The sequence below is a fragment of the Hevea brasiliensis genome, chromosome 10 (assembly GCF_030052815.1).
Source record: "Hevea brasiliensis isolate MT/VB/25A 57/8 chromosome 10, ASM3005281v1, whole genome shotgun sequence".
Classification (NCBI taxonomy): domain Eukaryota; kingdom Viridiplantae; phylum Streptophyta; class Magnoliopsida; order Malpighiales; family Euphorbiaceae; genus Hevea; species Hevea brasiliensis.
Genome location: NC_079502.1, coordinates 7254437 through 7313945, shown reverse-complemented (window position 1 = coordinate 7313945; position 59509 = coordinate 7254437). Strand labels below are relative to the sequence as shown.

The 59509-nt window shown below is 33.7% G+C and overlaps 4 protein-coding genes, 1 non-coding gene and 1 pseudogene across 5 annotated transcripts; 3 read left to right on the top strand and 3 right to left on the bottom strand.

The window, feature by feature from the left end:
• Nucleotides 1-9942: 9942 nt before the first annotated feature.
• LOC110647468 (uncharacterized) lies at nucleotides 9943-13246 on the top strand. Its single transcript, XM_021801312.2, has 5 exons — nucleotides 9943-10095; nucleotides 10587-10680; nucleotides 10786-10883; nucleotides 11914-12230; nucleotides 12636-13246. The coding sequence occupies exons 2-5, from the start codon at nucleotides 10672-10674 to the stop codon at nucleotides 13058-13060; spliced, it is 849 nt and encodes a 282-aa protein (XP_021657004.2). The 5' UTR covers nucleotides 9943-10095; nucleotides 10587-10671; the 3' UTR covers nucleotides 13061-13246.
• LOC110647467 (thiamine-repressible mitochondrial transport protein THI74) lies at nucleotides 13153-16487 on the bottom strand. The gene is made up of 4 exons (XM_021801311.2): nucleotides 16264-16487; nucleotides 15331-16036; nucleotides 14820-15246; nucleotides 13153-13754 (listed from the first exon to the last, which is right to left on the bottom strand). The coding sequence occupies exons 2-4, from the start codon at nucleotides 15886-15888 to the stop codon at nucleotides 13441-13443; spliced, it is 1299 nt and encodes a 432-aa protein (XP_021657003.2). The 5' UTR covers nucleotides 15889-16036; nucleotides 16264-16487; the 3' UTR covers nucleotides 13153-13440.
• Nucleotides 16488-20761: 4274 nt separating this feature from the next.
• On the bottom strand, nucleotides 20762-23074 carry LOC110647465 (wall-associated receptor kinase-like 1). The gene is made up of 2 exons (XM_021801308.2): nucleotides 22216-23074; nucleotides 20762-22125 (listed from the first exon to the last, which is right to left on the bottom strand). The coding sequence occupies exons 1-2, from the start codon at nucleotides 23057-23059 to the stop codon at nucleotides 20957-20959; spliced, it is 2013 nt and encodes a 670-aa protein (XP_021657000.2). The 5' UTR covers nucleotides 23060-23074; the 3' UTR covers nucleotides 20762-20956.
• An 802-nt stretch (nucleotides 23075-23876) lies between these two features.
• On the bottom strand, nucleotides 23877-26585 carry LOC110647472 (probable serine/threonine-protein kinase PBL26; annotated as a pseudogene).
• A 13345-nt stretch (nucleotides 26586-39930) lies between these two features.
• LOC131169981 (small nucleolar RNA R71) lies at nucleotides 39931-40038 on the top strand. Its single transcript, XR_009140924.1, has one exon. It is a non-coding gene; the product is annotated as a small nucleolar RNA R71 (small nucleolar RNA).
• A 9692-nt stretch (nucleotides 40039-49730) lies between these two features.
• Nucleotides 49731-51451, top strand: LOC110650051 (uncharacterized). The gene is made up of 3 exons (XM_058128526.1): nucleotides 49731-50535; nucleotides 50634-50845; nucleotides 51188-51451. The coding sequence occupies exons 1-3, from the start codon at nucleotides 49731-49733 to the stop codon at nucleotides 51449-51451; spliced, it is 1281 nt and encodes a 426-aa protein (XP_057984509.1).
• The last annotated feature ends 8058 nt before the right edge of the window (nucleotides 51452-59509 follow it).

Here is a 59509-nt window from a genome sequence, read left to right as displayed (position 1 = left end):
TAAAATTTTAAATTAAATTGATTTTGTTAAATTCTATGAATTTTGAATTTTCTCAACCCAAATATTGTCTTGTTATACCCACAACTTCAAAATAGGTTGTTATAACACAAAAATGATTTTCTAATTGATTCATTTATTTTTTTAAAATACATTTTATATCAAATAATAAATATAAATAATAAAAAGTATTTCATTATATATAAATAAAGTATAAAAGAGAAGTAGAAAGTAATATATATATATATATATATATATAAAGTAAACAGGTTTTTCTCTGGTGTTGCCATGTAAGATTTCAAAACCTTCATAGTTATATCACGCGACAACATTTAAAATAATTAAGTTTTTCCTTAGTCTGTCATATAAGATTCTAAAATCAATATATTTATGTCAAATGGTAATATTAAATTATTATATATTTATATCTATATATATATAAAGTAATAAGGTTTTCTCTTATTATTGCCACATGGCACTCTAAGTTTTATTGTTGCCATGTGATATTTACTATATAAAAAATTATTATATTTTACCATTATAATAATTAATGTAAGTAATTATTATTTTTTATATTAAGTATTAAATTCTATTTTTTATTTAATTCTAATTTCCTTTTAAATATCTTTACCATTACCATAACTACCATAATTTTTATGATTAACTAATTAAAAGTAGCAGATTTATTTCAAAAATTTATAAATTTTTCATTTAAGAATTCTTAAATCTTTTATTATTTTATTTAATTATATAAATTTAAGAATTATATATCTTAAAATTAATAAAAAAAAATTAGAATTATACTATAAAAATTATCACGTAGAATTAAATATTTTATCCTCTTATCACATGAAGTTAAATAATTTGTCATCTATCTCTTTTTTATATTTTTAATAAATTTTAATTTATCTTTATTTTATTTTAACACATATTTAATAAAAACATATTTTTAATTATATATTGAATGTTATGTACATATATATATAATAAATTATGAAAAAAATAAATAAAATTTTATTTTCATAGTAATGAAAAATAAGAAATTTATATTAATATTTAATTTTCATTATTTTTTTATATTCTTTATAGTATAATTAATAAATAATTAATATTAGTATTATTAATATTATATTATTTTATTATTATTTAGAAAATTTATATATATGTGTGTGCACACCTGTCCATTTGAAGTTTTATTTTTTATTAATTAATTATATAATTTTTTTAAATTATGATTAAGTTATTAATTTTATAATTATACATATATAAGTTACAAATTATTTAATTACTACACTTTAATACCATAATAAATAGCTATTATTATTATTATTATTATTATTATTATTATTATTATTATTATAAATACATGAAAAGTTTAATTTAATTAGAGAAAGAAAAAATTAAGAATTAATTAAATTAATTTATTAATTCATTAATTTTACAATATAAAAACATATATTAATTTTATATATGTTGCATTTTCACTTTTTTATAAAAAAGTGGTTCATATTTTTATAAAATAAATTCAAGAGGCGGTAAAATTTTAAATCTATCATATTTATACAATTTGGTAATTTTTAATTACATTTATTGATGACTATTTTTTTATATTTTCTGAAAGTTATAATATACCAAATGACAATATTAAATTAAATTTATTGCCTTGCCACACACACACATATATATAAAGCAAAGAGATTTTTTCTTATTGTTGCCACGTGATACTCTAAATTTTAGTGCTGTCACGTGGCACTTACTATATAAAAATTATTATATTTAATAATTATAATAATTAATGTAAGTAATTATTGTCTTTTATATTAAGTATTTAATTCTAATTTTCTTTTAAATATCTTTACTATTACCATAATTTTTATGGCTAACTAATTAAAAATAGCAGATAAATTTCAAAATTTATAATTTTCTCATTTAAGGATTATTAAATTTTTTATTATTTTATTTAATTATAAAAATTTAATAATTATACATATTAAAATTGATAAAATAATTTAGAATTATACTATAAAAATTATCACATGGAGTTAAATAATTTGTCCTCTCTCTTTTTTATATATTTAATAAATTTTAATTTACCTCAATTTTATTTTATTTTTACACGTATTTAATAAAAATATATTTTTAATTATATATTAAATGTTATATATATATATAATAATAATAAATTAAGAAAAAATGAAATAAAATTTTATTTTCATAGTAATGAAAAATAAAAAATTTATGTTAACATTCAATTTTCATTATTTTTTTATATTCATTATAGTATAATTAATAAATAATTGATATTAGTATTAATTATATTATATTATTTTATTATTATCTAGAAAAATTATATATATATATATATATATATATATATATATATATATATGCACACCTGCCCCCACTTTAAGTTTTATTTTTTATTAATTAATTGTTTATTTTTTTTAAATTATGATTAAGTTATTAATTTTATAATTATGCATATATAAGTTATAAATTATTTAATTATTACACTTTAATACTATAATAAATAGCTATTATTATTGTTGTTATTATTATTATTATTATAAATACCTAAAAAGTTTAATTTAATTAGAGAAAGAAAAAACTATAATTAATTGAATTAATTTATTAATTTTACCTAATAAAAACATATATTAATTTTTATATGTGTTGCATTTTCACTTTCTAGAAGAATTAGTCTATATTTTTATAAAACAAATTCATGAGGAGGTAGGATTTTAAATCTATTATTTTTATATTAATTTTGTAATTTTTAATTAAATTTATTGATAACTATTTTGGTATATTTGTTGAAAATTGTAATATACAATTATTATATAATTTAATTTTCTAAATACAATTATCTTATATATATATATATATATATATATATATATATATATATATATATATATATATAATAAGAATGTATTTACAGGGAAATAACATGTAACACTTTTCTTTCAAATATATTTACTATTATCATTATTATCATAATTTGTATGGCTAACTAATTAAAAATAGCAGATATATTTTAAAAATTTATAAATTTATCATTTAAGGATTCTTAAATTTTTTATTATTTAATTTAATTATAAAAATTTAAGAATTATACATCTTATAATTAATAAAATAATTTATAATTATACTATAAAAATTATCACAATGAGTTAAATATTTTGTTCTTTTATTATATAAAGTTAAATAATTTATCATTTCTCTATTTTTTATATATTTAATAAATTTTAATTTATCTTGATTTTATTTTACTTTAACACATATTTAATAAGAATATATTTTTAATTATATATTAAATGTTATATATATAAAACTAATTATGAAACATAAAATAAATATTTTCATAGTAATGAAAAATAAGAAATTTATGTTAATATTCAATTTTTGGTTATTTTTTTGATATTCTTTATAGTATAATTAATAAATAAGTAATATTAGTATTAATCATATTATATTATTTTTTTATTATTTAGAAAAATTATATATATATATTGAAGTTTTATTTTTTATTAATTAATTATATAATTTTTTAAAATTATGATTAAATTATTAATTTTCTAATTATGCATGTATAAGTTATAAATTATTTAATTATTACATTTTAATACTACAATAAATAGCTATTATTATTGTTGTTATTATTATTATTATTATAACTATCTAAAAAGTTTAATTTAATTAGAGAAAGAAAAAACTAGAATTAATTGAACTAATTTATTAATTTTACCTAATAAAAACATATACTAATTTTATATGTGTTGCATTTTCACTTTCTAATAAAGAATTAGTTCATATTTTTATAAAAAAAAATTCAAGAGGAGGTAATATTTTAAATCTATCATATTTATATTAATTGGTAGTTTTTAATTAAATTTATTGATGACTATTTTTCTATATTTATTTAAAGTTGTAATATACAATTATTATATAATTTAATTTCCTAAATATAATTCTTATATATATATAAAGTAAGAATGTATTTACAGGAAAATGACATGTAATATAACACATATTTAAATATTTTTACTATTACTATTATTAACATAATTTTGATGGCTAACTAATTAAAAATAGCAGATATATTTTAAAAATTTATAAATTTCGCATTAAGGATTCTTAAATTTTTTATTATTTAATTTAATTATAAAAATTTAAGAATTATACATCTTAAAATTAATAAAATAATTTAGAATTATACTATAAGAATTATCACATAGAGTTAAATATTTTGTCCTCTTATCATATATAGTTAAATAATTTATCCTTTATCTCTTTTTTATGTATTTAATAAATTTTAATTTACCTTAATTTTATTTTACTTTAACACAATTTAATAAAAATATATTTTTAATTATATATTAAATGTTATATATATAAAATGAATTATGAAAAAATGAAATAAAATTTTATTTTCATAGTAATGAAAAATAAGAAATTTATGTTAATATTCTATTTTCGTTATTTCTTTTTATATTCTTTATAGTATAATTAATAAATAAGTAGTATTAGTATTAATCATATTGTATTATTTTATTATTACTTAGAAAAATTATATATATATATATATATATATATATATTGAGGTTTTATTTTTTCTTAATTAATTATATAATTTCTTTAAATTATGAGTAAGTTATTAATTTTCTAATAATGCACATATAAGTTACAAATTATTTAATTATTACACTTTAATACTATAATAAATAGCTATTATTATTATTATTGTTATTATTATTATAAATACTTGAAAGTTTCAATTTAATTAGAAAAAAGAAAAATTAAGAATTAATTGAACTAATTTATTAATTTTACCTAATAAAAACATATACTAATTTTATATATGTTGTATTTTCACTTTTTAATGAAAAAATGGTCCATATTTTTATAAAACAAATTTAAGAGAATATAAGATTTTAAATCTATCATATTTATACTAATTGATAATTTTTTATTAAATTTATTGATAGCTATTTTTCTATATTTCCTAGAAGTTGTAATATATAATTATTATATAATTTAATTTTCTAAACACAATCCTTATATATATATATATATATATATATATTAGTAATGTATTCACAGAAAAATGACATGTAACAATTTGCTTAAAAAATTTGTCATGTGTCACTTTCTATAAATATTTTTTTTATATTAATTATTATTTAATTTTTTATTTAACTTTTAACTATCATTATTATTTAAAATACTACATTAAAATTTATGATTTAAATTATTATTTATTTAAAATTTAATTTTTTAAAAATTAAGATATTTTATAATTAAATATAATATTTATAAATTATTTATATTATTCTGTAAATATTAATTATTATTTAATTTTTAATTCATCTTTTAATTATTATTATTATTATTTATAATGTTACTTTAATATTTATTAGTTAAAATATTATTTTCTTTAAAATTTGATTTTTAAAAAGATTAAAACTTTTTATGATTAAATATAATACTTAAAAATTATTTATACTATTTTTTTATAAATTCATTTATATAAAATATTATTTATCACATGTTACGTTTAGTGATAATAATAATAATAATAATAATAATAATAATAATAAGACAATTTATAACCATTAATTTAAGAAACATTGACTATTAATTTATAATTTCATAATTAATCATAAATATTCTCTTTTATATTAATTATTATTTATTTTTTTATTTCTATTTTAATTATCATTATTATTTATAATATTACCTTAGCATTTATGATTTAAATTACTATATTTTTAAAAATTAAAACATTTAGTAATTAAATGTAATATCTACAAATTATTTATATTATTTTATAAATACTAATTATTATTTTTTATTTCTTATAATATTATTTTAATATTTATGATTTAAAATATTATTTTTTATTTTAATTTTTAAAAATTAAGATATTTTATGATTAAATATAATATTAAAAAATTATTTATATTATTTTTTTTATAAATTCTTTTTTGCAAAAACATTATTTACCAAATTTTACCTTCAATAATAATAATAATAATAATAATAATAATAATAATAATTGATGGCCATTAGTTTAAAATAAATTAATCATTAATTTGTATTATAATAATCAACTATCATATAATTTAATCTTAAATTATTTCATATTTTTAACAAATATTTTTATTGCATTTTTATATTTTTTATTATAAAATCTTTGTTAAAAAATTTGAGAGATAAAAGTGTAGTCTACATAAAATGTTATAAAAATAAAATATAGAAATTTGATTTATTTATAATTAGTATATATTATTTTTTATATTAATAATTTAATATTCTTTTTATTTTGCTTTCCTAAAATTTATTATTATTATTATTATTATTATGGCCAACTCAATTAAATGGCCAAGTAAATAAGAAACATTTTACTTTTAAAAAATTAAATTTAAATGTTTCTGTTATCATTTTTCAATTCAATAATATTTAGTTATAAATTATTTTTTATTTAAATGATTTTCATTTGTTTGTCAATATATAGTATCATATGAGATTTTTGATACATATCAAGCTGTAACGATCGAGCTCCAACCATTAGAGAAATTGTCCGCTATGGCCATAAGCCTTGCGGTTTTGTCCCATAGGTGGAATGGAGAATTTCCTAGGAGGTCATTCATCATAGGATTTCTCTCAAACGAGCACGCTTAACCCTAGAGTTCTTCCAACTCTCCAGGCCATTCCACTTAAAGACGCCTCTAGTGACTAGTTCCCTCATTTTATATATCATTATTTTTTGAACTCAATACCATCTCCGTGCTTTGCAGATGTGAGATTTGCCTAAGGGACCTATCTCCTCCCCTTTCGGAACTCAGCGTCCTCGTTGAGGTTTGCCCCACCATCGCCCAAGAGGACACACGAGTGGCTCTGATACCAATTGTAATGATCGAGCTCCAACCACTAGAGGAATTGTCCGTTTTGGCCATAAGCCTCACGGTTTTGTCTCATAGGTGGAATGGAGAACTTCCTAGGAGGTCACCCATCCTAGGATTTATCTCAAGTGAGCATGCTTAACCCTGGAGTTCTTTCAACTCTACAGGCCATTCCACCAAAAGGCGCCTCTAGTGATTAGTTCCTCCATTTTATATATCATTACTTTTTAAACCAAAAACCATCTCCGTATTTTGTCGATGTGGGATTTGCCTAAGGGACCTATTTATCGCGCTTCGATAAATAAGAGCCAAAATTTTTAATTTCTTTCATGATATGAAGTAGTGGCAAAGTGTAAATAAAGGAAAAAGTGGTGGTCTTTCTTTCAAAAACTAAGTGATGGCGAAATTATCAATTGAACAAGTAGATTAAGGTAGCGTTTGATTTTTTAATGCAGTTAATAATTAATAGATATTTAAATAATTAAATTAAATTATTTAATTAATTTGTAAAAATATAACTAATTGCTGATAGATAATTTATACAAAACTATAACACCTATAATTTTTATCAACTCTAAAATAGACACTATTCATGAATTACTGTATAATTTTTCATTATTTGATAAAAATAACTTTTATTAATTTTATCTTTAATTTTAACTTATTTTGTAAAAGAACTTTTTATATTCCTTTATATGCAATTTGTATTTTTCTGTATGATAGTATAATTGATTTAGATATATATATATATATATATATATATATATATATATATATATTTCATATTCATTATTTTTATATATTAATAATAATAATTAAATAAAATTTATTAAACACTTAATATAAATAAACTATTACCAATTTTCAGTTAACAAAAATAACTCCCAGTTCCATCCAATGATTAAATCAAACCTACCTTAAGAATCAATGGCATTTTGTGTAATTAAGGCTAAAAACCAAGCTTGCGGTGAAAGCAAAGGATATGGTGGCAGTCCCGTAATTACAAGTGAAACTTTCTCCAGCGCATTGCTATGACAATTTTGAAGTTAGTTGAGTAACAACCAATACGTAAGCCATCCATTCCAGCAACTTCATGGTGGCATTTTTGTAATTATAATGATAATAATGGCACATTGTTAGATGACCTTCTCCTTCGCTTAGTCAAACAAATAATCTGATAATTGTTTAAGGGCTGTTTGATTTAATTATTAGATGTACCAGATAACTGTTAGCTAATAATTATTATTATTAATTAATAATTGATAATAATTAATTTATATTAAGTGTTTGATAAAATTATATTTAGTTATAACCGTTGATATGTAAAATGACTAATAAGTATATATATCATATAATTTATTTTATTAGTGAAATAAATATATTATTATAAATTTATTATATTATATTATTTATTTTATTATTAAAATAAAAATATAATTATTGATTTATTATATTATATTATTTATTTTATTATTGAAATAAAAAATAATTAAATTTTTTAAAAAATAATTAAATAACTTTAAAAATACAATTATAAAATAGCAAATTATTAATGTTAATAAAGAAAAAACTTATAATTAATTTTAAGTTTTTAAATATAAAAAATGTATTTTTATAATAAATAAATATTTTATATTATTAATAAAAAAATATTTTAATAAAGTTATAATGCGTTAATTAAAATGTTAAAATTATAAATGAAAAATATAAAAACATTAATAATATTAATTTTTGAGTTAAATATAAAAGAATAATATGGTCTAAATAAAAAATAAAATCGAATCAGCTATCAGCTGATCAGAAATAGCTCTAAAAATAGAGCTGATACAAATTACAGCTGATAAGTATTATATCAGTTACCTATCAACTATCAGCTTTACTCTTTTAAATTTATCAAACACTCTAATTTACCTATTTGTATATCTATTAATTATTAATTACACCCAACAGGTAAACCAAACACTACCTAAAGTAAGCTTTCAAACCATCGTCTGATTTCTTAACTTCACACAAACAAAGTAGAAATAGCATTTTGAAAATTTTGAAATTTGAGGAAAAACAATTTTTAACAAATTATGGGATGGAAGAACGAGCAAGCAAATGATAGAGATTAAATTATCTTATAACTCCTCTAAAAATTTGTTGGAGGACTATAAGAAATTTTTTGACTTTTGTAAATTCCAAGTCATCTACCTTTATTTAATATTGAATCTCTTTAAATGGCTCATTCTCTCATTTTGAACTTAGAGTATAAATTATATATATGAAGAAAAATATAACCTTTTTATCTATTCTTATAAGTAGTACCATTGTTGCACTCCATATATGAACATGTAAAATAGATAATAAATAAATTGGAGATTCATCAAAAAATATTTATAATGTCTTACTCTGATACTCAAATTAAAATTGTTAAGAGAAAATAGTGTGCAAGCATGATTAGAAGGGCAATACCTTGCTACATGATGATGGGATTCCTTTATCTAAGCTTTGAACAACAGTTGATTATAGAAAATTAATTGTCTAATAATTAATTGGTATAATTAGATGATATATTTCTCTTTTAAAATGTATAAGCATATATATCGTTATCTTTGATAATTCTATTAAAATATAAATTATTATATTTAATTAATATTTTTTTATTAAGTATGTCTTATAGTAGTTGATCAAGCTAAATCCTTTTTTATTAAGTCATGAGGTTAAATTATTATTAATATTATTTAACTCATAAGTTATGCAAAACTTAAATTACTGAATTAAATATGTAAAAGATATTTATCCGGGAATATTTTTTCCTTTACACATATAAATGTGAATTTTCATAATTTATAAAAATATAAAAAAACGCTAAAATTTAATTTTTTAAATAAAATATAATAACACATATAAATGTGTTATTCCACACGCTTAAAAACACAATGACTAGACCGCGAAATTAAAAAAAGAAAAAAAGACCGCGAATCGAAAATACAACACCATGTAGGACACGTGTCAGAAAAAATTGGAAAGCTTGTCATAGAAGAAAAGGGGAATCCAGGGCTTTGGTCACTGACTCGCGCGTGCCGGAGTCGCTGGAGAGAACCATTTGGGTCCCAACCCCAACTATAAAAGGCGATGGTCGCCTTTTCCTTGGCCTGTGTTTACGCAAAGAATCCTGGAGGTTGCCCGAGGCCAAATTTTGTTCTATAAGGTGCGTTTGCTGCTCTTCGTCAATGTTTGTTCCACAGGAATTGATTGTTAATAATTTGCATTTCGTGATATTGAGGTTGTTCAATCAATTGAATGCTGACCTTTTCTCAAGGATATGTTTGATTTTTGCAATTTGGAGGGTGCAGACTCTATAGTGATTAGATTGTGTTTCTTTTTCATGGGATGGAATTTGATTTAGATCTACACAGTTTGAAGTGGTTGTGTATGATTGATTATATTGCTCTAATGAGCTACCTAATTTCATTATAAATTTTAATTTTGAATTCTTGATTTTTGGGAGAAATTTTTGTGCAAACTCCAGAATTTTGAGGTTTTTATTCCTTACAAAGTCTCAGGAAGAAAGTGTTAATTTTACTTTTAATTTTTTTTCTTGCCTCTTAAATATCTACCTTATTGTGCTATTGAAGTTGCCAGCTTTTTCTTATTGCAACTTTGTGGTGTGATGGTGACATCTTGTTATTTTTGATTTAGATTTGGTGACGTCAGTTTTATCAGTTGATAGATCTTTCGCGGTGTTAAAGGACTTGTAGTTGCTGATCTTTTTCTATATTAGGAGATGGCAGAGGTATGAAATGCTGTTATATCCTAAAAATTTAAGTCTCTGCATGCTTTGCTAGTGATCCATTCCCAGTGGCGTTGATTATTGCTCATCAGTTTAAATTGGTGCCAGGAGGGTCACAGGGTTATCTTAAATGTGTATGACCTCAGCCAAGGATTGGCACGTCGGCTTTCCACAACGTTTTTGGGTAAAGCTATTGAGGGCATTTGGTAAGTTTATAGTGCAGGGAGGGAAACAAATGCATAGTGTCTGGATATGGTATATCTGCATTTAGAAATCTGGAAATTCAAGCTCATGCCAATTACCATCATAATTTCTGCACCCCTTGGATATTGTTATTCGAGTTGAAAAAGTTTACGAGGCGGATAGGAAGAAAAGGAGCACTCAACTACTGAGTCACAAGTTTCAGATCCAGAAACTTGAACTTAAATTAGAGAAAGGAGTGAATTATTCATTATCACTTAAAATTTATAAGACTGCAACGAAAATTCTAGGATAAGCTAAACACTTAATACAAACACACCTTGCGAACCCTTTAATGCATGCACAACTATTAACTGTTGTTATGTATACATAAACACTCTCTCTCTCTTAGAATTTCTCAAACAAATAAGTCAAACACAACACACTAATTGAGACTCGATTAAGAGAACCAAGGTCAAAAGTTTAGTTTAGGTCAGAGGTTGCAGTATCGATTCACTCTTCACGCTATGCAATTGATTTTAGTATGTGTGGACTAGCTTGTGTACGAGATGGTTGGCCTGACACAAAAATCAATCACATGCATCACTGCTATGGAATGTCGATGTTGCTGATTTTGTCATTCACTTAGCAGTCGCCTGCCTTCAACACAGTCGCTAGACATGAACTAATCTACAAAATAACTCATTTACATTTTTTATCGTATACAACATATAAGCCTTGAAGGAAACAAAACGCCCTTGGACTGGATTACAGTTCCCATTCCTTGTTGTAAACCCATGAACACAAGCTCAAATGTGGTCTCTGATTAGACCACCAGCTGTAGCTATCACGAAACTAACCTTAAAAGCACCATCTGTGTTGAGGGATACAGATTAAATCCAACTCTTTATTGACTTAAGTCGCTAATCTTGCATAGGTTGTTAACATGTTTCCTTTTTTTTGTGCCATCAAAATCTACAAGGTTCAGAGCATTTAATTATTGGCTGCTTCTTTTGCTTATTTTCTGTCTTATTTATTTTTTCTTGTGCATGTTAGGCACACAGGAGTAGTGGTATATGGTAATGAATACTATTTTGGAGGAGGCATACAGCATGACTCTGCTAGAAGAACTCCATATGGAACGCCAATTAAAGTGGTAGATTTGGGCATCACACATGTACCACAAGATGTATTTGAATTGTATTTGCAGGAAATTAGCCCCCGCTATGCAGCTGAAACATACAGTTTGCTTACTCACAACTGCAACAACTTCAGCAATGAGGTTGCACAATTTTTGGTGGGTGCAACCATTCCACAATATATTCTTCAGCTCCCTAATGAAGTTATGCGCAGTCCAATGGGTGCTCTTATAAGTGAGTTGCCACCTATTCTTTGCCTACTTTGCCTTATTTAATTCTGTAGAATGGAAATATAGATTATTTGTGAATGCTTTTTAATGTATTCTAGTCTTTTTATGATTTCAAATGTATAACCTTGATTCTACAATTTTCTTAACGGCGAAGTAAAGGCAATCAAATGCTTCCTCTACCTCGTTTTTCTTTTTTATTGGAAATAAGCAAAAAAGAAACCTTTTTTGGGGATACTGAATTCTGCGATACATTCATGAAGTTCAGATTGTTATCGAATTATATGGACTTGTCATTTGAGTTCTGATGGATTGTCCATTTGTTTGCCTAATTCTAGTGATCAACAGTCGAGCTTGTCTACTCATTCATTTTAATGGTTGATCATCTAATGCCTATTCTTTTGAATTGTAGTGCCTATGATGCAAAATCTGGAGACAACATTGAGAGCAGGAGCTGTCCCACAAGCTCCACAATTCAGGCCTCAGCCTTCACCAGCTGCAACAAATGTTAAGAAATCCAGAGTTAATGGTCCTAGTCCATCCACAAACAAAGTTGTCAGAGCGACCGATGAAGTTGTTAAATCTGAAGACACCAAGTCTAAGGAGCGAACAACGTCAGAGAAGTCAATACCTCGTGCTGTCAAGCCTTCTGCAGCAGTAGAGAAGCAGTCGGTTAATGGCGTTGCAGCAGACCCTATTGGGGATGCTCGGAGCAAGGTGCAGGAGGAGATCGATCGTGAATTTGCTGCAATCAAGGCTACTGGTACACTGCATGCAAGTGAAGCTGCGGCTCTTGCAACTAGGAGAGTGATGCAAAGATATGGGAATTTGCATTGAATCTGAGTTAGAAATTATGACAGCAATTGACTTCAGACAGTGGTTTTGATGTCATATCCATCATAACCTGTTGAATGTGTTACTGCTGCAAATTATGACTCTGCTCAATATGAACAGAGAAATTAATATATCACACTATCTATTTCTTCTATTACATAAAGAGGAAGGAAAATACACATTAGGAAACAGAGCCTGACAAAATGGCTAGAGTGGTACCAGCTAATACCTTTGAATGCTAATACTTTTTACTGTTCAATTGCTAAATTAAAGAATGACAGCTGTGTAGCACTTTCAATAATTCCAGTGAAAAGCATTGCTCCATATGCACTAGTAAATCACTGAAGATTGTGTAGTGATTTAACAGAACTACCAATATTACGCTATGAAATGCCAACTGCTCCTTGCGGGGATGGTGACTGATCTTGATGAGTTGAATTAAGAGTTTGGTTTTCTGATTCAACACTTGCTTCTATTGATTGGCTACAAGTATCAGAAGGAATGTTAATTCCAGCAAACCCAATCATCACAGCCATGGCTCCAAGGTAATCCATGAAGCGAGGGGCGTTGCCTGTTAGTGAATCTATAATAGCTGCTAATGGAACCTGAATTGTAAGACCAGCTGTTGCAACTGTGGTGGTTGTCAAAAGAACAGCCTTTGCCCATAAATAGTCACTCAACACATTATCTAACAAGCCTGTTTAAGTTGGAAAAAGGAAAAGAAATATGAAACAAAGTTGGATGCTAATTGCTGAAGAAGCAGGTTCTTCAATCCAATATTATCTACATCATGTAATCAATCATATCTAGGAAATAAAAGAGGAAAAAAATTGCGATTCCACACTTTCTCTCCCAGTTATAGAAAAGAATATCTGGAACCTATTTCTAGTCATATGATGGTATGACACTACGCCCAAGCCAAAAAAACGACTAGCTCACGTAGTTTATTGATTATGTTATAAGTAATAAACCTCTCAAATGAAAGATAATCTGATATGTCAAAATGGCAAAACATTCCTTTTCTTTCTGATAAAAGAACAACAAATATCAATAATGATGGGCTAAGTTCTCTTATGCTACACGAAAGTGGATAGAATAACATCCACCAGATCTGATCATTCCTCTGGTTGCACAAAAGAGATTATGCAAATGAGAAAAGATAAAAAAGTGTAAGAGTAGCTTGTTAAAAATGGCTGGCAAATTCAGATTGGCAAGGAAACACAAGAAAGACAAGGCATTGATCAACTACTTTCAGAAATGTTCTAGCATTAGATAGTGGACTATTATGATGTAGCATGTCAACTACATTCAATACATCACAGTTTTAATTTTTATTATCATCCCTAGACATAATATATGCAGGGATATCCCTAGTCATAAAGATAAACGAAATTTCGACCCTTAACAAAAAGCGAAATCAGATATCGCCTCTTTCTTGTTAATCACTATAAAGGTGAACATAAGAAATATTCATTAAATTCATTCCATTTCGTCTCTATTTTCTCATAAACCAAAAGCGCAAGAATAACCTGAATAACCAAAAGCCCAAGAAATCTTACCAATTTGTTGCAAAAAGAAAAGCATAATGGTGCATTAGGTGGAAAAAGAAAGTGAGGGTGCACTGAATTTTTCCCAGCTAGCTAATGGGCTAATTCATGTATTTGGACTAAGATGTATCATTGAACAATTTCAAGGCTTATTGCACAAAGTTGAAACAATGCAGCTAAACTTTCAAATGCCAAGCAAGACGTGAAATACAAACCTTTGCCAATGATTAGACCAAACTGCTTCCAGGTAATCATATTAAACGGCTCTAACATGGTGAAATCCAGTATAAGGGGAATGGGAAGGAAAATGAAGAGGTTGAAAAGCCCTAGGAATCCAAGGAACTGTGCCATACTGGCTTGACCACTCTTTCCATCATCATCATCATCAGGCAATTTTAGGCGAATGAGTGTAATGTACACTGAATACAACCCGGCTGATATGAGAGCAAGAAAATCTCCAAGAAGAGGGTTTGAAGCAATTGCGCTTAAACCAGTTTTTGAGTCTCCCAAGCTGACAATTATAGTCCCAGCCATGCAGAGGAGAACACTAACAAGCTTCACCCAAGTGAACTTTTCACCCAGGAATGCCAGAGAGACCAAAAAGGTGAAAAGGCTGGAAGCAGTACTTAAAATGGTATTTGACTGCACAAAACATGGGGGAAAACTTAATTCCAGCAACATGATGAATAAAGACACAGGCATGACACAGAATTGAAAGATGCTTACCGTCACTGTAGTATACTTCAATGACAGATTGAAAGTCAGCTGTGCAAGAAACCAAAATGGGCATATTAGCAAGCTGACCTTTGCCACTCTAGTGCGTGTCCATCGCCCTTTGGCATCAACTCCTTTATTAGCCTCTTCTAAAGGTAAGATCCTTTCAATGGAATGTGAGGTAAATTCCACTGGTGAACCAACACCATCTCCATGATGACTACTTTCTCCCTCTTCCAAAGGAACAGATGGATTCAAACCATCAACTTTTGCACCCATATCACTCTCTCCTAGAAGAACGACCTCCTCTGAATCTCCCAATTCTTGTAAAGGGCTGCTCTTTTTATTCCTCCAGAAAAACAAGCTTCCATAAGAATCCTCTAAATAGCGCCCAATTTCAACTAAGGGAATGTAAATCACAAACAATGAATTGCAAATGTATGTAACGAGAAATGGTGAAACCCCAGCATCTACAACAGATTGAACAACAAAACTAGCAGCTATCCAGATAGTTGCAACAGCAACTATGTATATCAAACCTAAAACCCATCTCCAAACTTTAGTTTTCATACTTCAGAGCTCAATATTGAATCAAACACGCCTCAATTCTCCAAGAAAGCTCAGATATTTCAAATATAGCATATAACTCTATCAATAAAACTCATATACTGGAAAATCACTGCATAACCCCATCTCACAGTTTACATCGAAGCCTTACCTAATATGAAAAAGGCAAAACCGAACAAACATGAATTAAAAATAACGATAAAGTTAAAAAAAAAAAAAAAGAAACATAAGTAGAACCCTTAATTTCTTAAACCCACTAATTGAACCCATTAACGTATAACATTAGCACAATATCACGTTTGACGTTAATTTTGCATCTGTAAAGATAATATGCATCGGAAAGAAATTGAAAAAAAGAATGATCTTTGCATCTATTACCTTGCAGAAAATCAACGTTAGATTTATGCTGTCGTTTTTTGCGAGGAAACAGAGAGACAGCTAGAGAACCCTTAACCAGAGCTCCCTGCGACGAGACAGCATCGTCTGACCTGATTATATAATGTTTTGGGATCTTCTGTTTTTGTTGGTGGTCTGCACTGTAGATGGGTGGTGGTTGTTCATCGGAGGCCTCGCTGTCCAGCCTAATGATTGAAATTGGTAAAACTCAATGCCAATACATAATTGAATTATTCTCCAGCATAATATTTAATTTAAGATGTGTTTGCTCGTATGTTAAAAACTTAAGTGTTAAATATTATTTTATAAATTATAATTTTTTAAATAGTATAATTATTAATTTAAATTTTTAAAATTAATTTTTAATTTTAAAAAAAAAGTAAATAGTAACAAGATAAAAAGTTAATTGAATAGTATTAAAATAAGTTATAAATGTAATTATTATTTTTTATTAATTTTGTATCAAATACTCTATTAATCTTATATTTATTGGATAAATTTAATTTAGCTTATTCTTAATTTTTTATCTAAATTAATATAAATCTAAAAAATTAAAATTTATAAGTTAAATTTTTTGATTTAAATCAAAATAAAAAAGTTTAATTTTTTAATTTTAAAACTAAATTTCTTAGCTTAAGCTAAAAATTAAAAATGTCAATTCCTTATTTTTTTATTTTTGATTAAATTGAGGTTAAATTTAAAATTTTAAATTAAATTAAAAAAAAATAAAAATAAACTAAATTAAACTTTGCAGTAACTGCGAGAATTTAATTGAATTTTAAGCCATTATTCTTCATTCTTCACTAACAACCTGCAAACAAATTTTAAGTCTAAATAAAGTGTATAATATATACCCATAAAAGTTCGAATTAACTTTTTTTTTTTCAATCTTGTGGCAATTAAATATGTTGCAACTTGTAAATTTCAATTTCTATTGAAACTTGTAAATATATATGTTATATTTATTAGATTTGATGACTATGTATTATATAAAATTAAGCAGGTTTGGATATTTTTGCATAATTATTTAATAATTAGAAATGAAATGGATTTGGATAATTGAAAATAGGTAAGATGTTTATTTAGACTCTTAAAATTATGTTAAATATTTATATAAATTTTTAAAATATTTTGAAGTCTATTTAAATTATTCAATTTTTTAGAAAAAAATAAAATAAGTCATTCAAATCTTAAAAATAAATCAAATTAGTCTTTTTTTTTTACTATTTTGTGAATAAATAAACTCTTTAACTTTTAAAAATAGGTAAAAAAAAGGCTTAATTATAATTTATCTCTAATATAAATCTAGTAAAGGTTGTGTGTAAAAATCTTTTAGTGTATAGAGTTTTCATCAGTAAACTTACGTATGATATGATTGGCTACACCTCAGTGGAAATATGTTGCATTTTAAAGAAAATTGATAAATTATTATTTGCATAATAGTTGAAGAAATTTATTTATTGAAGTTTATTAATCTCACAGATAAGTTTCTTAAACCATTCAGTAAAGAAAAATTTATTATTTTAATTATTAGGATATTGCAAATTAAACATAAAGAATTAATGACGAGCCTTAATAAGATTTATATTAGAAGCAAATTACAGTTGCTTCTTTTTTATCTTTATTTTAAAAGTTAAAGTCTCATTTGACTCAAAATAATAAAAGTTTATTTAATTTACTTTTACCCATTTGTTGGGATTTTTAATTGAGCAAGTAAATTGAAGGGAAATTAAAAAGGAGAAATGAAGAGAAAAGAAGATAAAAGAAAATAAATTTCTTTTCCATTGTTTGGATACTTTGTTAAAATAGAGAAAATTTCTCTCCTAACAAAATTAGTTAATTACCATGAACTTATAATTTTATTATTATATGATATTAAGAGTGTGTAAGTAATTTTAATATAAATGGTACATAATTCTCTTTATTTTTCTCTATTTCACTCTAAATTAGAGAAAAATATTTTGAGTTCATGAGAAAAAATTGAGAAATATAATTTTTTTCATTTTTCTTTATTTATTCTTTTTTTTTCTTTATTTGCTATTCAAATAAAGAAAATGTGATAAATTATATTTCTTTTCTTTTTATTATTTCTCTCAATCCAATCAAGGGATAAAATTTAAAGGATTTATTTAAGCAATTATATGAGTCCATGCCAAAATTGAAAATAAATGCCATCCTTACCTATCACACAAAAATCCCACTCCCACATACAATTCACACATCGCATGCATTAGGCCGCTGCCACGAAGCTGGGTTGGAATCTTCCTTCCCCTCCAGACCGTAGCTTCTCTGGCCAAACGGCATGAGATGGAAAAGCTAGCGGAGTAAATGGGCAAGGGGTAAATTTGCTGAACTTGAAGGGCATCTTGGAGGAAGAGGGAATTTGAACATTTTGTTCACTATCATAACAGTGTTAATGCGTGGATTTGTTGTGCCCAGATGAAGAATGGAGGCGGTGAGATTGAGAAATTGGCACAAGATGATGAGGTGAAACAGCTTTTTATGGCCACTTCAGCAGTTTATCCAGGCAACCCACAAATTCAAGTTAGAATGGTTTTAATGTTCAAACAAATTCAAATTGAGGAATTTTATGATACTAATTGCTGTTACAATGTGATGGGTGATGGGTGAAATTTAGGGCATCTTATAACTTTTCTGTTACCAGGGCTGTGGTGCTGGAATTTGCGGAGAACCTCTCATCAACCATTTCATGAATAAGTTTTACTCTTGAATTTGTTCTTAGAATACCCATTAATCAAGATGATACAAGTAAAGACGTCTGGTAAGTTTGTGGGTCAAGGCCATGGCTAATTAGCTTGATCTTCTAACTGCTGGGAACAATCTGCAAGTAGATTTGGAAAATGGAAATATATGCTTGGTATTTGAGTCATGAAAGTGCCTTGTAGTGGTAAGACCTCGATCTTTCTTAAAACATTACCTGAGCATCCAAATTCAAAAATTAGAAGCTTTGTGGACGCCCGTCAGGTGTGCTGCTTTTCTTCCTTTCTTGTATTGTACTAATTTGAGTCTCGTGTTGTGGTTAATAGAAGCACTGTGTTTTGTCTATGATAATGCATAAGCTTTCAATAAGTTTGATGTAAGAGATAGAGCAATAGCCTCTTGACATACTATGGCGCAGAGATGGGATGGAATGGGACCTTGTGTAAGTAACAATGATATTTGATGCCGCTACACGTAATAATTCTGCTAGTCCAAATTTGGATTGAATTCTGTGTATGTTTGATATATGATGATACAAAATCCCACATCTACTAGGGGCTAGAATCTCCCTCTCCCTCGAGGTTCCATTTTATGGACAAAATCGTGGGGTTGTTTGTTCCTTTTTAAGGACAAAAACGTGTGAATCTTAAAGCCAAAGCAAATAATATCTCATATGGATATAACTGATGTAGAACCAATAGGAAGAATAAAGAGATCAAGAGAAATAAATCTTCATGAACAAAGAGAACTCAACTCAACTCAACTAAGCTTTTATTCAAAAAATTTAGAGTGGCTATATGGATTCGCTTTCTCCATTTTGGGTTAAATCCTCAGAAAATATGTAATGCTTCTAGATCATTCTAGATCATATTGTACTACTCTCCTCCAAGTCAATTTAGGTCTACCCCTTTTTTCTTTCTATCCTCTAACCTAATGTGCTCTACTTGTCTAACTGGAGCCTTCGTATGTTTACGCTTCACATGACCAAACCACCTCAATCTTCTTTCTCTCAACTTATCTTCAATTGGCACCACTTCTATCTTTTCTCTAATACTCTCATTACGGACTTTATCTAGTCTAGTATGGCCACTCATCCACCTTAACATTCTCATCTCTGCAACTCTTATCTTAGACGCATACGACTCTTTCAATATCCAACACTCACTACCATATAACATAGCCGGTCGTATGGCTGTACGGTAAAATTTTCCTTTCAACTTATTCAACTTATTGGGAATCTTGCGATCACAAAAAACTCCCGTGCCACGTCTCCACTTTAACCATCCGGCTTTAATCCTGTGACTAACATCCTCCTCACATCCCCTATCTACTTGAATGACTGAGCCTAGATATTTAAAGTGATTACTTTGGGACAGTACAACTCCATTCAAACTAACTCCTTCCCTATCATCCGTTTGGCCTTCACTGAACTTGCAATGCATGTATTCTGTTTTCGTTCTACTTAACTTAAAACCCTTTGATTCTAGAGTATTTCTCCAAAGCTCTAGCTTTCTAGTTTTCTATTAACTCCTTCTCGTGTCTCATTAATCAGAATAATATCATTCGCAAACATCATGCACCAAGGAATACTCTCTTGTATATATTTCATCAATTCATCTAAAACTAATGTAAAAAGGTAAGGGCTTATGGCTGATCCTTGGTGTAATCCAATTGAGATCGGAAAATCTCTTGTGTCCCCTCCCACTGTACGCACAATAGTAGTTGCTCCTTCATACATATCTCATGAACAAAGAGAAAATTGGAGAAATAAATTTCAATAATTTTATTTAATTGTCAATAATATCATAGTAATCATTTGACACTAGAAGAAGGGCACATGGAATTGGATCTTCAAATGGTTGGAAAGGGAAAACATAGATCAGATCATGAATGCCAGATAATTCATAACTTTGAATTCTTTGCAAGCAAATGCTATGCATAAAGCTGATGAAATCTAGAAAGTGGTAGATTCCATTTCCAAGGAAAAGGTAATGTTGTCCTGTCCTGGCTCACCAATAGGGTGCATGAGGGATGCTTCATCTTTCAGCAACCCAGGCTGTTGATCAATTTGTATGCAATTTTGAGACTTCCTCAATCCATCCAGCTCCATTGCTACTTCTCTCATTGTAGGCCTCTTTTTCCCATTCAATCTCAAACATCTCACTGCAAGCTTTGCAATGGCATGAACATCTTCTTTCCTTCCTTCTTTGGCAACTCGAGGATCTAAAATTTCTAGAAGGCGATCCTCCTTTGTCGATGATATGAAATGTGCTACAAGGTTTCTCTCATCTTCAGATCTGGCAGAAGAGATAGGTTTTTCCCCTGCTAGGAGTTCTATTAGCACAACCCCAAAACTGTACACATCACTTTTTTCTGTGAATTGACTTGTGTGGAAGTATTCAGGATCTAGGTAACCAAAGGTTCCCTGTACTGCAGTGGTCAGGTGAGTTCTGTCTAATGGGATTGATCTTGAAGTCCCAAAATCTGATATTTTTGCGCCATATTTATCATCTAGGAGTATGTTTGAAGGTTTGATATCTCTATGGAAGATTGGGGATGAAGCTGCAGAATGCATATATGCTATTGCTCCAGCTACTTCACTTGCAATTCTTAAGCGATGCTCCCATGGAAGCGAAGATTCATGGTCTTGCTCATGAATATGATGGGAAAGGTTTCCATTAGAAATGAACTCATAAACTAGCAATGGAAACTCAGTTTCCAAACAACAACCAAGAAGCTTCACAATGTTTCGATGATTTATCTGGGATAGAATCACAACCTCATTTATAAATTGTTCAATTTGGGTTCTGTCAATAGTTTTTGATCTTTTAACAGCAACTATGGTACCATCTGGTAGCATCCCTTTGTATACAGTTCCATAGCCTCCCTGGCCAAGAAATCTACTCTGGTTGTAGTTGTCAGTAGCTCGTTGCAGCTCCTCTTCAGTAAATAGATTTGACTTTTTATCTCTTCCAAAATATGAGAGCCTTTGTTGCAACAAGAAGCCACCATTTCGCTCGAAGAATCTGTCTTTACGAATTCTGTGTCTTCTATTCTTTAGGAATTTGTATAACTTGTAACTGAAAAGGAATAAACATAGCAGTCCGATACCAATGCTGATGCCTGGAGTAGATAGATGGGTGATCCAATATAAACAAATTGCTGGATATGATAATCAAATTGGGTGAAAAAAGAAGAAAGAGAGAGACATACCTAACACTGTAACCAATTTGACAGGAAACTTTTTACTCTCTGGTCTGCAATTAAGACCTTCTGCTCCATCTGCAAGATAGCCGTTAGGACAGTGGCAAAAGAACTTCCCTCCTGGATTAACCTTGCAACTATCGCTTTTAAGTGGAACCAATATAGGAGTGATGGGAAAGATCACGCCGTTCTGTGGCAATCTGTTGGCTGTAAGTATACTTTCTACATCGGCCCCAAAATCATTCGCAATTGATGTGATCGAATCTCCCCATGTCACCATATACATCAACAAGGAGATCACTCCATTTTCTGTTTGGTTTTGACTTGGACAAGCACATCTTAGTGGAACCATCAGCTCTGTTCCCACCTGAAGATTTTGGGGGTCATAGTAGTTTTGACCCATTAGGGCCTGGCAAGTAGTCAGGCCTTGGTAAGTGTCATTTGCTATACTAAAATAGGTTTCTGTACTTTTAATGGTGTAAGGTGTATTATGCTGGTAAATGCTACCTGTACATGAACAAGAAACAGGAACTATGATAGATTTCTCTGGGGGAATTCTGTCATTGACTGATATGTTGTTGATCAAGGCTATACTTGAGGCTTCTGAACCTAAGAGGTAAGCAATGGAAATGGGGAAGTCAAAGGGTGGGCGGGAAAAAAAGGTTAGAAAGGACTGGCATGGCATTTGATTGCCATTGCAAAGATACCCTTTAGAAATGGAAGGGTTTTGATCGCAGTTCAACTGGGTATTGTTTAGATATTCTTGTTGGCAATTTGATGGTTGATGAACTATGAACAGAAAGAGGTGGAAGATGAAAAGGCAGTATAATGATGATGATGTCTCCGTGGCCATGAGTTCTTAGGCTAGAATTGAGTTTGGTCAGGGATTTATCTTTTATAGTGCCTTGCGTTACTTACAAGTTGAGTTATACTTTGACTTGGCTACTGGGATGAATCTTCCAGCTAATAATCGGTAGCAATCTGTATTTTTTTTTTTTAGATAAAACACATGTATACATGGATTAATGACAACACAGAAATGGATCACTGACCAATTTCAATACGTATCTTCAGTTTTAAGGAGGCATGGACTTTGAGTAGCCCACATCTTGGACTTTGAAATATTAAAATTTGTTAAAGTCCATTATAGACAACAAGGCAGAATGTATTTTATTTATTTTCTTTCTTTGAACAAATATTTTCAAGATTGAGACTGCACTATGCACTGGTGATTATATATATATATATATAATGGACTTTAACAAATTTTAATATTTCAAATATATATTTTAATATTTTCTTTCTTTGAATAAATATTTTCAAGATTGAGACTGCAGTGATTATATATATATATATATATAATCACTGCAGTCTCAATCTTGAAAATATTTATTCAAAGAAAGAAAATAAATAAAATACATTCTGCCTTGTTGTCTATGCTGGACTTTAACAAATTTTAATATTTCAAAGTCCAAGACGTGGGCTACTCAAAGTCTATATATATATATATATATTCAAATGATGTATCATTTGACCTGACCAGGGAGAGATGATTAGTGAAAGCAAAATTTCAGTGAAATAAATTGGTCAGCTCTTAACAACTATTGGTAATGCCATAGGACTGGATCTTCATGAGTGATTGATTGTAGGAAGCTTGATGACTTTCGTGCTTGCAGAAAATTGTGCTTTATAAGAGGCAATGACAGATTTAACATGATGATGAGGGTCTCATATTGGTGCCTTGAGGATAACATGAAGGGCACGACATAGTAGCTTTTCTCAATCTAGATTGGGTTTATATAGAACAATATAAAATGTCTCCAGAGAAAACCCATCTCCATTCATAACCATTTACATGTATATATGCAACAGATGATATATTACAATGAAGAAGCACTTCCACTCCTTGACACTGCAAGCCTTGAATTTGAGTCCCATTCTATGGCTTCTGCCACTTCTCGGTCTCGAGTGCTGTCTTTGTCATACCCCACTGTCATGTGTAACAGCGCCTGCTTCTGGAACTCCTCCAGGGAAACTCAGAGCTCTAACTACATCGCTCATCAATGGCCGAACTCCTGCTTCCTCTTGTAGACACATTGCAGCCACTGCAACTGCTTGATTTAGGGCCCTAACTGGGAATTCTCCACGAAGAAGTGGATCAGCAAGTTCTGGGTATCTATTTGGATCCTTGAACACTGGTTGTGCCTGTTCAGGAAAATAAATTACATAACTTCTAATCGAAAAGCACTTGCAAGCTAAAGAAAGAGAAAAATGAGTGTGCTTAGTTACCCAGGCGACAAGATTTTGCTCCTCGGTTGGTTTGGTGATGTCAATGGCTCTTCTTCCTGTAATCAACTCCAGTAAAACAACTCCGAAGCTGTATACATCTGATTTAACACTCAATTGGCCTGTTCTTTGGTACTCTGGAGCACAGTAACCATATGTTCCCATTACTCTTGCAGAAATATGTTTTCTATCCCCTGTAGGTCCCAGCTTGGCTAGCCCGAAATCGGACAGTTTTGCATTAAATTCCTCGTCCAGCAAAATTTTTGATGGTTTCAGGTTCCGATATATCACAGGGGGATTAGCCTTATTGTGCAAATACTCTAGTCCTTTAGCAGCACCTAATGCTATTTTCATTCTTGTGAACCAATCTAATGGCTTTTGCTCTGGTGGAAGTTCTGAAAATCAAATGAAACAGTACATCATTATAATTCAAGATAATTCTAACTAATTAATATATACATATATAAAGGTTTATCATATGTACCTAATAATAGATGGTCTTCAAGAGATCCAGAAGCCATGTACTCGTATACCAGAAGTCTTTGATCTCCATCAGTACAATATCCAATAAGATTTATAAGATTCTGATGGTGCAAGAGACTCAACATCAACACCTCTACAAGAAATTCTCTATTTCCTTGCAGCCCATTTCTATCAAGTTGCTTCACAGCCACTACCTGAATTAAATTAGAAACCATCAGGACGAGTATCAAAGAATAGACATGAAGAAAAGAGTGTTCATTATTAATTTACCTGGTTGGTCTTCCCAAGTTTTCCCTTGTAAACTCTTTCAAACCCTCCTTCACCAGTTAGACATTCTTGTCGGAAATTCTTTGTAGCTGTGGCTAGTTCACGGAATGTAAAAGTCTGTGCTGTGATATTGTTGTTGCCACCTTCCTTGCTGTTGTTATTATGGGTGGCTTCCATATTGGTATTTGGTTCAGCTTGGGGCTTTGGTTTAGGATTCTCTGCACAAACAAATAATTAATAATAACGCCTTTCCAACAAGAAAAGATTGATCACTGTGAAATTAAGGCATGCATGTAACCATAATTGGAGCTAGCTTAATTGGTACACCGAGTCTGTGGATTTGATCAACAACCTGCACAAATTCTAGCTTTGTTTGATTCGGTAACCCATAAAGATACTTACCAGCAGGCCGTGGCGGTGCTGCAATATTGTTTTCTTTTTTATGAGGAGGAGAGATGGGTGGCTGTGGCCGTGATCTTTTGCTGCTACTTGACCTTTTAGCTGTTTTCTTGTCATGAGAGGAGAAGCAAGAAAAACAACTCATTTTTCAAGAATGTTGTAGTGAAATATATCAAATCTTGAATTGCTTACTTCTCTGAATCTCGTTTTTTTGTTGAAAGACTAACCCAAGCTCAACTTTGATGGAATATACACCAAACTCCACAAACTTCAAGAAGAAAAGAGAATTCAATCAAATTATCCACCCAAAAGGCTAAACCCAAGAAAAAGAAAAGCTTGATCCTTTCAGTAGCAGGACATATAGCTATGAAAGTGTTTTTCTATTTAAAGAAGCATCATAAGAACGCCATAAATGTTATATAAAATCTGAAAACAAGAAGAAGAAGAGGAAGTGGAGGAGGTTTTAGGAGAAGCTGGGTTAACAAACGCCAGGCTAACCAAAAACCTAGAAGCTAAAACAATCATCAAAGATTTTAAGAAGATAATTAAGAGAAATTCACTAAAATAAAAAAGAAACAAAAACCTGGAAAAGGGTACCGTTGAAGGACTGTAAAGATCAGCAAGTAATAAAATTCGGCGTCATTTTGTTTGGAGTCAACATGGAATTGGAGATGAAAGTGATGAATAGGGAGGCTTTGAGATGAATTTTCAAGCTAATAGTTGGTAGCAATCTGTCTGCAGTTTTTAGAAGGCAAGGACTTTAAGTAGCCCACATCTTTGACTTTGAAATATGAAAATTTGTTAAATTCCATTATAGACAAGAAGGCAGAATGTATTTTCTTTGAACTGTAATCAGCCCCTATGCCCTAGTTCTAGGCCAATTCATGAATCTGTTGATCCAGTCTAATTCACAGTTTGGACCAGCCTGTGGCCGCGTCGAATCATCCTTGCAAGTAATGAGTAATGATGAAGATAGGGATTTTGATTGAGAGGAAGGAGATATACTCGAATATATATCGTCTATTGTGAAATCTGTCTGATAGATAAGGATAACAAAAATTTTCGAATCAATTCGACCCTTCCTAAATTTGATATATTTTCTCGGCCTCCATATTGTGTCGGGCAGAATGGATGCATAGAATCTTCATAACTCCCTGTACGATAACACATTATTTTTTTTATTAAAAAATAATTTATTTTTATATAATTATGTATTTAAATATTATAATTTTAATAAAAAAATGTAAATAGATTATTAAAATTATGTTTGAAACTTATATTTATAATTATATTTTATTTTTTTTATAAATAAATTTATATTATATATTAATAAATTAAAATAAAAAAGAAATTTCATGCAGAAAACCAGGGAAAATTATCTAAACAGGGTAATTTAAAAATTAAATTATCAAAAGGGGGTGAGGGAAAAAATATTTATCAAAAGTGAGCATTTTTTATGACGTAGAGGAGAGAGACAGGAAGACTCAATCATGAGTAACAACTAAGGACTAACTTGTAATAATAAACTTTCTTTTGAATTGAAATGTAAAAAAAAAAAATTAAAATGGCAGGTGCAGCTGGGTGCTACCCATAGTAGAGTCTAACTGCTGTCAACAATATAAATTCTCTCGTTTTGCAAAAAAAGTCTTGTTTTACGAAAGTGGGCAGCTGGATGCTACCCATAGTAGAGTCTAGCTGCTGTCAACAGTACAGATTCTCTCGTTTTACGAAAAAGATCTCGTTATATGAAAGTAAGTAGCTGGGTGCTACCCATAGTAGAGTCTAGCTGCCGTGAACAGTTCAGATTCTCTCATCATTCGAAAAAAAAGTCAGACAGCTGAGTGCTACCCATGGTAGCGTCTAGCTGCACTACCAATACAGAATCTGCACTGTTGTTGAAAAAGAAGCAGTAGGGTGCTATCATTGGCAGCGCCTAACTGCTGGGTGCTACCAATTGTAGCGCCTAGCTTCAATCAGACGCTACCGTAGCCAATCCAGACTCCTCTCATTTCCTGCACTGGATTTATGCATTGACACTATTCAACATTTGAAGCACTCTCTCTCTCTCTCTCTCTCTCTCTCTCTCTCTCTCTAACATTTTAAGGTATGTATAGTGTATATATTTATGTGTTTTTTTTTTATGATATGTAATAATAAATTTCATATTAAAGAAAATAATTGATGTATTAGTAAAACATTTTTAAAATTTTGTAGTGAAATTAAATATTATATAATTATATAATAGTGTAGTTAATAATTTGTATTTTTAAAATAAAAAATATAAGTAATAAATTTAAATATTATGTTATAAAATTTAAATTTGAAAAATTATTAGGTTTAGAACATGATTTTATGTCTAAAGAAGGTCATAAAATAATAAAAAAAGAAAAAAATAATTTTATTATTTTGAATATTATTCATAAATTTACTAAGGGAAAAAAATTAGGTGAAAATAATGTAAAATGTAATTGAAAAGTTGTAAATAATGAAAAAATATTAAAAGTATAAAAACTAAAAAAAATGTTGAGGTAATTTTTTTTAATGTTTATTATATTTTTTGATAAAAATAATTAGGCAAAATATTGATAATATATTACTTATTTTTTTAAGAAAAATTTTATAGAGTACTTAAAACAAATATGAGGTAAATTTATATTATTAGAAAAATTTTATTATGTAGTATAAATATCAATATATTATTAGATTTAGGAAAATAGAATAAAATCTACATATGTATTATTTTTTATGTCTAATAAATTTAGTATTGTGATATAAAACTTTGTATCAGTAAAAATATAAAAAGAAAAATTATTATTAGTGAAATTGATATGTTATGTCCCTACCGCAAGTGCACGGGTCGTACAAGTAGTATAGAAAAATATCGATCCCACGAGGAGTTGTGTTAATGATTGAATTTTTGATATAAAAGTTGACTAAATCGAAGTATCTATGAAATTAAAGAAGTGAATTGATGAGTAATGGAGTGTGAAATCTATATGTGCAAAATCAATATTCTATTCAACAATGTATCGCATTAAACTAAAATTGCGTCAAATTGGAATAAGCAAGTTCAAATATGGAAATATTGAAAATGGCAAACAATTAAATTCAATTGAAAATTAACAATGGTAAAAAGGCGATTCCGAAGTTCGGGATTTCATATTCGAGCTATTTTGGGATTTAAATCGGTTATCCAATTTTATGAAACTTATGGGTTTTAAGGAGATTAATTCTTAAATCCTTTGAATTCCCTTTCGAGTGAGACAAAGAGTGCCTTAATCAAATTAATCCTACTTTCGTGGAGTTAGAATTAATTAAGACCCATTAAGTTCTTTAATTAATCTGTGAATCCTCTTAATCCTTAGCCTATTTCTAGGTCTAAGTTAATTAAGTCCAATTTCTTGATTATCTATCACAAGGCCTTCTCCTTTCGGTGCTTCAACCATGGATTAAGAACATCACTTAATGGGATCCTACACTAAGCATGTCATTAAGCACACAAGAAATGAATAAAACTCATTAAGATCACAAAATATGGATTACCCAATCAAAATCCACAAAATATCTCAAATATTACAACCCTTACTCCAGAATCAAAGGTAAACTACTCACTATCCATAATGCTTACAAGATATGATGAGTTTAAATGGAAATAAAGCTTTAATCTAAGCTAAGAAGTAAGAAATTAAACACTAGAAATGTAGAAAAATGTAAGGAAAGAAAGAAATCTGCAAATCTTGGTTGAAAATGGTGTGGAAGATGAAGGTGACTCCTCAAATTCTGCCTCTCTTCTCCTTTTCTTTTCTGCTCCTTGTCTCCTTTCTAAAAATGGGAAAATGAGACTATATATAGCATTTTTTCTGAAATGGAGCCCTAAAATGGTATGTTCTAGGAGGAATTATTTGAGGGAATCTCCTGCCAGCTCATTAATGAACTCTTTATGGGACTGCATAAGTGGACTGCATAAGTTATGCAGTCCCTTATGCGCTTCACTGGTTCTGAGTCACTTATGCGAAACTGCATGACTTGGTGCATAGGTTATGCACAATTCCGTGAAGGTGCATAAGGGAGGCGAGAATGTGCATAAGCTATGCAGTCTCCTTATGCACATTTCGGCTGGTTCTGGAACAATGATCTTTCTCCTTATGCAGATCTGCATAGCTTATGCGGCAAGTTATGCACAATTTGGTCAATGCATATTTCAGCTTGAAAACTTATTTTTGACATCTTTGGCTGTAGAAGACACTCCTCAATGGCAAAATTCTCTTCAGTCCTTCAAAAACACCATTTTTCCTACAAAACAAAGTAAAAATTACAAATTAATGCAAAATTGACAACTATGAAAAACTAACTAATTAACTAATGAAATTAGCTAAAAATGACTAATAATCAAATAAAAATGGTTATAAAATTAGACCAAAATGACTATGCAAAATGTATGCATCAAATACCCCCAAACTCAAGCTTTTGCTTGTCCTCAAGCAAACTTTAAAATGAAATGCAAAAAATTTTTAGGGGTGCCTTATCCAAAGAGCTATGAAAATTACCTACTAAAGTAACTAAACACACCTTTAGCCATACCAACAATCCATATACCCATCCTTCAAAATGCAAAGAATCTAATGCTTATCCAAGCTTTCACCGCTTAGCCATCAAGTCAATTATCATTCAAAATCCCCAAACCAACAAATCAAAAGAGATAGTCATGCTCAAAAAGAATTCTAGGACAATTGATAACCAAAGTATCTCAACATGGAATGATAGAATTGAATGAATAGATGAATAGTTTTCCAATCCCATAGGCAAATTCCCTACTCCCATCTCCACTAATGTAGCAAGTACTATCAAGAGATCAAAGGTCTTTTTAGGGATGTAATGGGGCCATGGGGTTCAAAATGAGGCTAAGAAGAAAAATGGGTAAAAAAAGGGTTCAAAGCATGAGAATATTTTCAATTTTGACAACATAAGGTACACCTTTTTATTTTATTACATTTTTTTCTTTTTCTCTTCTTTTTTTTTATATATATAAGTGGAGGAGAGAAATACATAATGAGAATTGTCAAGTGCTAGCATAGTTTACAAAACACATAAAAATGAGGGACATTTGATTTTTTAAACTTGCATTTTGTATTTTCTTTTGATAATTGTCCCTAAAATTTGCCACCCCCAAACTCATTTCTTTTAATACTTTGGGTGGATTTCTTTCATTTCGAATGGCAATAGTGAAAAGCACATATACTAGCACTTTTACAAGATGACAAGCACTTCTTCTCCCTTTTATTGTATATTTTTTTTCTTTTTTTTTATTTTTATTTCTATTATTTTTAGAAAGTGTACCTAATATTCAATATTATTCTCATGAAAAAGGTTGGAGTGTTTGGTTCATTGGCTAGGTAGCAATAAGGGTTTCAAGAAAAATTAGGAATAAAAAGGTTTAAAGGGGTTTGCAAGGGTTAATTTTAATTAGGAAAAAAAGGCCAAAGGTTTAAAATGAGAGGGTTTAAATCAAAGAATGCCTAATCATTTCTCTTTTCAAGTATAAGCTGGTATTTCGCCTTGAAAGGTTTAGAAAATTTGTTCTAGGATTGGTGAGACATCATTTGACTACCTTATATCCAATAACTCCCTCTAAACACTTTCATCTCCAAATGACTAGTTGGGTGGCTTTTTGGCTAAGAAGATATAGGCAAGGGATAGACACTTCAAAACCTTGCACCTTTTAGGAAACTTTCAATCCACAAACCCAACTAAAGGGTGAGTCAAATCACTCTCATAGGCACATTTTCAATACTCAAGGGATTTGGCAAAAGATTTTAATGCATGATGCATGATTCCTAAAATGAGTAATGCATTAACTAAATGGAGGGAGTCTATTTGTATGCAATGTGTACAATTTCTAAGTGATGTATAATGTGTGTGTAAATGTGTTATGTATATGTATGTGTGGAAATATATGTAAAATATTTACAATATATGTAAATGAAATGGGATGAGATGTTCCTATACTCAAAATGTGAAAAATGAAGCAAAAATAAACCAAAAATCAGAATGTGCACCCCCAAACTCAAAATTGGACATTGTCCTCAATGTCTCATGCAATGTGTTATCAAAAGTTAAAGTAAATGGTAATTACCAGGAATTGTAAAGATTAAGAGCAAAAAGAAAGAGTTACCTGGTATGTAGCAGATGAGAATTCAAGATAAAGGGATGCATAAGAAACTGCACAGGTTATGCAGAGTGAAGTGCTGTCCAGAACATGTGCATAAGTAAGGTGCATAAGCCGTGCGGTGCTGCATAAGAGGCAATATATGTTGCATAGGCTATGCAGGACAGTTGCATAAGGGAAATACAACCTGTGCAGTGTTGCATAAGTTGCAGAAAGGGTTGCACAGGCTATGCAAAACAGTTGCATAAGGGGAATACAACCTGTGCAATGTATACAAAAGCTGCTGCATGGGAATTGGCAAGGGAAATGTACAACTAGCAGTAGAAGTATTGAAATATATACAGAGTATGGGCAAATATGTACAAAAGGGCAATAAGTGCAATGAAAATCAAAGAAGACTAATGTAATAGCTATCTAATAAAACTTCAAGAAAAACAGAATTTAAAACAAACTAATTCAGAATAAACAAACATAATCCAAAACAAACTATAAATGTTTGAATATATTTACAAAGAAAAGGTCCTACAAGATTGAACAAAAGTAAAACAGAAGCTAATCTATGTCTATTGTTTTGCCTTTGTCCAAGGATGTTGCTAAGGGGCTGGTGGCTGCTGCTGGCTGTCGAAATGATGGTGCTGGAGGAGGTGATGGAGGTGGGGGTGGCATGCCCAAAAAGATCATGAGTTGCTTCACCATCTCCTTCAGTTCTTTCTGTTTGTCCCTGGTTTCCATGACAAGGTCAAATAGTTGATCATGACGATCCTTGAGTGTATCAAGACCAGTGTCAAGCTTCCTATCCACAAAGTATATGTCATCACTAAGCCTTTCAAGATAGGTGAATAAGGCTTTAGTGTTGAATGCAGGAGGGGCTGTGGATGAGGAAGGTTCAGCTGTAGGAGGTATGGGCTGAGCAGTAGTATGGAATGTCTGAGTAGGTGAGGGGTGGGGTAGGTGTAGTAGGGTCTTTGTGGGGTGATGTGAAAGGTTGGGTTTACGGTTGTGCAATAGGCTCGGCCACTGCGGGGTGGGCGATATCAAAACATGACAAATTGAACCTGTTTTGGTTAAGTGTGCGATATCAAAATATGAAGTGTCCTCGAGTCTTTGGTATTGAGTGCTCTGCAGATTAAAACCAAAATGCTTGGCTATGATGTGAGCCCACCCAAAACAATGTCACCTATGGATTTGGTGGCAATATGCACACATGTTCACAAAAGAAATAACCAGAGATACCTTAACTTTGTGAAGTGCACACCATAACATAAATAGTTGATTTTCCCACAAAGACGAACTAGTACCTCTGCCCTATTTGGTGCTAGCCATCAGCCTATGAATAAACCTAAGTGCAGGGTCAAGTATTTGGGATGTTTTTGATCTTCCAGCAGAGAAAGTTTGAGGTTGGTTTGTGATGATTCTCCAAAATTGGGCAGCATTCCAAATGCCCTTGTTGGCTACCTCTACTCCAAGATATGTGGTACTCTAAATAACCCATCAATTGCAAACCGAAAATGCTATGAAATTGGTCTAATGAGTTCTCTACATTGCCCCAATCATCTAAATTTCATAATTGGCTTATGGTATACATCATGCAAGTTGAGGGTAGCAGAGAATGAAGAAATAAACTCCAAAACTAGAATTGGATAAACTATCTCTTGCTTATGCACAAATTCTGTCCAACCCATACCATCAAGATATGCAACTACATTGTCAAATAAACCAAGAGATTGTAAAGCATCAGCAGATATATACCTAGTGGGTTGTACCTTCCTATCCTTAAGTCGCTTAAAAGCTGCTTTTTGAATCGTATCAGGGAGAGGCCAGGGTAGCTTTGATACAAATGAGGTTGCCGAAATTGTCTTTTTGCTGGAAGAGGGTGTAGAGGCTGGAGCTTTTGGCTTTTTGGGAGGCGGATCCGACAATGGGGTGGGTGGGTCTTTGCGTTTGGACAGAGGAGGGGCCGAGGACATGGGTCGCACGGATTTTGACCGGATTTTGCGTTTGTATGTGATTGGGGGAGGTGGTGGGGGCGTTGCTTGTGGAGGGGAATTAGGAGTGGGGTGTATCGATGACAATGGTGAAACTTGGAGAGGGGAAGCGGGGCGGGAATGTGGAGGGGACTCCATTGCCGATGGAGAAGATGGAAGAGATAAGGGTGAAAGAAGAAAATGTAGGGAAATTTAGGGTTTACGTGATGAAAGTGCTAGTGGAGAAGAAGGGAGAGAGACGGTGAGAATGCCGGAAGGAATGGAGGTTGAAGGACGATCGTGGGGGGAAAAGTCGGGAAGTGGAGGTGGGAATTTTATTTGCCGAAAATGAATTTGAATCGGGTTTGTAAAAGACTGCATAAGTGAAAAATGATTGATGCATAACCTGTGCACTCGTTTATATATGTTTCAGAATGATTTGAAATTCAGAGAAATAGCTTATGCACAAGTGCATAGGTCATGCACTGTCCTTATGCACTGTTCGGCAGGTATTGAAATCTTAGGTTAGTGGTCATGCAGTTGTGCATGAGTCATGCACCTTCCTTATGCAAGTTTCGGTGACCCTTGAAATTTTGAGGAGCGAAGTCATGCGGGAGTGCATAAGTTATGCACTCCCCTTATGCATCTCTCGGCAGAAGTGGTTTTTCAGAAAATCGGATCATGAAGTGCATAGGTCATGCACTCTGCTCATGCATTGTTCGGCAATTTTTGGAATTTTGGGTTGGTGGTCATGCAGATGTGCATAAGCTATGCACTCTGCTTATGCAATCTTCGGTGGGTTTTGAGATTCAGAGTATGAGGTCATGCAGAAGTGCATAGGTTATGCACTCTGCTTATGCACCGTTCGGCAATTTTTGAATTTTTGGAGTTCTTGGTTATGCGGAAGTGCATAACTTATGCACCTTCCTTATGCACCCCTCGGCAAGTTTGATTTTTCTGGGTTTCTGGTCATGCAGAAGTGCATAGGTTATGCACTCTGCTTATGCACCCCTCAGCAGGTTTTGAATTTTTGGAGTTTCTGGTTATGCAGAAGTGCATAACTTATGCACTCTGCTTATGCAGACTTCGGCAGAGAGAGAAAATGCAGAATTTGAAGTTGTGCAAATGTGCATAAGTCATGCACTCACCTTATGCAAGTTTTGACAGATATGAAATTTGACAAAATGAGGTTATGCAGAGTTGCATAAGCTATGCAGTTGCTTATGCATAATTCAACAAAATTAAGATTGCAATGGAACATGATTTGCAAGTGTGAAAAATACCCTAAAATGAAGAAATATAATTCCATGAAGCATAAACCATGAGAAATTTTCACTAAAAACACATCAATATATACAAAGTGTATCAAAAAGGCATCACACAAGCATGTAGACATTGATCCTACATAAAAGACCTTTGAGAACTATGCCATCTTGACTCAAATTCTGCAAATCAACATTTAGCACATAAAACTCCATAAAATCTGCATAAAGTTGCATCTAACCACAAATGAGAAATGAAGTCTCCAAGATTTGCCAAGAAAATGCAGCATTTCTACCTTGTATCCTATAACCCAAAGAAGCTCAAAACTGCAAAAATGACTCACTTAGCCACCATATTAACATTATAAGCACAAGTATTAAAAAAAACACACCCAACCTCACCAAGAACTTGAGTGATCTGCTGCAGATTTTATTTTTCTGCTCTGCATAAACCAGATAGCAACTTCAGCAGTTCACCAACCTTCCTCCATTGAAATACATCCAACCTCACCAAAAACACAAGCCATTTGCTGCAGACACCCTTTTTGCTGCAGATTTCACTTTTCCTCTGCATAAACCAGATTGCAGCTCCTGCACAGATAATGCAGCAAAAACTTATCAATTCTTTTGAAGGACAAAATTTTTCAAGTTAAGAATTACTTCCCCAACAGTTCACCAGCCTTTCTTCATTGAATTACATCTACAAGGGACAAGATTTAACAATGTCAAAAATTGAATTTGGGGAGATTTAAGATAAAACAAAATCAATGAAAATGAAAGTAAATTGGCAAAAGCAAAATAAAAGGACTTGGGATGCCTCCCAAGAGGGCTATTTTATAGTCCTTAGCTGGACTTTTCATGAATTTCACTGAAAAGAGGTGAGGGATTGGAGAGCTTGTAACAGCTTGCTCCTATTATTGGGTCTCCAGTTATGTAATGTTTCAATCTATGCCCATTGACCTTAAAATTCCCAGATTTTTCACTCCAAATTTCAATTGCTCCATAAGGGAAAACCTTAGAAACTCTATATGGACCAGTCCACCTTGACTTGAGTTTTCCAGGGAACAATTTCAATCTTGAGTTAAACAACAAAACTAAATCACCTTCTTTGAATTCCTTTTTCCTCAGATGCTTATCATGCCAATCTTTAGTTCTTTCTTTGTAAATACGGGCACTTTCATAAGCATCCATCCTCAATTCCTCAAGCTCATTAAGTTGTAACAACCTTTTCTCACCAGCTTGCTTAAGATCAAAATTCAAGGTTTGAATGGCCCAATATGCTCTATGTTCTAGCTCCACAGGTAAATGACAAGACTTACCATACACCAGCCTAAAGGGAGTAGTTCCTATAGGGGTTTTGTAGGCAGTCCTATATGCCCATAAAGCATCATCTAGTTTGATAGACCAATCTTTCCGAGAATTGTTCACTGTTTTCTCCAAAATATGCTTGAGCTCTCTGTTAGAAATTTCAACTTGTCCTGAAGTTTGAGGGTGGTATGGGGTAGCTATCTTGTGCACTACACCATACTTCCTCATTAGGCTCTCAAATTGCTTATTACAAAAATGGGAACCCCCATCACTAATTATAGCCCTAGGAGCTCCAAATCTGCTCAAGACAAATTTCTTTAAGAATTTCACTACCACTCTAGCATCATTAGTTGGAGTTGCAATAGCTTCCACCCACTTTGACACATAGTCAACCCCAACTAAGATGTATCTATTACCATATGAAGGAGGGAATGGCCCCATAAAATCTATTCCCCAAACATCAAATAATTCCACTTCAAGAATATTATTTAGGGGCATTTGATCTCTTTTTGACAAATTACCACTCCTTTGACATTTATCATAATCCAGCACAAATTTCCTCACATCCTTAAAAAGATTTGGCCAAAAGAAACCAGCTTGCAAAATTTTACTAGCTGTCTTAGAGATTCCAAAATGTCCTGCATAATCAGAAGCATGGCAATGATGCATAATACTCTGTACCTCCTCTTCAGGAATACATCTTCTAATTAGACCATCACAACATCTCCTAAAGAGTAAAGGGTCATCCCATCTATAAAACTTCACCTCATGCAAAAACTTTTTCTTTTGTTGCCATGTCATACCTAGAGGTAAAACTCCACAAGATAGATAATTCACAAAGTCTGCATACCAAGGTAGTTTAGCAACAAGAGAGAAAAGTTGTTCATCCAAGAAAAACTCATCAATAGGGATTTCATCCAATTCTTCACCATCCAATTTCAACCTACTAAGATTATCAGCAACTACATTTTCAGCTCCCTTCTTATCTCTAATCTCTAAATCAAACTCTTGTAGCATCAGAATCCACCTAATGAGCCTAGGCTTAGCCTCCTTTTTACGGAGCAAATATCTGATGGCTGCATGATATGAAAATATAACCACCTTTGAGTCAATAATGTATGGTCTGAATTTTTCCAATGCAAAGACAATTGCTAAAAATTCCTTTTCAGTTGTTGCATAATTTGTTTGAGCCTCATCCAGTGTTCTACTAGCATAATAAATAGCATAAGCCTTTTTGTCCTTTCTTTGACCAATAACAGCCCCAATTGCATAGTTGCTAGCATCACACATAATTTCAAAAGGTAGGCTCCAATCAGGTGGTTGCATGATTGGTGCAGTGATAAGAGCTTGCTTCAACCTGCAAAAGGCATCCAAACACTCTTGGTCAAATACAAATGGTGTATCATTACTTAACAAATTAGACAAAGGTTTAGCTATTTTAGAAAAATCCTTGATAAAGCGTCTGTAGAACCCGGCGTGTCCTAGGAAACTTCGAATTCCCTTGACATTGGTAGGAGGAGCCATCTTCTCTATCACTTCAACTTTGGCTTTATCAACCTCTATTCCTCTGTTAGACACCAAATGTCCAAGCACTATCCCTTCCTGGACCATGAAATGACACTTTTCCCAGTTTAACACAAGGTCAGTATCTGCACATCGCTTAGGTGCATCTTCTTCCTTGAATGATGGTTGCTTAAATTCAACTTTTTCCTTTTGTGTAAGTTGAAAAACTAGAGCAGAAATGAATGGTGGACTACCTTCTAAGTGTTGAGCATTTGCAGCTACATGAGGGTTGTCATAGTCTATGCCTCCTCCATGAACCAAACAATTTTCAAGTGGATCTTCTGGATATTTCTTTCTGAAATGTTCTTCAACCAGCTCATCAATAATATCAACTCTCAAGCAAGTATCAGCTTCAGAATGATGCTTCTTCATAGAGTTATTAATATTGAAAACCAATTGCTCTTCACCAACCCTAAGAGTTAATTTTTCTCCCTTGACATCAATCAATGATCCTGCTGTAGCCAGAAAAGGCCTTCCCAAGATAATTGGAATATTAAAATCTTCCTCCATGTCCAAGATGACAAAGTCAACAGGTATGTAGAACTTCCCAACCTTCAGAGGCACATTCTCCAAAATCCCTTCAGGATACTTAATTGACCTGTCAGCTAACTGAAGAGAAATGTGGGTTGGTTTAAGATCTCCCATGTTGAGCTTCTCATAAATGGAAAGGGGCATAAGGCTAACACTAGCCCCTAAATCACATAAAGCTTTTGTAGAACATGATTCCCTAATGTGGCATGGAATTGAAAAACTCCCTGGATCCTTGAGCTTTGGAGGAAGTTTCCTTTGGAGGATAGCACTACATTCTTCTGTCAAAGCTACAGTTTCATCATCTTCAAGTTTCCTCTTGTTTGAGAGAATTTCTTTCAAGAATTTTGCATAAGAGGGCATTTGTGAAAGAGCATCAACAAAAGGCACATTTATGTAAAGTTTCTTCAAAACCTCTAAGAACTTCCCAAATTGCCTATCAAGCTTGGCTTTGTGAAATCTTTGTGGAAAGGGAAGTTGTGGCTTGTAAGGTTCAGGAGGTATATACTTCTCTTCCTTCTCTTCAAATTCCTCTTTACATTTTTCTGCACTCTCTTGTTTTTCACTCTCATCAGTTCCTTTCTCATTTTCTCTCTTCTCACCATTTTCACTCTTCTCGTGTTTTTCACTCCCATCATTATTTACAACTCTCCCACTTCTTAAAGTAATAGATTGACACTGCTCTCTTGGGTTTTCTGATTGACTTGGCAGTTTTCCAAAAGATTTAGCACTTGAGGAAGATGCTTGTTGTGCAATCTGGTTTTCCAAAGATTCATTATGTGTTTGCATCTGTTCCAGCCTTGCTTTCATCTCTCTCATCTCCTCATCATGCTTATTTTGGTTAGCAAGAATCTGTTGCAATAAAGCTTCAGTGGTGGAATTTCGTTCTTGCTGTTTTGGTGGAGGGTTCATATTTTTCTGCTGAAAATTAGGCAGTGGTTGCCTATTTTGCTGATATGGAACTCCTTGTTGCTGATGTGGTTGAAAATTCTGATTTTGAACTTGATTTTGCTGATTTCCCCATGAAAAGTTGGGATGATTCCTCCAATTTGGATTGTAAGTTTGAGAGTAAGGATTCCCCATTTGCTTGTTTCCATAATTACCAACATATGCTGCTTGTTCTCCATAGTCTACTCCACAGCTGGTAGTTTCCTCTGCATAAGCCACTTGTTGTGAACTTCCAGCTGATGATGTTGAACTAACCAACATACTCAAGTCTTCCATCTTCTTAGCAAGGACATTTGTAAGTGCATCAAACTTTGCATTAATCATGTTGAATGGATCAAGATCATACATTCCAGCAGCTTGCCTCTTTTGAGTTGGAGCTGGTCCTCTTGGACTACTCCAAAGATGAGTATTCTTTGCAATTTTCTCCAATAGCTCATAAGCTTCATCTTCATGCTTTATAATAAATTCTCCTCCTGTTTGAGCATCAATAATTCCTCTGATTGCAGGAGTGACATTTGTGTAGAAATTCTGATTTATCATCCATTTTGGAATGGCATGATGTGGGCATAATCTCTCTAATTCCTTCCATCTCATCCATGACTCATAGAGAGTTTCATCTTCTCTTGGTCTGAAAGCTGTCATTTGATTCCTCAACTCTTGAGTTTTTCCAGGTGGAAAATATTGTGCAAGAAATGCATCAGTGAACTGCTCCCAATTTGTAATGGAGTTGTGAGGTAAAGAATCAAGCCAATCCAATGCTCTATCTTTCAAAGAGAATGGGAATAGCTTCAATCTTGCTGCATCATCAGACACTCCAGGTTGTTTTTGCATGTCACAGATCATAGCAAATTTCTTCAGATGTGTGTGTGGATTTTCAGAAGGATGTCCTCCAAATTGAGAATTTTGAATCATTTGAAGAACTCCAAAATCCATCTTGTAGCTATTTGCATCAATTCTTGGTCTTGCTATACTCTCTCTCAAGTCATCAAAACGAGGAAAAGCATGATCCATCATACTTCCCCTAGGCACGTTTGCATTAACAACCTCTTCACCTTGGGCTGCATTTTCGTTGTTTCGATCATTTCCAGCATTACCAACACCAATTCTAATCCTCTCATCAGCCATGTCTACTTCTAATTCAGTTTCTCTCAATGCTTCTTTCCTTTTTCTGGTTTCTTTCTTGTTGGCCTTACAAAACTTTTCAATTTCAGGGTTGAACAATAAGGATGTGTCACTTGTGCTTCTAGCTCTTCTCATAAAAGATTAAAAGTACCTGAAAAAGAACAAACAAACACAAAATGAAAAGATAACAAAAAAAATAAAACTATAAACAACTAAAATAATCAAGAATTCAATCTTAAACAAACAACTCCCTGGCAACGGCGCCAAAAACTTGATGCGTCCCTACCGCAAGTGCACGGGTCGTACAAGTAGTATAGAAAAATATCGATCCCACGAGGAGTTGTGTTAATGATTGAATTTTTGATATAAAAGTTGACTAAATCGAAGTATCTATGAAATTAAAGAAGTGAATTGATGAGTAATGGAGCGTGAAATCTATATGTGCAAAATCAATATTCTATTCAACAATGTATCGCATTAAACTAAAATTGTGTCAAATTGGAATAAGCAAGTTCAAATATGGCAATATTGAAAATGGCAAACAATTAAATTCAATTGAAAATTAACAATGGTAAAAAGGCGATTCCGGAGTTCGGGATTTCATATTCGAGCTATTTTGGGATTTAAATCGGTTATCCAATTTTATGAAACTTATGGGTTTTAAGGAGATTAATTCTTAAATCCTTTGAATTCCCTTTCGAGTGAGACAAAGAGTGCCTTAATCAAACTAATCCTACTTTCGTGGAGTTAGAATTAATTAAGACCCATTAAGTTCTTTAATTAATCTGTGAATCCTCTTAATCCTTAGCCTATTTCTAGGTCTAAGTTAATTAAGTCCAATTTCTTGATTATCTATCACAAGGCCTTCTCCTTTCGGTGCTTCAACAATGGATTAAGAACATCACTTAATGGGATCCTACACTAAGCATGTCATTAAGCACACAAGAAATGAATAAAACTCATTAAGATCACAAAATATGGATTACCCAATCAAAATCCACAAAATATCTCAAATATTACAACCCTTACTCCAGAATCAAAGGTAAACTACTCACTATCCATAATGCTTACAAGATATGATGAGTTTAAATGGAAATAAAGCTTTAATCTAAGCTAAGAAGTAAGATATTAAACACTAGAAATGTAGAAAAATGTAAGGAAAGAAAGAAATCTGCAAATCTTGGTTGAAAATGGTGTGGAAGATGAAGGTGACTCCTCAAATTCTGCCTCTCTTCTCCTTTTCTTTTCTGCTCCTTGTCTCCTTTCTAAAAATGGGAAAATGAGACTATATATAGCATTTTTTCTGAAATGGAGCCCTAAAATGGTATGTTCTAGGAGGAATTATTTGAGGGAATCTCCTGCCAGCTCATTAATGAACTCTTTATGGGACTGCATAAGTGGACTGCATAAGTTATGCGATCCCTTATCTGATTTTCTGGTTCTGAGTCACTTATGCGAATCGCATGACTTGGTGCATAGGTTATGCACAATTCCGTGAAGGTGCATAAGGGAGGCGAGAATGTGCATAAGCTATGCGATCTCCTTATGCACATTTAATTTGGTTCTCGAACGATGATCTTTCTCCTTATGCAGATCTGCATAGCTTATGCGGCAAGTTATGCACAATTTGGTCAATGCATATTTCAGCTTGAAAACTTGTTTTTGACATCTTTGGCTGTAGAAGACACTCCTCAATGGCAAAATTCTCTTCAGTCCTTCAAAAACACCATTTTTCCTACAAAACAAAGTAAAAATTACAAATTAATGCAAAATTGACAACTATGAAAAACTAACTAATTAACTAATGAAATTAGCTAAAAATGACTAATAATCAAATAAAAATGGTTATAAAATTAGACCAAAATGACTATGCAAAATGTATGCATCAATATGTTATGTTGCAAAATTGAAATTAGGAAAAGAATTGTTTAAAGTATAATAATTTAAAAGAAATAGATTGAAATGATTTATTTTAATATGTCTTATAATTAAAATATTTAAATTTTTATTATTATAAAAAAAATAGAATTCTATAACTTATTTGTGAATAAGTTATTTGATTTACAAAAAAATGATTTTTTTTTCCTAGTTAATCATAAATTTATTACAAATAATTACATTAAAATTTTATATTATTGCAATTATTGGTCCTATTGGTTTAATGAGAAAGCTAATTATATTATGTTTTGTTTTGCTCTCATACATTAACTGGTCCAATTGTATGAAACAATATTAACATTTTTATGTCTAAAATTTGTGTTATGTTTATGTGTTATTTTACATGTATATTATAAATTGTAAGAAATGTTATTTTTTATATGTGAAGATGTCAAGTCCACGTTTTGGTACTGTGTACTGGCACGGCGAGATTATTTTAGGTGATTACGGATATGATTATTGTGGGGGTAGATCAACTGTGTTTAGTATTAATAGTAGATTAAAATATGCAAATCTCGCGATGAGGATAGTACGCACAATTTCCCTGATAGAATGAAGCGAATTCATTGAGCGTATCCTTTTTAGGAAACCAAAACTGAGCAAAGGTGTTTTGAATTGGGCTTGCATGGATTTGAGAAATGATGATGATGTGTCAATGTCGCAATGGATTTTGCGGTCGCCTGGACGATCGCTCACCGAAGTGGGAAAGAGTGAGGAGTCGCCACCTCAGTTTTGAGGGAAACTAAAGAAAACCATTTGAGAAGTTAAATTAAAAATGAAACCACTTCAAAACAGAGATTCTAAGTTCGGGGTCCGTAAACGGGTGGGGAAGGTGTTAGGCACCCCACCTCGTCCCTTAATAAGGGTAAGTAGATTTAATTCTGCGTCCTTTATAAATTAGTTAGGGAGGCTTAGACGGCAATGTTAATCCTTTTGGTAGAAGGAATATTTGATTTTTCACTAAATTTGGATCACCCAGATACATAAGTAAATGAGACAACCTTAGTGAACGGGTGTGAGAATCGGATAAGAACCCTCCTCCGATCTCTTTTAAGTTGTTTATTAAAATTTTGAGGGGAGACCGGATAAGAACCCTCCTCCGATCTCTTTTAAGTTATTTATTAAAATTTTGAGGGGAGACCGGATAAGAACCCTCCTCCGATCTCCTTTAGAGTTATTTATTAATGTTTTGAGTTGAGACCGGATAAGAACTCTCCTCCGATCCCTATTTAATGTTTATTAAAATTTTGAAGGGAGACCGGATAAGAACTCTCCTCCGATCTCTTTTTACGTTTATTAAAATTTTGGATTGAGACCGGATAAGAACTCTCTTCCGATCTCTTTCAGATTAACAGGAGCCTGGAAGGGATTTCTCCGATCTCCCGGATTTTTAATTTCAACTACATGACATAAGAACCTAAAGCTAAGGATTCTGGCGTTCTAAGATGCTGGGGATAAGGCTTCTCGATACCTTTTGACTAGATAGGGAAAACTAGACTTGATTAACCGACCTTCCATGCGTTCATTTTACCAATATCTATTAATGACCGATCTACTCTGTTTCGTTTACTTTGGTCTTATTCCCCTTTATGACATCTTTGTCGAATTGCTGTTTACGTCGGCCTAATAGTTTGGCTATCTTCCTGACGTGTTATTCATGTTCTCTCTTTTAAAAGAGACCCCTAAGTTGCAGTTACCTACGTTTACCCAACCACTTACATACTACTAGGAGTTAGAAAACTTGCTTTCAAAAAAGATGAAGATTAACAAAAATGAACTGATCACTAAATAGATGATTTGGGAGTGTCATTCTTTGGGATTGCTTGTGCAGAAATGGTCTTGAAGAAAATCGCAGATGTAAGAAGAACAAGGAAAATGCGGGAAATAAACGTAGACACTTAATAAAACAGTAGTATGAACTCTTACAACAACATTTTTCTTGGGTTCTCTCGTACAAAATAATCTTGAAGAGAGTTGCAGATGTATGAAGAACAAAGGAAGTGCAGAAAATAAACGTAAACAGCAGTATGAACTCTTACCTGTGAGGAGCCGGGTCTACTAAAATAGTTACGGGGTGGCAAACAGGGATGAGAAAGTAGACTGATTAGCCTGAGGGTGGTGTTCTTCGTGAACTGGAGGGTACTTAGCTAAAGAAATGAGTGATATGAAGTTGATCTTGGGCAGTGAAAACAGAGATGATAAAAGACAGAAAGTGAGAGTATGACCAGATAATGAACAAACTGGAAATATAGAGTTCCAGTATTCAAAATCTCTTCAAGAAAACACTTCAGAAAACTAGTTTCCAAAGTCCTTTTAATCGACACTCCTAAATAGCAGAGTAACAAACTAAATGAATTTTCAGAGTTCCTCTTGCTATAATAACAGCCTCTCGTCCCTTTTTTCCGTCCGTCGAACAATTTTTATGCAGGTATTTATAGGAATCGGGTGCTCTTCGTGAAGGGTCAGGATTTATTTTGAGGGAGATGGAGGGTCAAGATTTCGAAAGACATGATCGGAGGTTCAGGAATTAAAGAGAATCAAAATGAATGGTTGAGATCACTCTTCATAATATTTGTCCTTTTCTTCTTTCCATCTGACGGTCCCAAATTTCCTTGTCCGGAACGATCCGAGGGTTAAGAGCGAAAGACGCTGGTATTGTCGTCTTCTCTCTTGATCTAAGGGTTCCGGGTTTGTCCTTACAAGTGGGATCAACGGTGGAGATTGGGATGTACAGGACTGTCATGACATACCACGCACTGTCGACGTGCGGGCGATTCTTAGGCGTGCGGTGAGATCTCGTCTGCAACGCCTTAACTACCTCGGCTCTGATTCTGACGACGGTTATTGGAATTTGTCTTATTCTTTTTGCCTTCCGATCCCTCCCCTAGCTCCTATTCCGATCTCTCATGCTGATCTCCTATCTCCCGATCTCTATTATCCCTTAATCAGTCTGGATTCGGTCCAAGCATTAATTACATCTCGATTCTCGAAGCGTCCGCTTCGTTTTCCGCTCAGCATTAAATGCCCATTTCCCCCTATATATACCCCTGTCGACGGAGACATTTTCTTCATCTGACTTTCCTCTCTTCCTTTCTTACTTACCCTGTTCTAGCTGCTCCGGCGGAAGTTCTGGCCATAACTGTGGCTTTGATCTTTTTCCGATGGACTCCTTTACTCACCGACTGAAAATTTATGATCCCGGTGATCACATGACCTTAACTTACGATGGTGAGAGAACTGGATTTGACCGATCTGTATTGCAGACCTCAGTTGTACCGATCTCGAGTCGCTCAACTGAGTTCATTCGGCTTCTCACCGCATTGGGTGTTCCGACAGCGTCTTTCCTCCACATTGGGTGTTCCGACAGTGGGTCGGTTTCGAGTGGTAACATCGGTGACGATGTCTCTCATCTTCATGGGAGTCATAATCACCCCATCTGAGCTGTACATCTGTCCGATGTCAATAGCCGGTCTCCTGATCGAACACATCTTTTGATTCAGCCACAAGACTAGGCTTTGACATAGGCCTTTTAGATAGGATGTTCCACCGGTCTCTAGAGATCGCCCAAATGATGTAATCCTGAAATGTAATCAGATCTCTAGAGATTGCCCACTTGTAGTCTGATCCCTAGAGATCGCCCAAATGATGTATTTTATTTTCAATGCAATCCGATCTCTAGAGATCACAGAAATGATGTGATCCAATGTTAGTGTAATCCGATCCCTAGAGATCGCCCAAATGATGTAATCCGAACTTTTGAAAATAAAGACTTTATTTTGTCGGTTATCATCTTATTATTTTTGCATTGATTATTTTCCGATCTCTAATGTGGTTATCCGATCTGGTTCTTTACTTGAATGATACTTAACTGATCCTTTATTCAAAATATTTAACTTATTATGTCGATCTCCAATTAACCGATCTCTGAACATTCGGATATTTGAGAGAAGTGTCAGAACAGCTGTCGAGTCCCACCAATCGATGCGCTGCCTAGAACCTCGCGAGCATTAAATGCTCGGACTAGTATAAATAGGGGTGGGAGGGTTAGCCAGTTGTTCTCTCATTCCATTTTCAATCCCCTGCTCACAACTTCGAAGTCCTCTCGCTTTCTCAAGTTCTTCCGACGCCGATCAGACTCCGGTAAGGGCTTTGATCCTCTTTTTAGTTTAAGTTCTTTGTTTCTTTTGAAAATGAGCTGTGCCGAAGGTCAGAGAGCGGCGAGCCCTCCTTCCATTCAGTTCTCATGGTCTTCCGATGAAGAAGAGGTAGTCGGACCAAGCACGCAACCTAAACCCCCTAGGGTCTCTGCTCGAGGTCGGGGACGGGTCATACTATCAAGGCTTGCACCTACTTCAAGGAGAGAGACCCTTCCTATAGACGAGCTTCCGTCGGTTCTTCGAGAATCCGATCTGCAATCGTTTGTTCAAGAATACAATATTTGTCCTGATTCATATGAGCTGATCAAGTGCCATGGCGATCTTCGTGTCGATCATTCTTTTGAAGAGGATGACATGGTTATGGTGTACGAGGAACAGTTAAAGGCCGGTCTGAGATTCCCTCTAGACGATTTCTATAAGGAGGTCCTAAAACTTCACCGAGCATCCATTGTTCAAATCCACCCCAACTCGTGGCGGATCTTGGTAGCTTTCCGAGGTCTATGCCGAGCTAAGGGAATCAGACCTACGGCTAAGGTGTTCGCCAGAAGCTGCACTAACTCGACAAAGGATGACGAACATCGGTTCTTTCAGTGAAGCCTCATTGCGGACTCTTTTCCGATCTGCCCTCATCCCTTAAGAATTGGAAGAACCGGTTCTTCATTACGAGGAGTAAAGATCCGAGCCGCTTTGAGGACTTTCCTCGTAGTGGTGGTACCAGGGCCTCGCCGAAGCACATTACCACGAGTCAAGAGGAAAGCTTAATAGTGATGGAGCTGAAAAGTCGCCGCCACTCTAAAATATTCTGTCCAAATGCGGTGGCTGAATCGCACCATTGGACCATGCATCGATCACCGTGAGATCGTGAACTTCCGCTCTCGACCTCGGCATTGGTATTTTCTATATCTCGCTCGGGACCTTAGCGATCTCACTAACCTCTTTTACGTGCGGTATGGCGGGTGGTGAAGGTTCTAGGAAACGAAAGAAAGAAAGAGAGATCTCGGAAGATAAAAGAGATGAAGCGTTGAACGACTTCAAACACCGGCCACGAACACAGGGAGATACAAAGAGACCCGCCTCAACCTTGGTCCGCCGACCACTGAAGCCGTCCGATCTCCTCCTAGATCGGAAGAGCGACCCGCCTCTCTCGATTATTCCAAGCACGGAAGGAGCCTTCTCAATCTTCCGGGAGGACCTCTTCTCGTGGCGCTCGAATCGATCGATCGCTTGAAGAATAACCGATGTTAGGGAGAACTCCGATTTTGCCAAAGTCCTGGGATCTACCATCTTCTTTCAAGAGGATCGGGACAGGCTATCCCAGAATGGTCTCGATGATCTCTTGACTCGAACCATGTGCTTGTATGTGGAGTGTCGGGTGAACCAGACCCTGGTGAGGGACAAGATTCAACGTCTGGGAAAGGAGGTCGGGAAGAAAAATCGAGAATTGACTTCCCTCCGATCCCAACTCTCATCCGCTCGGGATTATATATCTCAAGTCGAGGGACGGGCGAAGTACCATGAAGACCAGCTGGCCGAGAAGTCTCGTGACCTGGCTGAAAGAGAACGGGCTCTCAGAGAAGTCCAGGCACTTCAGGCCAACGGCTCGCCAGTCGCTCAACTTATAGAGGAGCTTAACGCGAAGGATAAGGAGCTTACAGAGAAAGGCCAAGAGCTTAAGGAGAAAGATGAAGAGATGGTGTCAGGAATAGCCGGAGCCTATGTGAATGCTCATAAGGATCTCTTGGCCGAACTCCAAAAGCGCTACCCTGAAGAGGACTTCTCCTGGATGGATGACCTGGCTCCCGAGGGCGACGGCGAAGATAGTGAGGAGGAAGCCGAAGGTGAGGGAGAGAGGGAGAGTGATCCAAATGTAGATCAGGCTGGGGGTGATCCCCCAGCCGAATAACTTGTACAGATTATGACATGAAATGAAATGCCTCTTTGTTCAATGAATGATTGTGATCGGAAAATTTTAAACCATTGTTTGTCTGAGTATTTGATTGTATGAGCACAGCAAATCGAAAACTAAATGCGATTATTATTCTAAGTATAAGAGATCGGAAAGTACTTTAAGCACGAGATCGGTAGGGAAGAAATGCTGAACGGAACTTGATTGAAAATTTAACTCGAACACTTAAGATCTGAATCCTCATTAAATCGAACCAAAACTTTAGCTCTTAAACATTTGGAAAGGAGGTTGGTAATAAAACTGGTAGGAAAAGATCTAGTGCCAGTTCATTTTATTTATCAACAGAGATCAGGAATATACTTGACTGGTCCGGAAGTTCGACAACGGGTTTGAGAGGTCGGTAAATGATTTGAGAGATCGGCAAGGCTTTAATGAATATGAGGACTTAGCATTGATTCAATCCTTTGTGAGGAGAGATCGGAAATGTGACCGCCTATCAAAGAGGGATCGGAAACGTGATTAGCTGTTCAAAGAAGAATTTTTATTGATTCTAGGGGTCGGCCAAAATATGGTGTCGACAGTCAATAATGTTTAATTTCATTGAGCAAATTGGGGGTTTGGAATCAATAGAATTGTACGTTGACATTTACCGACCCGATGGTAGTGTAAATGTAGTAGATGAAGCGAGCCCATCAAATGTCGGTACATTAAAAAATGCTGAGGTTGCGGATGATGTCAATAACAGTGCAATTGACGTTCGAATTCAAGGTCATGATGTTGGTACAAGTGAATTGGATATCGAACATGAATCGGACAACAATGATTATTGCATCAATGATGAAGATGAGGAAGATTCAGAAGACGAAGATGAATTTTTTTGTTACGATGATGACACAAATAATGATGATTATGGCAAATTTGAATTTGGTTAATTACTATAATAGTAGTGTGTCAAACCCAGTTATCTCGATTGTGCCTCCTCCACCTTACTCAGAAATAGATTTTTCCTTATTAACTGTTGACACATTCTCAAAACCAACATCTTCTTCACTTTGGGACGAGTCGAAGGAGTTTGAAGTTGGTATGTTATTTTCGTCAAGAGAGGCTGTTAAAAATGCTGCTAAAAAATATCACATATTAAGACACCATGACTTTTGTAAGGAGGAGACCAAGAGTTGAACATATGCTATTAAATGCAGTGATAAGAATAGTAATTGTAAGTGGAGAATGCATGCGTCCCGGCAAGAAGGTCTAGATGTATGGAAAATTACTCGTTACAATGGACCTCATACGTGTTCAAATCCAGCCATCTCAAAGGATCATTACAAATTGGATTCAAAAATTATTTGTCATTTCATAATGCCTTTAGTTGAACAACAACCGAGTGTAAAGATTTCAGCCTTACAAGCTGAATGTAAAGACAAAATCGGTTATGAACTTAGTTATAGGAAAACTTGGAAGGCAAGACATATAGCAATTGTAAAGATTTATGGAGGTTGGGAAGAATCTTATGGTCGGTTGAGACGATTAATGATAACATTGTGCAAGCAAAACCCTGGATCTCCTGTCCTAATTGAAGATGATGAATTATTTATCGATAATCATTTAGTTTTGGGATACAAGGTTTTTGACCGGATGTTTTGGTCATTTAAACAATTAATTGAGGGATTTAAGCATTGTCGCCCTATTATATGCATTGACTCCACTTTTTTGTACGGGAAGTATAAAGGCTGTTTATTTTGTGCAACAGCCCTGGATGGAAATAACCATATCTTTCCCATTGCATGGGCCATTGTTGATTGTGAAGATGGAAGGAATTGGGACTGGTTTATGAAATGTTTAAGAGTGTTTGTCACTGACCGAGAAGATATATGTGTCATATCGGACAGACACAAAGGGATTATAAAGGCAATGCAGGATGATTGGTGGCAACCTCCTACAGCTCATCACCGGTTTTGCATTCGGCACAGCTTAAGCAATTATAATACGAAGTTTAAGAATTCAGTCATGAAAGACGCATTATGTAAGGCTGGTTAGTACAAAAACTATTATGTACATTTTTAAATTTAAATAGAGTAATAATATAAGGCAATAACTGATAAAAAAAATTTTCATTCTGAATGATTACAGCGCATCAAAACCAAAAGAAGAAATTTTATGAAGCAATGTACAAAATTCGAGATATGCATCAAGAAACATATGATTGGGCAGTAAAGATAGATTCGCAAAAGTGGACTCGATCTCATGACGGAGGTAAAAGGTATGGGTCAATGACGACAAACACTATTGAGTCAATGAACGGAATGCTTAAAGGATTACGTGCATTACCAATAACTGCAATGGTAGAAAAAATATTTTCTCAATGCATGGAGTATTTTAATGCACGACGCATGACGTTTTGAGAAGAAGAACAAATGGGCTTTAAGTTCACGTAATTGTGTAGCAAAATTTTACAAGAAAATGCACAAAAAGCAAATGGACATCATGTCCGTGTCTTCAACACCAATTGTGGTGAATTTGAAGTGAGGACTGGTAGGTAAGGTCATAAGTAGGTGGTCAAGCTAAATGATCAAGCTTGCAGTTGTGGAAAATTCCAAGAGATGAGAATCCCGTGCTCTCATGTCATTGCAACATGCTAATCCAAAGCAATATATTGTGAGCAATATGTGTCTGATTATTATAAGTTGGAACGAACATTGAAATGTTATGAGTTAATGTTCCATGCTCTTGGAGATGAAGTTTATTGGCCAGAATCAAATGGCGATCCTCTTGTTCCTGACTCAACAAGGAAAAGGCAGAAAGGGAGACCAATGTCCAGTAGAAGGAATAACAAAATGAATTGGATGCTTAAGGGAAAATTAAGGGAGAGGTCAACAATCTACTGTTCCATTTGTCGTGAACCAGGACATAATAGACAAAGTTGCCCTATAAAGAATGTAGATCGTTAATATTGTTTATTATATATAGATCGCTAATATTGTTTATTATATATTTTCATGAATTGATGTATTTTTCTAGGTCATTAATGAAATTGAATATTTTCAATTAAATAAATTCTCGTAATGTACTAATATAAATTTATTTCAATTTTGTTGCTAATGTAACAGGCAATATGTGTAACAACCCTACATGCATAGCCTGGTATATTTCACTATTCCGGTGACCGGTGTCGGTATGGACAATTAAGGGGATTAGAATCACATTTAAGACACCTAGAAAAGCCCTGAATGAAAATAAATAGTGATTACCAGATAGTTAAATATAAACAAGAAAAATAAAGCATAAAAAGTTAAATGAGCTGAGGGTCACAGCCATGGGTGACCTTATAGGAAAGTGACTGCGAGGTCAGTCTTAACCCTAATTTTGAACCAGAAATTGTGACGCCGCGGTCTTAATGTCCGAAAGAAATATTGAATTACTTGCAAATCGGATTAGACTGGCAAAGAGTAATTTGGTCAATTCACCCCTAGAGGTGACTCCTGACCTAACTATCTAATAAAATCGAAGAAATAAAAATTTCGGAATAGAGAATTAAATTAAAGAAGAATGGGAAATTAAAGGAAATAGAAAAAGAAATGAAAAATGACTTATTGCATCACCTTGATGACATCACATATGATGTCAAAATAAATTTTTGATTTCTTTAATTTTTGACCAAGTCAAATAAACTAAGTTAAACATAAAAATACAACAAAATTAAAAAAAAAAACACTCATTCTCTCTTCCCTATCCAACCAGCCAAACCCAAGCTTCCCTCTCTCTCCATACTTTCCTCTATTAACAAGCTTTTTAAGCTTGAATAACTTGGTTTTATCCCATAAATTCCAACCCTAAACCCTAAAAAGCTTTCAATCTACACTAGGCAAGGAGATTGAGGAAGAAAAGAAAGGAAGAAAAGAGAGGAAATTGAAGAGGTGAAAATCAAAGAAAGGTTAGTAACTATTACACCTTATTTTGTATGTATGCCTCGTAAACTAGTGTAGGTGTAATCAAATAAGTAAGAATTGAAAGTAATTATAGAGGATTTGAAGAAGTGCAAATTTCGGTCAACTCTAGAGGATTAGGGTTTAGTATGCTTAAGTTAAATTGGACATGAAATTAAGCTTACTTGAGGTGGATTAAGTGAATTATACATTGAATTTAAAGTGAATTGATTGATTTCAAAAATTTAGGGTTCTTGAATTCATAGAATTGGGAGAGAAATTGGAAGAAATAGTCAATTGATACAAATGACCCTAATTGAGGTTAGAAATGGTCAATTGAGACCATTTGTGATATGTTGGAATTGGTAGAATTGAAAAGCAATTTGGATTCGTTAGGGGTCCCAATCTGGCAATTTGACCTAGGTCCATTCCAGGGACCAAAACTGAAATTTTACCAATTCCATTGGTATGAGGCCAATTGAGAATGAAAGTAGACACATAATGGCACATTTTTCATTTAGAAAGTATGCCCATAAAATGACATTTAGATAGTGAACAATTAGGTCAAACCCGGATATTGTGCATTGCCACTATACAGAAATGATCAATTGTTCATTTGGCCATAACTTGGTCTAGACAGGTCCAAATGACCTGATTTTTATGGCATTGGAAATGTATGACATAGCACTACAACTTTCATGAAGAGCACCAACCCAAATTCTGCCCATAATTAAGTCATATTGCCACTCAAAGTTAGTTGTCTAAAACTGCTAGAACCTAAACAAGCCCATAAATTCTGGGTAATACCAATCCGACTAGCCTTAGAAAAATGACCATATCTTGGGCTACAAAACTCCAAATAGAGTGATTCAAAAATTAAAGGTAAGACAATAAGGAACAACTTTTATGAAAAACACTTAGTCAAATTTCCACAATAACTAGACCAATGGAACAGTGCAAAACAAGGGATCAAAACTGAAAAATGGCAATTTCTCTTAGGAGAGTTAGAAATTGAAATGACAACCAAAACTAACAAATTAGGCACCCAAAATGTGGTATGTGGGTGTAATTGGAATTCACATACCTATTAAACATGAGAAAGTCAACATTTTGGCTTGAATAGTGCCATTAATAGTAACCCCAAAATGCAAATTTTTAAGAACCTGATTTTAAGCATATTAAGATTAGAATTAAGTAGATATGAATTTATTTATTGGATTTATTATAAGTTGTGATACTGAAACACTGCAAATTATGTGTTTTAGTTGAGAAGAATACGAAGAAAGGAAAGCAAACATCGAGTCAAGGCCTAGAGGCGACTCGTACGAGATTTGTGTACAACATAAAATTTTTTTTGTAAATTCTCTTTGACAATTTGTTTTGATGAATAAATTATGATTTATCTTTATTGCAAATTTGTGACTGAAATGAATATTATGCTTTTTACCTAAATTGTTGGAAATGCAATTGTATGTGTTTGAATTGTTAATAAATGTTTAGTAAAATGTTAATATAGTTTTGAAATCATAGTGTCATGACCATATATCTGAATGCTTCACTAGCATACCTAGTGGGAGGAATTAGTTTTGAATTTTAATTCCCTCTCTGGCTGAAGTATTGAGGTGTGTGCCAGTAGAGGGAGCAATTGAATGGGTACCCATAGATTGAGCTAGCTAGCCTTGAGATTCCTCATAAGCCTCTGGCTATTGAGATGAACATTATACTAATGGCGTGATATAACTGTGTGTTTTTATGAAATTTGTTTTGAGACTTCCGAAACAATACTGTTTTGACTAAAATTATAATTTGTATTTTGTATTTGTTTTCATTTTTAGTACCATATTTGAATAAATGTGATTTGATTTATGCATAAAATTTTATTTTAGTATTTTGTGCACCACTGAGTCATAGTACTTAGCGATGGCTGTTTATTGCTATCGCAGATAGAGAGACTAGTGTCGACACCATATTTTGGCTGACCTCCGAAGTCAAGGGACTTTAAAATCGACTTTATTATCCTCTCTCAACCGATGTCCTTTGATCACAAATGACTTTTTCGAACTCACCGATTGCTCGACCATGGAATAAACCTATCCCACACTTAGTTAATTGTTTTCCGATCTCTTATCATATGGGTTCGAATCAATATTGGGTCTCCAGACCATTTAGTCTTGCCTACTGATGCTCCCAGATCTCTTTGTACAAATATTGTAGAACTTCATTCAACTAATGAGGTGATCGAGCTTCTCGTTTGAAGACCCCAGATTTTCCTTAAAACAAAGTTAAGGTTGTTATCCGGTCTAATGACGATTCCGATCTTAAGAGTTCAAGTCAATGTCAAGTCTTTGCAATTCTAATGTTCTAAAGTTTTACCCGATATTTGGTCATGGCTTAGTCTGATCTCATGCTTACGTGTAATGTTTTTTCGATCTCTTATACTCTAATTAATAATCGCTTTCAAGTTTAATGTTCAAATATGTTCAAACAATTAGGTACTCATACAATTTGGATGCTTTCCGATCTTATCAAGAAATTGAACAAAAAGGATTTCTATTCATTTCAAAGTAAAATATATACAAGTCATTCAGCAGGTGGATCACCCCCAGCCTGCTCCCCAGGTATATCATCCGCTCTCTGATTCTCTCTCTCTCTCTCTCTCCGGCTCCTCATTGCTCTCCTCATCGGCCTCTAGAATAAGCTGATTCATCCAGGAGAAGTCCTCCTCAGGATAACGCTTTCTCAACTCGGCCAGGAGATCATTATGGGCGTTCACATATGCCCCAGCCTCTTTCGTTATGCTTTCCTCTTCCTTGGCCTGGAGCTCTTCCTCCTTGGCCTAGAGCTCCTCCTCCTTCGCCCAAAGCTCCTCAAAAAAACAAGTGAGATCAGCAGATCGACCAGCCTGGGAGTCTTCAAGTTCCCACTCCACCTCCGCTATCCTCTCTTCGTATTACTTCACCCGATCTTCCATTTTGGCAATGTAGTCATTAGCAGAGGAGAGTTGAGCTTGTGTAGCTGAGGTATCCTGGACCGCCTTAAGAGTCTCCCTCCTTAAGGTGTGGGCTTTCTCTCGGATTACATGTTGATTGGCAATAGCCTCGAAACCCAAGCTCATTGTCTGAGTTAGAATATCATCGATGCTTTCCTCTGCCAATCTGTTCCGATCTTCTTGGTAGCAGATAGAGGCGCCCATGACTTTGGCTAAACCGGGGTTCCCTCGGGTAGAAGAATTCCTTTCTACTAATTGGATCAGGAGTTGAGTGTCCTGAGAAAGCGTCCTAACAGTAGGACCAGAAGACTCCCCTTCCACATTGGAAGGGATCGGAGGAGGCGGGGGAGGCGGAAGTTCGATCTGCTGAGGAGGAGGAATGACGACCTCTACTTCTGGGATCGGCTGCTCCTGAGGTCGGGGAGGGGAGCTCGGTACCTCTACCAATTCTCGCTGAGGAGTTTGAGCAGCAGTAACAGTGGCCTCCTTCATCGCCCGTACCTTTCGGGAGACCTCCCTCTTTCACTTGCGGCTTTCCTTAAAAGCGTCTCCACCAGTCATACCTGCACAGAGAAGAAGTCAGTGAGTTCACTAAGATTCAGAGGCTAGAGATATGGATTGTACCAGGACTGAGGTCAGAGAGTTGAAGCTCATAGTCTTCATCAGTGATCAGCCGCATCATCTACCACTTCAGTTCGGCCATAATCGCATCTAAGTATGAGAATTTATGGGTGGACGCCTGAGACTTTAACTCTTTTACCATGGCGTTTTCATCCTTATTTAAGGTGATCTTCTTCGGGATCGAAGCGACCAGGTGTTGCCAACTCCAGGGATACCCTCAAAGCCGTTCGGAATTTTGCTCCTCAATATAAAGAACTGGTTCTTCCAGTTCTTTAGCGAAGAAGGGAGATCGGTGAAGAGCCCGCAGTTCGGCTTTGCCTGAAAGAACCAAAACTCATCATCCTTCCTTCGGGTAAGCCTGTGCAGCTTGGCAAAGACTTTAGCCTTGGGCTCCAGTTTCTTAGCTCGGCAGAGACCCCAGAAGGCTACTAAAGTCTGTAAGGAGTTTGGATGCACTTGAGCTACCGAGACACGGTGGAACTTTAGGACAACTTTGTAAAATTCGTCCAAAGGAAAATGGAGTACGACCTTCAGCTGCTCTTTGTATACCATGATAAGATCGCCTTCATCAAAGAAGTGATCAGCCCGAAGATTGCCATGGCATTTGATTAGCTCAAAAGAGTCGATTCGCAAATTATACTCTTGGCTTATAGATTGGAGATTGATTTCTCTCTGGACTAAAGGCAACTCATCAACTGGTAGGTTTTCTCTTCTCAAAGATGCTCCTCGCCTCGATCTGGTGGCCAGACCAGTAATCGGAACAATGGTTGTGTTGGGACGTCCTCTTGGCCCAGTCGCATCGCCTTCTTCCGAGGTCCACGAAATATGGACGGAAGGCGGGCTTGCAGCTAGAGAAGCTCTGAAAATGACATAAGGAGACAACTGACTCACCTCTCCCCTTTTTATACCCGTTTGAGCATTAAATGCTAGCGAAGTCCCAAGCAAAGCATCGGTTAGTGGAACCGACTGCTTCCTTGACACGTCGCAAGAAGGTTCCAGAAACATAATAAAATCGAATAAATGAGATCGATTAGTCAGGTTCATCGGATTGAGCAAACTTCCAAAACCACGGATCGGCTAATGGTGATTCATTTAGAAATCAGATCGGATACACATATCAGAGATCAGAAAATAACTAATGCAATAATAAGACAAACATTTAAACAAAAATTTTATTTTATTTCCAAAAGATCGGATTACATCATTTGGGTGATCTCAAAAGATCAGATTACATTATTAGCAAGATCTCTAAAGATCGGATTACATCATTTGGGTGATCTTTAATGATCAGCACTACATCCTACCTAGCTTAAGACTACTCCTAGGTTCAAAAAGCAGGCCTATGTCAAAGCCTAGTCTTGTGGTTGAATCAAAAGATATGTTTGATCAGAAAGCCAGCCACAAATGTTGGATAGATGTGCAGCTCAGATGGGGTGACTATGACTCTCATGATATTGAGCGGAGTCATTGCCAATGTCATCGACCAGAACCGAGCTGCAGTCGGGACGTCCGATGTGGATAGGAGCCAAATGAAATTCAAGAGGCGGTCACCGACATTAAGATTGAAATTAGCAGTCCTCTTGTCCGAGATCGATCCACCGATTATACCGGTAGACCGATTCGAGATAGGCACGATCGTCACTTTCAATCTTGATCGGTAAATTAGTCCGGTTCCATCACTGTCATCAGATAATGTCCTCATGGTTCTCCGATCGCCGGGGTCATAAATTTTCAGAAAAAGGGCGAAGAAAACAGTAGGAAAAAGATCAAAAGCAGCCACCATAATCAGAATTATTACCAGAGAAGCTAGAATTGGAGAAATAGAGCATTGAAAAATTGAAGGAGGAAAATTGAAGTGTAAAGGGGATTTCCTGTAGGTGCATATATATAGGGCCTGTGCATTTATTGCATACAGAAATCAAAGCGGATGCATCGATAACTGAAGAATTAATTGCTTTGACCAAGGCAAGTTCCATATAAAGAGGAAAAATCTAGAATGGGAGAGATCGGGAAATGAGGGGGGGACCCAATATGAGAGAGATCGAAAAAGGAGAGGGTCATAATAGGGAGATCGGAAGAAAATAGAGATCGGAAAGCACGGAGAGATTAAATAACTTTCAATTAACTCTCTTCATCATCAGGGCCAAGTTAGTTAAAGCGTTGCAGGCATGATCAAATCCTCACCACACGCCTCATCTGCAGAAACGTCCACCTAGTTGACAGATGCCAAAATAGTTATGGCAGTCCTGTACATCTCGATTTTCACGGATGATCATAATCGTAAGGATGGACCCAGAGCCCTTAGATTAAAAAGCAGACAACAGGTTCGACGCTTTTTATTCTCAGCTTTCGGATCCATCTTGTAAGGCCAGACCCTGAGCCGTTGGATTAAAAGAAGAAAGGACGGATATTCTGAACGGAATTCCAACCCTTCATTTTGATTCTCTTTAATTCTCAGACATCAGATTATGTCCTTTTGAATCTAAACCCTCCGTCTCCCCTGGCGAGATCCTGACCCTTCATTATGGGCACTCATTTCCTATAAATACCTGCATGCAATACTGTAGAAGGGACGGGTAAAAAAAAAAAAGAGAAGGTGGTGATTGTAGTGGAAAGACTCTGAAATTTGATTCAGTCTTGCTACTTACCATTCTGAGCTTTCGTAGTGTTGAGAAACTTTAGAAATCAGTTTTCTTAAGTATTTTCACAAAAAGGGAGCTTTGAACCCTGAGATTTTCATTTTCAGTGCCTGTTCATTACTTTGTTCAGTTCCATTCTCACCACTCTATTATCAGCGCATTACTCTCTAAGCTCAACTTGGTTTCGATCTATTCCCATTACGTAGGGCAAGTTCGAGTCCTTTTGCCGTCAACTTTCACCTCTACAAGATTTGTGGACACTGGAGTTGGCTCATCTGTCTCCTTAACTTCCCATAGGTAAGTGTTTAAACTGTCATTTTGTCGAATACTCGTGCTTTATTTTCTCCATTTTTATTCTTAAAATTTCTCTTATATTTAGTCGCACTAAAATCTCAAAGTAGATTATCCAAGCCAATAGTTATTTCCTAGGTCTTTTTTTTCTATTCATTCGTAAACTCTATTTATCACCTCTTAGTTTTCATTTCCTTCGAGAATAGACGTTCAGGTCGTGGACAACTTGTAGATAATCTAAAAGATATAGGTAGAAGTATCTTAACATGAGAGCTTCGGGCCTGAATGAATAAAAAGTGACAAAAGATAGGTGTAGCAAAAGGTCGAATAGATAAAAAATAAGAATAGGTCAAATAAACAAGTTATGAGATCGGGCCTCAGAACGAAACTAGGCAAAAATACAATAGATCGGGAATTAAGATGAGATCGGATCCCGGACTAGCGACAAAAAGAGATCGGATATCGCTAATCGAAGAATTCTAATAAAATGATCAGGCGAAAGATCGGCAAAGAGTTCGATATTTCGTCCACTATCTAGTTATA

Bases quoted from the DNA above. Each gene is read 5' to 3' on its own strand.
- LOC110647468 (XM_021801312.2), top strand. The intron at 10,884-11,913 runs GTAAGTTTATAG...TGTGCATGTTAG, and splicing joins AAAGCTATTGAGGGCATTTG to GCACACAGGAGTAGTGGTAT. The intron at 12,231-12,635 runs GTGAGTTGCCAC...TTTGAATTGTAG, and splicing joins TCCAATGGGTGCTCTTATAA to TGCCTATGATGCAAAATCTG.
- LOC110647467 (XM_021801311.2), bottom strand. From the start codon at position 15,888: ATGAAAACTAAAGTTTGGAGATGGGTTTTAGGTTTGATATACATAGTT. The intron at 15,247-15,330 runs GTAAGCATCTTT...TGTTTTGTGCAG, and splicing joins TGAAGTATACTACAGTGACG to TCAAATACCATTTTAAGTAC. The intron at 13,755-14,819 runs GTTTGTATTTCA...CAACTTAAACAG, and splicing joins TGGTCTAATCATTGGCAAAG to GCTTGTTAGATAATGTGTTG.
- LOC110647465 (XM_021801308.2), bottom strand. From the start codon at position 23,059: ATGGCCACGGAGACATCATCATCATTATACTGCCTTTTCATCTTCCAC. The intron at 22,126-22,215 runs GTATGTCTCTCT...TATCTACTCCAG, and splicing joins CAAATTGGTTACAGTGTTAG to GCATCAGCATTGGTATCGGA.
- LOC110650051 (XM_058128526.1), top strand. From the start codon at position 49,731: ATGCATGCGTCCCGGCAAGAAGGTCTAGATGTATGGAAAATTACTCGT. The intron at 50,536-50,633 runs GTTAGTACAAAA...GAATGATTACAG, and splicing joins AGACGCATTATGTAAGGCTG to CGCATCAAAACCAAAAGAAG. The intron at 50,846-51,187 runs GTAGAAAAAATA...GATTATTATAAG, and splicing joins CATTACCAATAACTGCAATG to TTGGAACGAACATTGAAATG.